The 72089-nt window shown below is 33.6% G+C and overlaps 3 protein-coding genes across 6 annotated transcripts; 1 reads left to right on the forward strand and 2 right to left on the reverse strand.

Moving 5' to 3' along the window:
- Positions 1-14333: 14333 nt before the first annotated feature.
- LOC109176420 (transcription factor bHLH36-like) lies at positions 14334-18468 on the reverse strand. Its single transcript, XM_019325850.1, has 5 exons — positions 18340-18468; positions 17398-17694; positions 16749-16903; positions 14950-15107; positions 14334-14431 (listed from the first exon to the last, which is right to left on the reverse strand). Exons 1-5 carry the CDS (start codon positions 18466-18468, stop codon positions 14334-14336), a joined length of 837 nt encoding a protein of 278 aa, XP_019181395.1.
- Positions 18469-31557: 13089 nt separating this feature from the next.
- Positions 31558-40008, reverse strand: LOC109176349 (putative late blight resistance protein homolog R1B-17). Of its 3 annotated transcripts, none has more exons than XM_019325788.1 (3): positions 37041-40008; positions 36859-36933; positions 31558-31927 (listed from the first exon to the last, which is right to left on the reverse strand). In XM_019325788.1, exons 1-2 carry the CDS (start codon positions 39747-39749, stop codon positions 36886-36888), a joined length of 2757 nt encoding a protein of 918 aa, XP_019181333.1. In that variant the 5' UTR covers positions 39750-40008; the 3' UTR covers positions 31558-31927; positions 36859-36885. The 3 variants fall into 3 exon arrangements, with proteins under 3 accessions (XP_019181333.1, XP_019181332.1, XP_019181334.1); XM_019325789.1 differs by lacking the exon at positions 31558-31927 and adding an exon at positions 34221-34239; XM_019325787.1 differs by having other exon boundaries at positions 36859-40008.
- A 4392-nt stretch (positions 40009-44400) lies between these two features.
- Positions 44401-57362, forward strand: LOC109176330 (putative late blight resistance protein homolog R1B-14). Of its 2 annotated transcripts, none has more exons than XM_019325767.1 (3): positions 44401-45038; positions 54217-56455; positions 56963-57362. In XM_019325767.1, the coding sequence occupies exons 1-2, from the start codon at positions 44592-44594 to the stop codon at positions 56440-56442; spliced, it is 2673 nt and encodes an 890-aa protein (XP_019181312.1). In that variant the 5' UTR covers positions 44401-44591; the 3' UTR covers positions 56443-56455; positions 56963-57362. The 2 variants fall into 2 exon arrangements, with proteins under 2 accessions (XP_019181312.1, XP_019181311.1); XM_019325766.1 differs by having other exon boundaries at positions 44402-45038; positions 57024-57362.
- Positions 57363-72089: the final 14727 nt, after the last annotated feature.

The following is a 72089-nucleotide window of genomic DNA, read 5'->3' on the forward strand; positions in this document are numbered from 1 at the left end:
ACAGGTCCAGATCCTGGTCAACCACCATCGTCAATTTCAATGAAGAGATTGGTCTCTACCGGTCCAGATCCTGGCCAACCACCATCATCAATTTCAACAAATAATTTTGATACGAGATATGGAGTCATGAAGAGATTGGTCCCGACAGGTCCAGATCCTGGTCAACCACCATCATCAATTTCAATGAAGAAATTGGTCCCTACAGGTCCAGATCCTGGTCAACCACCATCATCAATTTCAATTAAGAGATTGGTCCCTACAGGTCCAGATCCTGGTCAACCACCATCATCAATTTCAATGAAGAGATTAATCCCTACAGGCCCAAATCCTGGTCAACCACCATCATCAACTTTAGAGGATATTGATTTAAAGTATTGAGTAGTAAACACGCTAGTACCTAGTGAATCAAACCATGACCATCCTTTTGTTGGAGGGGTGATATTTATGTTTAAGTGGAAAAATTGATATTCAAACCACTATATACGTTTAGATGCATATTTGCATCCATTTCAATGCTTTCTTGTCCTAATAATCAGTAATCACATGTCCCGTCATTAATTATCTTCACGGTACTAGGCAACGGGCTTATAAGCTCTGTCGATGGACTCAAGCACCCTATTTTCTAGTGTTGTGAAGAGATAATGAGAGTAGCGGGACTAACAGACGGGATTGTTGAACCCGTCTACACAGTCTCATTGTTTTGAAAAAAAATTATTAGAGTTTTGGAGAAATATTTTTTTTTTCTTTCAAAAAGCTTTATTTGAGTAGCTTTTTGAATTTTCGAGTTTTGGAGCAATTAGCTCTAACAAAAAGTTAATTAACCAAAAACTCAAAATAATAGTCAAGCTAGCCAAAATTGGCTGGTAAGCTATTTTACCAAATATGGCATATCTTTGAATTTGTCTATTGAAAGAAAAACAAATTTAAACTTATCCACTTGCCATTAAAATATGTGCTTAGATTTAACATGTGTAGGTTGAATCCAATGGTTGCTTGCTTTGTCTTGAAAATTCAGCTTTTGTAGTTTTTGAAATATCTTTCCTAAAAACCATGTATCTATAATGTGTAAATGTACCAAAGGCAATAAGGAATAACTAGATAATGTTGGTTGAGAACTAGGGGCATATACAGAAATTTTTTTCAGTGGCGAAAAAAAATTAATACAAAAGAGATAGTTTGAAAAAGGAAAAACACTACTGGAAATTATGAAATTTCCGACCACCTGAAAATGATCTTAAATCAAGTTGAAAGCCTTGTTCCGACTACTTTTGGTATCCGGAAAAACCTTTGTTGCTATTTCCGATCACTTTTTGGTATCAACTTGATCTAAGATCACTTTCAGGTGGTCGGAAATTCCATAATTTCTAGTAGTGAAAGAAAAAAGAGACACTTAAAAGCATTGCCATAAATATTGTTCGATATGAGCGAAATATCAAAATTCATCAAAACTTTATACAAAAAATGAAACATAATTAGTTTGATAAAATGATACAAATAGAGAACACATTATAAAATTATACATCTCAGTAGTTTTAATATAAAAGAATGCTTGCACATATTATATTCTAATGAATAAAAATAAAATATCACTATTAATTTTTATAAAAAGGCCAAAAAAGTGTAAAAATCTAAAGGGAGCAATAAGAATCGAATCTTTGATCGTTCATAAATTAAAGGCATAACAAGGTTACTTGTATATATATAACTAGTTTTTTTACGCGTATTGCGCAAATGAAATAATGCTCAATGATTTATTTTTTAAATAAATACTTCAAAGTATATCAATGCAATATTATTTAGAAGATGGTCATGCATGGGTAATTGAATGTTGAATTTGTTTAATTAAATCGGTAATTCAAAGTATATATAAATGCAAGATAATATATGCGAGATTGATTACAAATCACTAAAATAAATATTTGCAACTTTGTAATAACAATAGTCTAAATATTTAGTCTAAAAGCGATGGACTAAACAAATACTACTTTTGGTTTAAATTTTTCTAATTTTTCTTTATTCTTGTTTGGGTAGCATTGTCATTGTCTCATCTTCACTACATGTCCAGCCTCTTTTTATTTTATTTTATTGATAGTGTGTCATGTCGAAAAAATACGCGATTTGAAAAAAAAATTGTCCAAAACAAAAAACCGAGTCAAAAGTTATGCATTCCCGAACTTTTAACACTTTAAAACAAAAAAAAAAATTAAAATAAACGGTCGAACCGGCCGGCCGCGGAGGAGGCCGATTCCGGCCTTCCTCGCTGCGGCCGGCGGGCGCCTAGCGCCTAGGCGCCGATTAATCTGCGTCTAGGCGCGATTTTTGCAACCATGTGGATATATATATATATATATATATATATATATATATATATATATATATATATAATATAATATAATATAATTTTCATATATTGTCAGGATATACGATTCTTGATTAAGTTACTGCAGAGCTTACGAAAGAATTTTACGTACTAAAAATATCAAGTTACTCCCTTGGTGAATTTGTCATAAAATAACGTGAGAAATTTGATGTCTTCCTGTATTTCAAAAGTTATGGTTTGAGGATGGTGTGCTTTACATGCTTGAAGATAATGATAAACTGTTCTCTTGTTTGTACTGAGTCACAGGTTCCTTATACGAGACTCGGGTTACTAACAAGTCATACAAAGATTATTGAATTGCTTTTGGATTTGAAGAACCTTGAAATAAAATGCTAGGAATTGAAAATAATGTTGCAAAAGTGGTTTCAATATAAGAAAGTGAATAAAATGTGAATTTCCTACTTTACTCCTAAAATTTTTAAATATTTTTTAATTTTTCTGTCAGTTTTTACGGTTGGGGACCAAATGTGCCACTTCGCTCACAACTGAGGGACTAAAAATGGATACGGTCATAACTCAGGGATTGAGTCGTCACTACAATTATAACTCAGGGACCAAACTTGCCATTTTCCCTTGAAAATTATATTATTAATTATTTACTTATTTTAATCTTTATATTGTGCATTAATTTAATCACGCAATACACATATGGTAACTAGTATTCAAGATAAGCTAGGTTAGCTCACCTTCCTCAACGGCAAATTATTGTGTGGACCAGGAATGGAATACACATTTTTAATATGCTAAAAATGATAGTATGTGTTTGTAAACTCGAAAAATGATTTCTGGAAATCATTTTCCGGGTTTTTGGTGTTTGGCTACTCTTGAAAAATCCAGTCAACGGAATTCATTTTTCGTTGACTGGGGAAAATGTGCTAAATTTGGCAAAAAATTACTTCTGCCAAATTTTGACGGAAGTCATTTTCCGCCATTTGCTATTTCATTTTTTTTTTTAAGTTTCAGGCGGAACTGGTTCCGCCAGAAACCATGGCTATGGTTTCTGGTGGAAACCAGAATTAATTAATTTTTTTTTAAGTTTTAAACATTTAAAATGTATTTTTTATTCTAAATAAAATAATTAAAATATTTAATTATACCATTCTACTCATTTTCCAGAAAATGAACCAAACACACCAAAACAGTTTTCCAAATGCAACCAAACACTGGAAAAGGAAAATGTTTTCCAGAAAATGACTCATTTTCCAGAAATCATTTTCCAGAAGTCAGTTTCCTGCTTTCCAAACGGACCCTAAAAGTACATTATTTGTGTACTGAGTGTATATTATTTGATAATATATAAAACCTCATGTACTTTCAAGTAATTCACTATATATATATATATATATATATATATATATATATATATATATATATATATATATATATATATATATATATATATATATATATATATATATAAACAATGTACTTTTAGTATTTGTGTACTGAGTGTATAAATGTCGAATGAAACTGTAGTTGTGTTAAACTGAAATTGCAGTGTATATAAAATGAAACTGAATAACAGAGTTACTTTTTGCAGAAGGGCGCGGAACGGGTGCCGTATCTTTTCAGTAAATCAAATGACGTCGTTTTGAATCTCGGTGCATAATTGATTATGTACCGTGGTGCACGATATAATTTGTCGTGAGTATGTGACAGCGGGTCTGGAGATTTAAAACTGTTCCATATATACCCCTCCCCTTTTTAGTTTTTATTCCTTAAGCAATAAGGGTATAATAAGAAACATGCAGAAAAAAGGACAAGAAGTGGTCCAACAGTGCGATGGAGTTTGTGAGTATGAAACCCAGTATAGATTTTTATTCCTTAAGCAAAAGGGGACGTTATGCCATGGAACCGTGTTAGTACACCGTTATTATTATTATTTTTTTTTCTTAATTAATTATGTGACTTTTCTTCTTTATTTTCACATTTTGCGGTTTCACTTTAATTTGAGGTGAATAAAGATTTCGGACATTCATAAATTATGAATTCATGCCTGCACATTCACTTCGGAAACATGCCTACACATTCCCATCCGAAATCACGGACATTCATAAATTATGAATCCATGCCTGCACATTCACTTTGGAACCATGCCTACACATTCACTTTGGAACCATGAGATTATGAATTTTCTGTTATAAGATTATGAATTTTCTGTTATGAGATTATGAATTTTCAGTTGTGAGATTATGAATTTTCTATTATGAGTCATAATTCGATCAAACGCGCGTTGTTAACTCCACATCCGCGAAATTTTTTTTTTTTGCCTAAAAACGACGTCGTTTTGCCTTGTGTTCACCATTCTCGGTGAACACGATTCCATGGCATAATTTGCGAAGCAGGGACGTTATGCCATGGAACCGTTTTCACCACTCATGGTGAACACGGTTCCAACGGTGTTAGTACACCGTTATCTTTTTTTTTTTTTTTTTCTTAATTAATTGCGTGACTTTTCTTCTTTATTTTTACATTTTGCGGTTTCACTTTAATTTGAGGTGAACAAAGATTTCGGACATTCATAAATTATGAATTCATGCCTGCACATTCACTTTGGAACCATGCCTACACATTCCCGTCCGAAATCACGGACATTCATAAATTATGAATCCATGCCTGCACATTCACTTTGGAACCATGAGATTATGAATTTTCTGTTATAAGATTATGAATTTTCTGTTATGAGATTATGAATTTTCAGTTATGAGATTATGAATTTTCTGTTATGCGATTATGAATTTTCTGTTATGAGATTATGAATTTTCATTACATTCATAATTTCGGACATTCATAAATTATGAATTCATGCCTGCACATTCACTTTGGAACCATGCCTACATATTCCCGTCCGAAATCACGGACATTCATAAATTATGAATCCATGCCTGCACATTCACTTTGGAACCATGCCTACACATTCACTTTGGAACCATGAGATTATGAATTTTCTGTTATAAGATTATGAATTTTCTGTTATGAGATTATGAATTTTCAGTTGTGAGATTATGAATTTTCTGTTATGCGATTATGAATTTTCTGTTATGAGATTATGAATTTTCATAAAATTCATAATCTCATAACAGAAAATTCATAATTTGATCAAACGCGCGCCGTTAACTCCACATCCACGATTTTTTTTTTTTTTTTTTGCCTAAAAACGACTTCGTTTTGCCTTGTGTTCACCATTCTCGGTGAACACGATTCCATGGCATAATTTGCGCAATAAGACAAAGAAAATACTTGGTGTACTCCCATTTTAAACTCCAACTTGTACTCTCTCTCACATGCTCTTGATGTAGACATTTTTCTCTGAACCTACATGATGAAAATAACCAATCCCGATTTGACACCTCAAGAAATATAAATGAAGGAGTAAAATTTTGGGAGTCTGTAGTAAAACTCATAAAACAATTCAAGCTAACACTACCCACCCTTTGAAGTTTCGTTACGTGCTCCACAGTCTTTGTTTGATCGCACTCTTTGCATTTTGTCTCCATTGAACTATTGAAGTTTGGAGGGAATAGAATATGACTACGTACACAGTACCCTAAATAAGATCAAGAAAAACGGCTCCAAATTCATTCCTTCCGATTTCTTTCCTTTCCAAGATCTTTCCTTAATTTCTAAATTGTTTCTTTTGGTCAGACAAGTGTTGCTATATCTGATTTAGATTACAACCAACTTACATCAGAAGGCAGGGGTCTATAATACTTATACAATATCTTTGCATCATTAAAATATATAGGCCTATTTGGTAAACTAGTTAGCCTGTCAATTAATTTTGATCTATTTGACCACTATTAGCTGATTGACTTGGTTAAATAAATAATATGAGTATTTGATTAATTAGCTTTCTGTAACAACTTATTTCTCCAAAATGCTAAAATTTAAAAAGCTACTCAAAGTAGTTTTTTCGATTAATTTTTTAATAAAATCATTTTGTATGTAATCAGCTATAATTAACAATTAATTCACCAAACACTTTTCTACCATCATTATTTCCCGAGTCGTTTGAAGAGCTCTTCTTTGGCTTGATGACTCTTTCTCCTACCTTCTTTTGCAGTCTTCCTGGCCTCTTCTGCCCTTTTAAGAAGCTCAGCTTGTTGGGCCAATTTACCTTTCTATCTGCTGAACCACTCTTGAGTTTTGATCTCAAACTTCAAGTTGCTTAATTTGTTGCCATTTCTCAATGTTCTTCCGTTAGACCCTTATTAATTCATCAAATTTATCTTTGGTGAATCCCGAAAGGTCACAGATGAGAGAAGGATCCTGTATATTCAACGTAACCATCAGATAATACAAGTACAGGAAGATATATACACCTATACAATAACACTCTAAGCAGAAGTACAAATGGAATATAATTTCTAGAGTCTTAATACACCCCCTCAAACACAAGGTTGGAGGGAAACAACATTTAGCTTGTCTCTAAGGAATTCGAAGCGCGGAGCTGGCAGAAGTTTAGTGAAAATGTCATCCTTAATGGATATAAAATTAACTTGTAAATCCCCCAATGTTACCTTTGTTGGGAATAATCCCACCACTTGTGACAAATAAAATCACAGGACCGACAAGAGCGCAAATACGAGATGGTGCAAACCAACCAAAATAAATAACAGACACAAGGGACACAAGATTTACGTGGAAAACCCCAAAACCACGGAGAAAAATCACGGACCACCACCAACACAATATTCCACTATAACAAATCTTGGGTACAAAGTTGCTGGCTACCACCCGAGCCAAACACCTTAAAAATCATCAAATACAACAACTCTAGGCCAAATACAATATATCACGTTCACAAGCCTAAAAAGGATACCAACTCGTATTCAAAATATTCAACCACCACGAACAAGGTGAAAAGAATATAAATATTACGAGCTTACCCAAAACGATGATGTTTGGAACAAACACTGACCTCTACAAATATTTGATGAAGAAAAGTACCCTAAAGATCTCCGGCAAACTCACGGTAAATTCATCCGACGTGCGACAAAACCTGCTGACACACGCCGCCACTGTGCCACCAAACAAGCTAGGCAAACCCACGACAAAGTAGCACAAAAAGAAGAAGAAATAGATGTTGCTCCTTCAACTGTTGCATATGGTCGTGAAAAAGGAAGAAGAAGAAAAATGAATTTTTCTTCTCTCTATGCCTACTGCTTCTGCCGAAAAATACAAAATGGAATATGTGTAGTATGTAGAAGTGTCTGGTGTAGTGGTGAGGAAACAATGAATTTTTCCTCCTTTTATAGATGCAGGCAGCCACATTGGAAATCAAGAAAGCTAATTAATTCCTCAACTTCCTCCCATAAACCTTAGGAAACCTCTTCCCATAATCCTTAGGAAATCTCCTCCCATAAACCTTAGGAAACATCTTCCCAAGTTCATTAGGAAATCTCCTCCCATGTTCATCCCAATCAAACTTCTGCCCAACAACTTCATCCCAACATCCACTCTTTAACTTCTACCCAATAACCCATTCTCCAACCCAAATAATTGTCAGCAAACTTTTCCATCAAGCTAACAAATATTGCAGTGGAATAGGCTTGGTCCAAAATGAGCTATTTACCACATAGGAGGGAAGCCTCAACCCAACAACCTTATCCCTAACAAAGTGATAGTCTATCTCCACGTGTTTGGTCCTGACATGAAACACCTGGTTAACACACAGATAAGTAACACTTAGATTATCACACCACAAACTAGGATGACGACCCGAATGAAGACCAAGCTCACGCAGCAAAGACACAACCAAGGTAACTTCACCAGAAACATTAGCGAGACCCTTGTACTCAACCTTAGTATAAGATTGAGTCAATGTTCGTTGCTTGCGAGACACCCAAGAGACAAGATTTGATCCAAAAAAAAACCGCAAGCCCACTGATAGACTTGCGATCAACATGACAGCCAGATCAATCCGAGCCCGAGAACGCATGAATATTAGTTGAGACTGAAACACCCAAACTTAAACCAAAATTCAGCATACCTTTGACATAACAGTGAAAACATTTCAGAAGTCCCAGTGTTCTACGGTTGGTGAATGCATAAACTAATACAAAACGGTTGATTGCATAACAAAAGGTCTGGCCTAGTGATGGTCAAATACTGGAGCGCACCCGCCAACCGTCGATACTGTGTGGGATTGTCAAATGGCTCATCAGAGGAGGACACAGAACGAGCAACCGAAGCAGGAGTTGCTAATGGCTCACAGTCAGTCATGTCTGCCTGTTTGAGAATATCACCCATATACCTGCGTTGAGAAAGGACAAGGCCTCCATCTACATGCAATGTCTCAATTCCAAGAAAGAACATTAGTCAACCAAGATCCCTAATCTTAAAAAACATAAGAAAGATGCTGAAACAGATTACTTATCAACTTGGAATCACTACCCGTCCATCATAATAATTTCATCTACTTATACAAGTAAGCAAACCCTCGAGTCACCAGCACAATAATCAAAAAGTGAGACATCAGTTTTCGAAGAGCAAAAACCAGCAGAGATTAAAAAATCATGCAGACGTTTGAACTACACACGGGGTGCCTGTTTCAAACCATACTGAAAAAGATAAACATGATCAGGGTGCTGTTTCATCCTATTGAACACAAGCCGCAAACACAAGATTAACCGTAGCAGAAGCAGCGTCATTTGAGGAAGCATCCACACCGAGAGTCGTCGGATCAAAGGACACAACAAAGAGCCATCAATGTAGCCAAGGAGATTCTAACCACGAAGGAAAAGGACAAGCTTGGTACGCCAAAAAATATAGTTACGGGTTGTAAGCTTCATGGAGACAAAATGGTGGGCAAAAGACAAGAGATTAGGAGGAACAGGAGAAGAGGATACGGGAACTGCAGACATGGTACGTTCATAAGAAGCGGTATCGTAAGAAGCAGCAGGATCAATGAAGCCATTGGATAAGAGAATAGAAACCTAACAAGAATTAATATGTATATTCAATGTAACCATCATAATACAAGTACAGGAAGACAGGAAGATATATACACCTATACAAATGGAATATAATTCCAAGAGTCCTAATATCACACAACTTGAAAGCCTCATCCAATCCACCTTTCTTGAATGCTTGGAAAGCGTTTAACTTATCATTGCCAAAGCATCCATACAAGAAGGCATGGCGGAATTCTTCTAGACTGATTCTGGCTAGGTACTATATAATATTTCTTGATGCTCTCGCTAAACTTGTTGCCCAACAGACTAAAAATGTTGGGAACAAAAACACTATGAAATTATGGAATTTCCGACCACCTGAAAATGATCATAAATCAAGTCAAAAGTCTTGTTCCGATCACTTTTAGTATCCGGAAAAACCGTTGTTGCTATTTCCGACCACTTTTTGTTTTCGACTTGATTTAAGATCACTTTCAGGTGGTCGGGAATTCAATAATTTTCAGCAGTGAAAGTAGATGAAATCATTATTTTTTTGTCCTAAATTTACAGGTGGCGTTTGGCTTTTAATTTTTTTTTTTAGAACATATATGTTACGTTGGTCTTAGTATTATTGTAACATGACTATTTTTTGTCCTCCGTCAACAAATCTATTTAAATGACATTTAAGTCTATTCAGTTCTAAGTGTTAATTCCTATTTTGGTCTTATATTTATATGTGTCATTCTATTTTTGTGGAGATGTGGATTGCAATTGAGGAAGATAGGATCAGAGACTCTACCCGTGAATTAAGGATTTTTTTTAAAAAAATAAAAATAAAAATATAATCATTCAACCTACTTTGTATAAAAAGACCAACATACCCTTATATTTAACGTTATTTAAATAAGTTTGTTGACGGAGGACAGAAAATAGTCATGCCACAATAATATTAGACTAACAGGGGATGTTCTGAAAAACATTTCAAAAGTAAAATGACACATATAAATCTATGACTAAAATTGAAATTAACTAAAAATTAGATATATAGCAACAAGCCAAGGATCTTGTAGTCTACTGGCACCAAGTTGCTCTCCTATGTGGGAGGTTGTGGGTTTGAGCCTTGGCTCTTTGTGCTTTTGAGAAAGTGGTTACGAACACATACTACATTGTAATAGAATAAAGATAGTGGATTACGAAATTTGCAGCTTTAGTATAGTTAGGGACGAAAAGTGAGCACGAAAACGTAATAAAAGGACAAATTTTATGGACGAAAAACGAGCATGATCAATACTTAAGGACGAATTCTACATACTTTATGAATTTTTGACGAAAAGTGTAATTTTCTTTTTTATTATTGATGTGACGACCAGTTATATTGGTCTGCCGACTGACTATCGGGTAGTCATAAAACCAACAAATATGAAACCCAATACAAATCCAACAAGGATAGTGACAATCAATTAGACGATCCCAGCTAACACTATACACGCACACCCTTTGAAGTTTCGTTACGTCGTGCTCCACTGTCTTTGTTTGACCGATCGTCATCGTCCTGCGAGGTATATGATGTCAAAACTCTCTCCATCATTGCACTCTTTGCACTTTTTCTCCATTTAAGTTTGGACAGAATAGAAATGACTACCCTAAATAAGATCAAGAAAAATGGCTCTTGTCGACATTAAATCGACTTTCATATATATATATATATATATATATATATATATATATATATATCTTTTAACTACTCCGGACTCTATTACAATATAATATTTATCTATATAATATTATAAATTTTTAAAATTTATAATGTTTTTGAATTTCTCTCTCTTTTTTCCCTTATTTTACATGTCACAAAAAGTGTTATCAGTTTTTGGTGTCTTGGTCTGATCATCATTCAATTAAGGCATATGATGTCAGAATTGATATGATCCGCCAGAAATATAGTTCTTCAACCGTTCTTGTATTCTATTTGTATCCATTCCAAGCCTCGGTGAAAATGCCTATTCAGCAAAAAAAAAAAAAAAAAAAAACAATTAACGTTGTCAACAGCATACACATAATCGAGAAATAACTAAGGATAAGGAAGGTTAGCTATGAGCAATCTAGGCTGATTTACTTTCTTGTGATCTTTTACGCGTTAGAGTTATAAGACAAGATTTACGAGATCAGACTAATACATAGGAGTCATTAGTCAATAAATAATCCACGACGTGCTAAATGAACTAGATGTGTTAGGATGAAACACTTATCACTAGCCTAAAAGTTATATATTTCGAATTCATGACCTGACTCTGATCTCATACCATTCTTTTATTTTCTTATACTGCCACATATTCAAGAGATAAATTAAAGTGCTGAACTTGATCCTTCAAGCCTCAACTCAACAATCCCCTATTCATCTGGTATTGGACTTGGCCCTTGGCTGGCCTCCGGCTAACAAGATGCTAACACAAATGGTAGCTATGGTTTGTACTAACTTTGGAATGAAACTAATGGCCTTACAGGCTAAGTTAAGCCAACTTTTCAAAAATATTTTCTAAGATTTTGTCATTGACCGAGAAGTGACGCGTACTTCTCTGTTCGAAGAAGTGCCAGAGCATAGCGATTGATTGTAAAAATAATAATTTTATTTTCAAAAGGCATAGTGACCAAGAAGTGAAGAGTACATTTTGGGTGTCTAAACTGATAAAAATAGTAATGTTATTTTCAATGGTAAAAATAATATTTAATATGATACATAGTGATTGATTTTCTATTGAAGTTTTTGTGTGTGTGTGTGTGTGAACATAAAAAGTATATGAGTATTATATTTTTGAAATTTACAGAACTTATTGTAAAACTTGATAGGATTAGAGGAAAAGTTTGTATGTTTAGACAGAAGGAACAAATTTGTATAGAAAGTTTAAAATTTTGAGGTTTGATTGTGGATTTTTACTATTTATATTTGTAAAAAAAAAAAGTATAGAAACTCTAATTTGATAGTCTTACAGAAATGGAAATAAACAAAAATGAAATAAATAAACGAGTTTTTCTCAAAATGATCCCTCGACTATTCCCAAAATGGTCCCTTGACTATTTTTCAGAGTATATTAGGCATATAATAGGTAAATGGATGAAAATGCCCTTCATTTTAACACTCAATAGACAGAATTGCTAACGGAGGACCAATTTGAGGGAGTTTTTAAAAGTCAAGGGACCACATTAGGTGCAATTAAAAGTCGAAATGTAAAATTGAGAATGAGCAATAGTCGAGGGACCATTTTGGGAAAAAACTCATAATTTTATTACAATTTCTTAGAATTTATAAGTTTAGTTCAATTATAATTCTATGTTTCATGGTTTGCATTGGCAAAACATGTATTTAATTACTTCCCAAAATTTAGCAACTTTATTAATTGAGCCACGGAACTTACTCGGTTTTCGGACTAACTGTAGCAAGTTACGTGATTTGATATAACTCTATTCCAAGAATAAAATGTACCTTTTTGAGCCAATTTCTAAATTGGTTTTGGAAAGTATATTTTATTATTTTAGAATGTCTAACTATGGTGGGGAGTCATGTCCTCATTAGTTATTCCTTTAGTTGGACTATAATTGGAATCATATATTGATTATTTAGTATGCCCAACTAATGGTGGGGAATTATATCTTCATTAATTAGTTGGTCAAATCATTTTTTTTAAGCGAAGTAACTTTTATTAGATCAGATGGTAAATAATGTGAATTGGTCAAATCATTTATGAGTACGTATATCATTAATTTTGCTAAAGAATATCTTAATCAGTGGGAGTGATCATTTAAAAAAAGGATCATTAAGATACTCCATAATCAGTGGGAGTGATCATTTAGAAAAAGATCATTAAGATACTCCATTAAAGATTTGAGATTTAATAGGCTTCATACATCCTAAATTGGATTGTATGTTAAACAATAAGTCCAAAAGATTCCACAAGTATTAATATCGTATTTGTTCATATAAATTCATATTGGTTGTGCAACATATTTATGAAAATGTTGTAACAATATTAAAGAGTTTATTAGAACAAAACATTTAACTTGTGGTGCAATGTTAAGTAATAAATTCTTCAACATTTAATAGTCTTTAGTTTCTTCAAAATTGATTCTGGGTCATTTTGGTTTGTAAGGCTCAAGACAATTTTGAGAAACATAAAAGTAAGACTCATAATGTTCAGTTCATTTTGAGGTGGACCTTAAGATTATTTGGGAAGTTATGGTGTATGTTTAAGAGTCCAAATTTATAGACTTAGAGTTTTGGTTTATTGTGTAAGTTATTGGAATGCTTCTGTGACTTAACTATCTTTTGGCTATTTTGATGAGTGGGAGTGACAGACGTGTCAACTCCAAGCTCTTAGCCGTTAGAGGTAGTGCTTATGTTAACTTATAAAGAAGTCATAGAATATAGTTAGCATTATGCTAACATTAAGAGATGTCTACTTAAGGCATGCTTTTAAGGATCTTAGAGATCATACAGTGTACTCTTTTGTACAATTTGGATGGTTTTCTCTCTTAAGTTGCGCATATATATTTTATTTTGAGAAACATCCCTTAAGGTACCAAGAATAAACATTGGGTTTGTTCATAAAGGATTCAAGTTGGGGAATCAAAAATGCATGTGATCATAGGAGATATTACTCACTTATTCAGTAGAGGACATATTACTATGGTTCGTGTGTTTTGTTCTTTGATGAGAGTTTAATTTGCTAGTACTTGCACCAAGTGGGAAACTGTAAGACTTTCACGTATAATATATATTATATATTATGGGTCTTACTTACGTGGTGCAAGTGGACTAGGCCCATTAAGTAATTACATGATTTATTATGGTACTCATGCTGCTCAGAAAATACCAGTACACCATCTAGGGTTCTGAGTCAAGTATGAGACAAAACGGCTAACCCTATTCTGCAGATCTACTGTTCAAAGGCAATACAACAGGATATCAACCATGGCTGGAGATCTACAGTGCTTCCGCTTCTGCTACTACGAGTTAAGTTTCTCGTGAATTATTCTGTATATAGTCAGATCATATTTAGATCTCACAAGGAGGACACAGAACGAGCAACCGAAGCAGGAGTTGCTAATGGCTTACAGTCAGTCATGTCCGCCCGTTTGAGAATATCACCCATATACCTGCCTGAGAAAGGACAAGGTCTCCATCTACAGGCAGTGTCTCAATTCCAAGAAAGAACCTTACTCAACCAAGATCCCTAATCATAAAAACAGAAGAAAGACACTGAAACAGATTACTTATCAACTTGGAATCACTACCCATCCATCATAATAATTTCATCTACGTATACAAGTAAGAAAACCCTCGAGTCACCAGCAGAATAATCGAAACGTGAGACATTAGTTTTCGAAGAGCAAAAACCAGCAGAGATTAAAAAATCATGCAGATGTTTGAACCACACACGGAGTGCCTATTTCAAACCATACTGAAGAAGATAAACATGATCAGGGTGTCTGTTTCATCCTATTGAACCCAAGCCGCAAACGCAAGATTAACCGTAGCAGAAGCAGCATCGCTTGAGGAAGCATCCACACCGAGAGTCGCCGGATCGGAGGACACAGCAAAGAGCCATCAATGTAGCCAAGGAGATTCTAACCTCAGAGGAAAGGGACAAGCTTGGTACGCCAAAAAAATATAGTTACGGGTTGTACGCTTCATGGAGACAAAATGGTGGGCTAAAGACAAGAGATTAGGAGTAACTTGAGAAGAGGATACGGGAACTACAGACACGGTACGTTCATAAGACGCAGTATCGTAAGCAGCAGGATCAATGAAAGCCATTGGAGAAGAGAATAGAAACCTAACAAGAATTAATATGTATATTCAATGTAACAATCATAATACAAGTACAGGAAGATATATACACCTATACAAATGGAATATAATTCCAAGAGTCCTAATATCACACAACTTGAAAGCCTCATCCAATCCACCTTTAATTTCTTGAATGCTTGGAAAGCGTTTAACTTATCATTGCCAAAGCATCCATACAAGAAGGCATGGCGGAATTCTTCTAGACTGATTCTGGCTAGGTACAATATAATATTTCTTGATGCTCTTGCTAAACTTGTTGCCCAACAGACTAAAAATGTTGGGAACAAAAACACTAGGAAATTATGGAATTTACGACCGCCTGAAAATGATCATAAATCAAGTCAAAAGTCTTGTTCCGATCACTTTTAGTATCCGGAAAAACCTTTGTTGCTATTTCCGACCACTTTTTGTTTTCGACTTGATTTAAGATCACTTTCAGGTGGTCGGGAATTCAATAATTTTCAACAGTGAAAGTAGATGAAATCATTATTTTTTTTTGGTCCTAAATTTACAGGTGACGTTTGGCTTTTAATTTTTTTTTTAGAACATATATGTTACGTTGGTCTTAGTATTATTGTAACATGACTATTTTTTGTCCTCCGTCAACAAATCTATTTAAATGACATTTAAGTCTATTTAGTTCTAAGTGTTAATTCCTATTTTGGTCTTATATTTATATGTGTCATTCTATTGTTGCGGAGATGTGGATTGCAATTGAAGAAGATAGGATCGGAGACCCTACCCGTGAATTAAGGATTTTTTTCAAAAAAAAAAAATAAAAAATATAGCCATTCAACCTACTTTGTATAAAAAGACCAACATACCCTTATATTTAACGTCATTTAAATAAGTTCGTTGACGGAGGACAAAAAATAGTCATGCCACAATAATATTGGACTAACAGGGGATGTTCTGAAAAACATTTGTGTTTGAGCCTTGGCTCTTTGTGTTTTTGAGAAAGTGGTTACAAACATATACTACATTGTTATAGAATAAAGATAGTGGATTACGAAATTTGCAACTTTAGTATAATTTAGGGACGAAAAGTGAGCACAAAAACTTAATAAAATGACAAAATTTAAGGACGAAAAACGAGCATGATCATCACTTAAAGACGAATTCTACAAACTTATGAACTTTTGACGAAACGTGCAATTTTCTCTTTTATTATTGATGTGACAACCAGTTATATTGGTCTGCCGACTGACTATCGGGTAGTAATAAAACCAACAAATATGAAACCCAATACAAATCCAACAAGAATAGTCACAATCAATTAGACGATCTCAGCTAACACTATACACGCCACCCTCTGAAGTTTCGTTACGTCGTGCTCCACTGTCTTTGTTTGACCGATCGTCATCGTCCTGCGAGGTATATGATGTCAAAACTCTCTCCATCATTGCACTCTTTGCACTTTTTCTCCATTTAAGTTTGGACAGAATAGAAATGACTACCCTAAATAAGATCAAGAAAAATGGCTCTTGTCGACATTAAATCGACTTTCATTATATATATATTTACTACTCCGGACTCTATTACAATATAATATCTGTTTGTAATAAATATTATAAATTTTAAAAATTTGTAATGTTTATGAAATTCTCTCTTTTTTCCCTTATTTTACATGTCACAAAAAGTCTTATGAGTTTTTGGTGTCTTGGTCTGATCATCATTCAATGAAGGCATATGAGGTGAGAATTGATATGATCCGCCAGAAATATAGTTCTTCAACCGTTCTTGTATTCTATTTGTATCCATTCCAAGCCTCGGTGAAAATGCCTATTCAGCAAAAGAAAAAAAAAAAAAAACAATTAACGTTGTCAACAGCATATATACACATAATCGAGAAATAACTAAAGATAAGGAAACTATGAGCAACCTAGACTGATTTATTTTCTTTGTGATCTTTTACGCGTTAGAGTTATAAGACAAGATTTACGAGATCAGACTAATACATAGGAGTCATTAATTAGTCAATAAATAATCCACGACGTGCTAAATGAACTAGATGTGTTAGGATGAAACACTTATCACTAGGCTAAAAGTTATATATTTTGAATCCATGACCTGACTTTGATCTCATACCACTTTTTTATTTTCTTATACTGCCACATTTTCAAGAGATAAATTAAAGTGCTGAACTTGATCCTTCAAGCCTCAACTCAACAATCCCCTATTCATCTGGTATTGGACTTGACCCTTGGCTGGCCTCCGGCTAACAAGATGCTAACACAAAGCAGATTAAACGCATGGCTGTTTATATTATATTATACCTTGCAAAGAATTGTATGGTAGATGTTGAGAGCCACAGTGGAGTTGGTTGCACTCACAACTTCTGCGCCTTCCTCTTGAACAATCCCAAACACTTTATCCATCTTCAACTTCTTGTTCTCCCACCCACTAGCTATATTTATCTCCAAACTTTCACCTCTCTCATTGTCATTCACGGCTAATACCACCACTGATGCTTGTAGACTGTCCTTTCTTGCTTTCAGCTCTTCAACGCTTTTCTCTAGTTTTTTTATGTAGTTCGTGGCGTGATTCAACAAGTCGAAAGCCGGACATTTTTCCTGTACATCAACAACAAAGAAAGCCTTAATCAGCCTCAGTTTTCAATTACCAGACCAAGCCCACAAAAGGCGAAATTCTCTTGCCTAAATCAGAGTGATTCAGCAGCTCATTAGCTAAGAGGACCAATGCCTGGTCGAACCGATCACATGTGCAAGGAGTAGTACTGGAATAAGTCATGTAACTACTTTAGCTAAGGAATTAGTCTTGTAAGTAGTTTAAGTAATAAGAACACACTTCCCTTTCCACTAATTCCTCATCACATTGGCATGGGTGTAACTTCTATAATGTGATTTCCAAAACTCAATTTTGTGTCACTGTCCACAATCTACCACACACGAACCAATTGAAGTATTCGTGTGAGTCTTTTCTACTCTATATATGACAGAAAGGCCGATTTAAACTCTAAACCTAAGGGCCCCTCACCTTTGCATTAGGGATTGTGAGATGTATCTTAGCGACAAAGAGCCTTGAGTGATTGCTTTTTGCTCTAAGACTGAGATCGTCTTCTCCCATTGAGAATTCGAACTCGAGTCGTTGTTGGGTACGTCATTACACCCATATTCAATCATTCGAGTTATTTTCCTGTAATTATAAATGACAGACATGAATGGATGAAAGGATGAGAGTGCGTGATAATAGCATACCAGAGAGTTTTCACGAGAGACAAGAGAGGCGAGTCGACGATAAAGGACTTTCATTTGCTGCCGCCGATTCTTTTCCGTCGTCGAATTCCGGCCTCTTGGTCTCATCGGCAAACTGCTGTTGGGCTGCATGTTTTAGCCTAACAACCCACGCTTTTTTTTTTTTTTTTTTTTTTAATGTATTATCAAATTGGTCTGGAGCATACATGCATTACATGCCTGTACATGTGAATATATAGGCACAATTCGCTATCATCGTACAAGACAACACAACAATGGGCTGGCATGGTCTGGCCAGGTTTTCGTTTCCGAGATTTAATATAAGGAAAAATTCTACTTTTCCTTTTTAAGTTATACAATAATTGTAAAATTCGTTTAAGTGTTGGTCATTTTAACTTTTCTTCTCTAAGTTATCATTGGTGCACTTAAAAATAAGGACGAAATTTGCAACTTTAGTATAACTCAAGGACGAAAAGTGAGTACGAAAAGTTAATAAAGACAAAAAGTGCAACATCAATGATAACTTAGGGGCAAAAAGTGGACAGATCAACACTTAGAGGCGCGCGAATTTTACAATTACTCTATAACTTAGGGACCAAAAATGCAATTTTTCCCTTAATATAATCATCAGTCATATGACAATTACATGTGCAAAATGTCGTTCTAATAAAGTAATAATCCAGCATGTACAAGCTTAGCTCACTAGTTCAGTAGACAGTATTTGGGAGAAGAGATCAAGATTTGAACCTCGATAGCGGCAGTGTCGGAATTATGCCCAGAGTGGACAGATCCCTTGTGTGCACTGATATTTGATTCTTTCTATTGAGCCATTAAGTCACCGTGATTTATATCTTGTCAAATGCTCTGTCGGGCAGGGGTTGGGGATTCACTTTTTGGGAGGAGGATGGAAAGAAATAATCCAAAGTTAACACACAATAGTAACATTTATTAAGAGTTAATAATGATTCGCACGTCATATACTCTTGGTCTAGGATTCCAATTTCCAGTCGCCGTTCAATTTCAATTCCTTGTTGACTAATGGATAGACCATTCATTAATTGATTAATTCCTTAGTCTCTGTCGCTGCATTTACTCTATTTCTTTGATTCACACCACCATCTAGGTTGATATGATAATGCAGGTTAGATCCACATGAGCTCGCATATGCTTTGCCCACAAAACCCAATCCAAGAACAATTTATGGGCTATTGTGATGGCAAGCACAACAAGGTCCTGTATATAAGTTGTGCACTTGTGCTAGCCCACCCTCCAAGTAATGTGGCAGGGTCCACCTAGGCTCAGATTAATTTATGTTTATTTATTTATTTATTTATTTATTATTTAGCAGGACTTGTTAGTTAAAAATGTACCTTTTTCAAAAACAAAATTTACATGTAAGGTAAAATTGATCGCAAAATCTTTTATAAAGAGTCTTACACTTATACAGATAAATTACAAGAATTTTATATATTAGTTTAAATTTATTTGCAATAACTTGTATTAATTTGAATTTTCAAAATGTGTAAATTTCTAATTTAGAGAGTATATAAAGTATAAATTTCAACTTTGTAAATGAGCTTAATATTTATGGTCCATTTGGTTCACGGAATAGGCCTGGAATGACATAACATTTCCAGTAATATACATATTTTTTTGTTTGGCAAACGTTTATATTACCAAGAATAGTATTCCTGGTAATAGCCTATTACCTCATAGTTATTACTAGGGCCCCTGGTATATAACTTATTCCTGAGTCCTCAAGAATAGATGTTTTTTTTTATTCTTTTTTTTTACCCTTTTCTTAACTTATCGTAATTATTCATATGTTTAATATATATATATATATATATATATATATATATATATATATATATATATATAGGCGAGTTCAGGTGCGGCGGTGTCTTACGGTGCGGCGATTTCTTACGGTACAGCAACACCAATAGTTCAACAAATATGCACCATCAACGTTAGGAAAATACACCACAAAAAAACAGAGTAAACAGAGCCCTGCATCACCAAACACTCACCATTAGGTGTGAGTAAAAACACCATACACTGTTCAGAAATACACCATTGGGGGTGGTGAGTTATATGGTGTATTTTTTTGAGTCTGTTGTGTATTCTGTGATGTTTTATTGCATTTCATTGTGGTGTGTTTTTCTAACACTGTTGGTGCATATTGTTAACACTGTTGGTGTATTCTGGAATTCCGCCGCACGGGAAGACCCCGCCGCATTTGAACTTTATTATATATATATATATATATATATATGTGTGTGTGTGTGTGTGTGTGTGTGTGTGTGTACTGCGGCGGCGGCGGTTCGGCGGCGGCTTGGAGGATTAGCGAGGCGATTGCCATGATCAGTTTGAGGATCGGCCAGTAATTACGATTTTCGGAGGTTTGTCGCGATTCTCAATTGCGGAGGACTCTCCAGCGATGGAGATGGTGTTGGAACGATCGGAAGGTGACAACGGAGAGGGGAGGGTTCCGCCCAGCTACGACGGTAGGTGTGACAGCGGCCACCGTGTGAAACGACGGGAAGAGGCTTAGCGAGGTCGATGTCAATCACCACACCGGTCAGAGCTCAAGTCGCCAGCCACCGTGTGCGATTGCTGGTGCGTCCTCGCTCGCGATGGCCGGAGGCAGTCTCGCCACCGCCTTGCGTTCAGCGAAAGGGATGATCTATGGGATTTGTTGGCGAGCAGCGTGAGACCTTGCCTCAATAAGGGTAGTTATGTCTTTTACACATATATTACATTTATATTCCTTACACCAACCAAACACTGGAATAACATTCCTAAAGTCTATTCTTTCAACGAACCAAACAATAGAATACAATTTCTATTCTATTCCTTACCTATTTCATTCCCTATGGAATAATATTCCTATTCCCTCAAAATTCATTCCGCGAACCAAACATGCCATTAAATAAATACGTAATAAATTTAAAATTTTATAATTATAATTATAATTCAAAATTTAAAATTTAAAATTACTATATATATATATATATATATATATATATATATATATATATATATATATATATATATATATATATATATATATATATATATATATATATATATATATATCAATCCATTCACCAAGAACCTTGTGCTCACATGACATGCAGTGACCTTTCCCATGTGGGAGGTCATGAGATTGAGCTTCAGTGGAGAAAGTATGTTTGAACAAATATTACAATGTAATAGATGTAATAGAGTCATAAGTGTTTCCTTGAGATTTCCTAATTTATCATTAATTATATGATTATCCGTTAAATATTATCTTTTTCGATAATTTTTGTTAGTTCACTGATAACTTACTAATTGATTTCAATAAGAAATGTCTTAGGTTCGAACCCCATCCCAATCAAAGTTGGCATAATTAGTACTCTATTTTACTCTTATTAAATTAAATAATAATTTAGTAGCTACAAAAAAAATAATAAATATGCATTTCTATAATTTAGAATTATGTGTCTACAATGTCTTTATTCAAAAAAAATTTTATTCATTATCAATAAATTTCAATAGTTATATCATATTATTTTTCTCCAATATAAAAATTCTTTACATTCAAATTCATCAATTGATTATATTCGCTACATTGTCCCTACAATGTCTTTATTCAAAAAAATTATTCATTATCAATAAATTAATTAAGAGAAATAATTTTATTAGTTATATTGTCTTTATTTTTCACCAATGTAAAAAATATTATTTACATTCAAATTCATCAATTGATTATATTCACTACATTGTGTATTATCTTTTTTTTGTGCACTATTTTTTAATTAAATATCAAAGTTATAATACAAAATAATGTTATATATTTATTTACCAAGTATTTTATTAATACCATGAAAAGATTTAAAAAATATAATTAAGCCAATCATATTAACTACTTGAGGAATTTGTTGACAAAGAAAGTATTCAAATCACACAACAAATTGAAGTAGGAAACTATCTCACAATGTCCTTGTTTGACAATCAGTAGTTAGCGGATTATATTAGCGGATTTGACCATTGAATTATATTAGCGATTGGTAAAAAGATATTTGAAAAAATTAACGATTTAAATTAACATGTAAAATGACCTAAGAATATAATAATAATAATTATTATTATAATAATAATAATAATAATAATAATAATAATAATAATAATAATTATTATTATTATTATTATTATTATTATTATTATTTAATAAAAGAAATAAAAAAATTTTAAAAAATAAACATATGGGAAGTCAAACGTTTGGCTCCTTTTAGTTTTGCCACTTTTCCCATATTGGTGGGAAAAGTAACATGGGAGCTTCAATATTAGTATATATTTAATATATTTTATGTCCTAATTTTTATTTGTTCTCCCTTATGTCTTCTATTTGGTTTCAACCATACCTATACAATTATTTTATTGACAATTATAATCAATCTTGACTATATTATCTTGCATTTGTAAACTTAGAATTACCTATTTAAATACACAAATTCAACATTCAATTATTTATGCATGAACAATTCCAATATAATTTTGTCTTGATATACTTTAAAGTGCTTATTTTAAAAAAAATATTGGGCATTATCTCAATCGCGCCGTAAAAAAACTAGTATACATATACATGTTCATTGTGAGAAAAAAAAAAGTTGCTTATGTCAATTTTCAGGATATTATCAAGGGAACATTGCAAGTTTGGTCCCTGAGTTATAATGGTAGTGACGACTCAATACCTGAGTTATGACCGTATCCATTTTTAGTCCTTCAGTTATGAGCGAAGTGGCGCATTTGGTCCCCGGCCGTAAAAACTGACAGAAAAATTAAAAAATATTTAAAATTTTAGGGGTAAAGTAGGAAATTCACATTTTATTCACTTTCTTATATTGAAACCACTTTTGCAATATTATTTTTAATTTTCTAGCATTCTATTTCAAGGTTCTTCAATTCCAAAAGCAATTCAATAATCTTCGTATGACTTGTAAGTAACCTGAGTCTCGTATAAGGAACTTGTGACTCAGTACAAACAAGAGAACAGTTTATCATTGTCTTCAAGCATGAAAAGCACACCATCCTAAAAGTTTCTGATTTCCCTTACTAAACATAACGGTAATCAAACTATAACTTTTGAAATACAGGAAGACATCAAATTTCTCAAGTTATTTTATGACAAATTCACCAAGGGAGTAACCTCCTATATATATATATATATATATATATATATATATATATATATATATATATATATATATATATATATATATATATATATATATATATATATATATATATATATATATATATATATATATATATATATATATATATATATATATATATATATATATATATATATATCCACATGGTTGCAAAAATCGCGCCTAGACGCCGATTAATCGGCGCCTAAGCGCTAGGCGGCTGCCGCGAGGAAGGCCGGAATCGGCATCTGCGGCCGGCCGGTTCGGCCGTTTATTTTAATTTTTTTTTTGTTTTAAACTGTTAAAAGTTCGGGAAGGCATAATTTTTGACTCGGTTGTCTGTTTTGGACAATTTTTTTTTTTCAAATTGCGTATTTTTCGACATGACACACTACCAATAAAATAAAATAAAATAAAAAAAGAGGCCGGACATGTACTGAAGATGAGACAATGACAATGCTACCCAAACGAGAATAAAGAAAAATTAAAAAAATTTAAACCAAAAGTAGTATTTATTTAGTCAACCGCTTTTAGACTAAATATTTAGACTATTGTTATTACAAAGTTACAAATATTTATTTTAGTGATAATTGTAATCAATCTCTCATATATTATCTTGCATTTATATATACTTTCAATTACCGATTTAATTAAACAAATTCAACATTCAATTACCCATGCATGACCATCTTCTATATAATATTACATTCATATACTTTGAAGTATTTGTTTAAAAAAATAAATCATTGAGCATTATTCCATTCGCGTAATACGCGTAAAAAAACTAATTATATATATATATACAAGTAACCTTGTTATGCCTTTAATTTATGAACGATCAAAGATTCGATTCTTATTGCTCCCTTTAGATTTTTACACTTTTTTGGCCTTTTTATAAAAATTAATAGTGATATTTTATTCTTATTCATTAAAATATAATATGTGCAAACATTCTTTTATATTAAAACTACTGAGATGTATAATTTATAATGTGTTCTCTATTTGTATCATTTTATCAAACTAATTCTGTTTTATTTTTTTTTTATAAAGTTTGATGAATTTTGATATTTCACTTTTATCGAACAATAAGTCTCTTTCTTTTTCTTTTTTTTTTTTTTCAAATTATCTCTTTTGTATTAATTTTTTTCCGCCACTGAATTTTTTTTTTTTTGAATATATCCCTAGTTCTCAACCAACATTATCTAGTTATTCCTTATTGCCTTTGGTACGTTTACACATTATAGATACATGGTTTTTAGGAAAGATTTTTCAAAAACTACAAAAACTGAATTTTCAAGACAAAGCAAGCAACCATTGGATGCAACCTACACGTGTTAAATCTGAGCACATATTTTAATGGCAAGTGGATAAGTTTAAATTTGTTTTTCTTTCAATAGACAAATTCAAAGATATGCCATGTTTGGTAAAATAGCTTACCAGCCAATTTTGGCTAGCTTGACTATTATTATGAGTTTTTGGTTAATTAACTTTTTGTTAGAGCTAATTGCTCCAAAACTCTAAAATTCAAAAAGCTACTCAAATCAGCTTTTTGAAAGAAAAAAATATTTCTCCAAAACCCTAATAATTTTTTTTTTAAACAATGAGACTGTGTAGACGGGTTCAACAATCTCGTCTGTTAGTCCCGCTACTCTCATTATCTCTTCACAATACTAGACAATAGGGTGCTTGAGCCCATCGGCAGAGCTTATAAGCCCGTTGCCTAGTACCGTGAAGGTAATTAATGACGGGACATGTGATTACTGATTATTAGTGTTCACATTGTTGTTGTTGTTGTTGTCGTTGTCGTTGTCATTGTCGTTGTCGTTGTCGTTGTCGTTGTCGTTGTTGTTGTTGTCGTTGTTGTTGTTGTTGTTGTTGTTGTTGTTGTTGCTACTTTAGGTTAAACTAATATAATATATTCATACCCTTAAAGATCATTTTGCATGTAATTAATTCAACTATCAGCTAAACTAACAGGTATTTACCAATTAAACACCCGCATAACTTTAAATAGCTTGAATACTAAGAAGATGAGAAACAGAACATATATTCATACAAGCAAGCAAGTTCAAACACTAAAAATCTCAATCGCCGTTTATCAAGTTCAAAGATGCTACGTACAACTGTACTAGTGCATCAAGATTTACTTAGATAATTTCAAGTCTCTTAGTTAGAAATTCAACCTTTATATTGAACCGTTGAGCCTTTATAATAATTGAATTAACATGCCTATGTTTATATATTATATGGAACTTAACGCCTCAAAAGCATTTAAGTCCCAAGATAAAATTATAGTAACACCGCAAATGAAATTTGATAACAAAATAGATTTAAAATTAATATAAAAAAAATGTCATCCTAATAAACAATAGTTTTACAAGATTGTGCCTAAACGCTATCCTAATAAACAAGAAAAATAAAATTCTTTATTTGATTTTCACCCGGATCAATGCTCCAAAGGTAACTTTCTTTTCATTGAATTTGAGAACATCTTGAGACAATAATTCTTGATCGAATTTCCTAAGGAGATTCATATAAGAGAGAACCAAGTATGAAAGAGAGATACAGAAAATGTCCTAAAGACATTTGTACCAAAATTAGTCATTTTTTCTTGGATTAAAATGTGAATTTTCTATTAACTCTATTCTCTTTGGTGAACAAAACATTGAAAAGTTTTTAAAATGACTCCTAAATCTAATGTATATATCAAGAGGGTTTTTTTTTTTTTTTTTTTTTTCAGTTTCTTGAAACAATTTCTATTAACATAAATAATTATGTGCTTTGAAGTTATAAATTTTCATTTTGAATTGATCTAGTTTTTAAAAATCATTTTCACATTAATCTTTTTCAGTATAGTCAACGTTGTTGTATTGCAAATATGAATATTAATTTTGGTGGCAAGATGCATATTTTCGCTAGTATAACTAATAATAGTTTTAACATTTTTCCATCACAAGCCTTAATTAAAATCAAACATTATTATTATTCTCACCAAATCAAGAAAGCATTGAAATGGATGCAAATATGCATCTAAACGTATATAGTGGTTTGAGGATCAACTTTTCCACTTAAACATAAATATCACCCCTCCAACGTAAAGGATGGTCATGGTTTGATTCACTAGGTACTAGCGTGTTTACTACTCAATACTTTATATCAATATCCTCTAAAGTTGATGATGGTGGTTGACCAGGATCTGAACCTGTAGGGACCAATCTCTTCATTGGAATTGATGATGGTGGTTGACCAGGATCTGGACATGTAGGGACCAATCTCTTCACGGCTTCATATCTCATATCAAAATTATTTGTTGAAATTGATGATGGTGGTTGACCAGGATCTGGACCTGTAGGGACCAATCTCTTCATTGAAATTGATGATGGCGGTTGATCAGGATCTGGACCTGTTGGGACCAATCTCTTCATGGCTCCATATCTCATATCAAAATTATTTGTTGAAATTGATGATAGTGGTTGGCCAGGATCCGAACCTGTAGGGACTAATCTCTTCATTGAAATTGATGATGGTGGTTGACCAGGATCTGGACCTGTAGGGACCAATCTCTTCATAGCTCCATATCTCAAAATCATTATAATGTTGATTTTGGTTTGTAGGTGATGATGAAATGAGTACAAATAGGAGAGAGAATGCAAACAAATGAAGTTGATGATATTCAGACTTCATTCTTGAAAACCAAGAGCTAGATATTTTCACGGTAGGTTTTTGAAAATATAACAAAAAAGATTTTAGATCTTGTAGTTTTAATCAACAAAATGGTGTCCTATATATATACACTCACTTGAATCGTATTGACCGGAATATATAGTAATTTTATGAGTTTGGTAAAATTTATTTTCTTTATTGAGTAAGTCGTATTGATATGAATATATAGTAATTTTATGAGTTTGGTAAGATATATTATTTTTATTGAGTAAATCATATTGACATGAATATATAATAATTTTATGAATTTGGTCAGATGTATTTACTTTATTGAGTAGAGCTGTATAGAGGAATTATTATTAATATTGATGAAAATGACAAATTGAAATCAAATAATAAATATTGCTATATATAAGATTCTAAGATATTTTTCACAACGTCCTTTTAGAATATATCAATCATAAATATATTTCAATCACCATTGTAGAAAGGGACGAAGCTATAGGGGGCAATAATCGCCCCCCTCCCCCCCCCCTCCCCCACCCTCCTATATTGTACCCCATTGTGTGTATATATATGTATTGAGTATATAATACATGATTAGAGATAAATAAATCTACAAATCTAATAAGAGCCAATAATATTAGGCCCTTAACAGGAACACAAAAATGTTGGTGTAATTGTTTCTTGAAATAAATGGTTCATATTATTTTAATTTTAGTATTTTTTTTAATGATTTTCCTTATTTACCCTATATTATATTATTTTCTTCGCTTAAATAACCTACATTTCGTTAGTATAAACTTTAGTAACAAAATATTACATTAACTATTTATTATTCTTAACTTATTAATTTCTATAAGAAATGTCTTAGATTGGAACCTCATTCCAATCAGAGTTGACATAATGGTTAAACATATGCTTCAAATATATTAAAATGTAGGAAAAAAAAAAACACAATATAAAATTTAACATAAACCTTGATCAAATAATTAACCCGACTAATACATAGCATTCAAAGTTGAGCGTCAAAGATTATAAATCAAGAAATTTGAAAATTATTTTCTTTCAATTTTTTTTTTAAAAAAATTATGGTAAGGTTTTTTTTTTTTTTTTTTTGGTCGTTTAGATAATCTTATTTTGATTATTCATAACAAAATTCAATATTTCAATTATGATTTTGCATTATTTGAATGATTTAGGACATTATGGTATTAATATTTTTTTATATGTATTTTTATAATAGTACAATTGTTTATTACTTTACAAATATTATATTATTATTTCTTTTATCAAACAAAATTGTTCTTATATCATTGTCAGACCTGCGCGACCTAACTACAAGGTTGTTGATAAAATAAACAATTACACCTTGACTCTAAAATGGTAGGACCATTTTCTAAATAATTGACAATGTTGACATCCCACTGGCTCGAATTGAACAAGGTCACACATCAGTCTCATAATTTTATCAATTCATTAAACATCTAAAGAAATTTGTAAGTTAATTTTCACTGTAGTATTATAACAGTATCTATTGTAACCATATATTTTGAATTATTTATTATCATCATCTATTGACAACAATTTTCATTGACAAACTCTCAAAACAATTTGTCTCAACAACGAATGGAAATTTAAAAAAAAAAAAAATCAATGACTCCATTGTTGCGGATGAAAAGCATGTACGTCACTTTATTACTCTTATTTAATTAAATAAATTAGTAGCTATAACAAAAAATAATACATATGCATTTAATTAATTTAGAATTAAATGTCTCTATAATGCCTTTATTCAAAAAAATTAAAAAATTAAAAAATTAAAAAGAGATATAATTTCATTAGTTATATTATCTTTATTTTTTCACAATTCAAAGATTCCTTACCTTCAACTTTATTAATTAATTATATTCACTACATTGTCCATTGTCTTCTTTTTATATATATTATTTTGTAATTAAATATGAAAGTTATAATTTCTCAAAAAAAAAAAAAATATGAAAGTTATAATCTAAAATATGTTATATATTTATTTACCAAGTATTTTATACAAATAAATATTAATATTTTGTGCAATATTTTGACATGACAATCTACGACACACATCTCAAACATCAAACATTTTTTTTTAATAAATAAATAAATAAATCGGCGCCTAACGTTTTTTGCAACCTTGTATATCCATCACCTCATATGTCTTCTTAAAACCAGAGTAATGAATTAGGAACCTAATACTCTTGTTATGAAAATTCTAAAAACTTTTGTAACTTCTAAAAACAATCATTGACTAAACTACTGCATATGAAAAAAGTTTACATACTAAAAATCTCAAGTTATTCCGTTGGTGAATTTCTCATAAAAGCAACCTGAGATATTTGACATAATTTTGTATCTAAAAGTTGTGGTTTGATTACCTTTGTTTCTTAGTAAAGAAAATTGAAAATTGATAGGATAGTGTGTTTCACACGTCTAAAGGCAATAATCAAGTGTTTCTTTGTTTGTGCTAAGTCTTGAGTTTGTTATACGAGAGTCAGGTTCCTAACAAGTCATACTAAAATTATATTAAAATGCTTTTAGAATTGAACAATCTTGAAATAAGATGCTAAGAAGTGAAAAATAATGTTGTGAAAGTGGTTTTGATATAAGGAGAATAAAATGTGAATTTCTTACTTTACCCCTCAAATTTTAAATATTTTTTAATTTTCTAAAAATTTTAACGGTCGGGGACCAAATGCGCTACTTCGTTAATAACTGAGCAACTAAAAATGGATACAGTCATAACTCAGGGACTAAGTCGAAACTTGGGTATAGCTCAGGGACCAAAGATGCAATTTTCTCTATTATCAATTGGTCAAATTCTGATATTGAGAGTGAAAACCCTAGGTCAATGGAACCCAATATGTCTCAAAATATTTCTATTGACCCGTTAGTTACTCTGCCTGAACCTCTTTTTCCACTAAAAGATCATTCATCTAGCACCACAAAGCTCACCTCACAAAAACTTCATGCTGCCATATCTCACTACCTCTAAACAGGCCAACTCAAAAGTGTCATTAACCTGAGTTTAGCAAAGCCTCTGCTTCTGTACCTCTTCTACCTGCCCCTGTTCTTAAGTCAAGTTTCCCTGACCCTGATATATCAACAATACCTATTCATACTGATGACTTCCATATAAAGGATATTGGTTCCTCTATTTTTGAGAATGTTGAACCATCAGCAGCAGCAGAACCAGCTCATGTTCCAGTTCCATCAAGGAAGAAAAGGAAACAACCTTCTCCGGCTCAACATGTTCCAACAGCCCCTGAAAGTCATGATGTTTCTGTACCTCCTGCAGCTCATCTGACACTTTTGATGCACCAGATGGGAAGTGACAGTCAAGAAGAAAATACTGGGTGAAAGGAATATTGATGTGGCCAAGTCTCAGATAGTGTCTCAGCTGGAAATTAAAAAATCCATCTTCTCAAGTCTGTCACAGTGATGAAACCCTACTCTCCAGCCCTAGTGAAGGAATTCTATGCAAATATGCTCCCCTCTATCAATCAAATGGGATCACCAAACTTTGAGAGAGCCTGGGTAAGAGGAAATTAGTTCATGTTCAGTCCATCTCGAATCAACTGGCTCTTGGGTATTGAAGATGAAGAATACACTGAGAATGGATACATCTGAATCAATCAACCACCTTAAAAATTAAATTAAAAAAAAAAACTATTTATTAAAAATAAACAAACAAACAAACAAAAAAGCTATCTCGAGCCAAAAACCCACGCCCGCCTCGTCGGAATCCGAAATCCCATTTTTCCACTGACCACCGCCACACACCCACCCCGGAAACAAACAAAAAAAAAAAAAAAACAATAGAGAACGAAATACCCTAACCACCACCGGAAGCATCCCTCGTTCAACGCTTTGACCGCCTGATGAAAGAGCTAGTCATGGAAAATTTGATAGAACAAACAGAGACATGATGGGATGCACGGTGACAGGAGAAAAGGCGAAAAGCTGAAAGTGAGGTATGCGTGAGGAATTGCTGCGAATCTCTGCGATATAGTTGCGAATCTCAAAAATCGAAATACTAAATGCACAAGTAAATATTGATCCTGATACGATTTGGATAGGGTAAACAATTAATGTGTGTGCGAAATTACTCCAAAACCCTTAAACGTGTTAAAAACTAGCGCCAAATAAATAAAAGACTAAAATGTCATATCCCACCATGAGCCATTCCTGATTATTCATGCCAGACCATAATCTTTAATAAGTGATATTTCGAACTATAATTTTTTTTAATAAGTGAACCATAATTTTTTTTTATTTAGAATTTTTATAGGTTTTCTAGTAATTCTAATAACAAGGCGTGGAGATAAGCTGATATGATCTCATTTCTCGTCCATGTAAGCATTTTTAATTTTTTTTTCTTTAAAAAAAAAAAAAAAAAAAAAAAACTAAATGGGAAAGGACAAAAGAGATAAATTTCTCGCAGGAGGGGAACTCAGAGTAGGCCTCATCTCTTTCGTGCTTCCTCTTTTTCTTCAACACACACCGACGCCGGCAAAAGAGAGAGGTCGACGTCGGTCACTCTCAACCACACCGCCAGCTACCACCCACTGCCGTCCACTACTGCTACTGTCGGAAAAGGACCACCTGTCGCCGGAAAACCAAAGCTTGTCGTAAAAAGCTGCTATGCCAGAAGAGACTGTATGTCGAAAAGTGGTTGCTGCTCCGTCCGCCTGAAACAGAGATCGTCAGAGACTGTAGGTCGAAAAAAAAATTAATGATTTATGAATCTAAATATCACTTATTAAAGATTATGGTGTGGCATTAATAATTAAAGAATGGTTCATGATGCGAGATGACACTTTAACCTAAATAAAACAATCAACAAATCTGAACCATTAAATAAAATTTTTTTTAAAAAAAGCTCAATATCCAATCTCACAATCTCACTTACTTAGGGTAATCTCACTGGATCCCAACTATATATATATATATATATATATATATATATATATATATATATATATATATATATATATGGAAGGGATCAGGTGCATTTGTGGCTTCCCATGCGGTAGATTAATGTGCGTGAGTTATACATTTAATGTGCGTGAGTCGCGTGCTTAATGTGCCTGAGATTTATACTTACGTGAGTGTGTAATGTTAATGTGGATGAGTTTTGTACTTAATGTGCCTGAGTATTATGCTCCATGTGCGTGAATTTGTACTTAATGTGCGTGAGTGTGTTCTTCATCCACTACTGTGAAAATTATGCGCATTCACTGCTGCATTTTCTTCTTGTTTTTTGTTTCGAAGTGGTGGATGAATGGATTTTGCCTTGTTTTTAACATAAAATCAGAACAGCCATATGTGTGTTTTTAACCAAATCTTTGCTGAAAACTTGAGTAACGGCTAATAGTATTGATGTTGGTTAATACTAAAAAATTTTGAAAAAATTATAAACGAGAATGTTGAGATTAATAAGAACAAGAAAAATAATAATGGCAGTAAAGGATAAAGAAGACAAGATTTACGTGGTTCGGCAATGTGCCTACATCCACGGGAGTGAAACAATTCTTATATTCATAGTGATGGTGATAGTGGTGACACAACCCCTTAGGGATACAACCAATATATTTATAGGCATCTAATCCCTATACAATGGGTCTACCCATTTCACTCCTATTCCTAGTATGAGACAAACTCATATTCATAATCCCTATATGAGACAAACTCAACAATCTCCACCTTGGCGAATATGCTCTTTAGGAGAAAAAGATAACTCAACAAATCTCCACCTTGACGAATATGCTCTTTAGGAGAAAAGACTTATCTCACCATCTCCACCTTCACATATATGCCCTTTAGGAGAAAAGACTATCTCCACCTTCGCAAATATGCCCTTTAGGAGAAAAAGATAATTCAACAAATCTCCACCTTAGCAAATATGTCCCTTAGGAGAAAAGACTTTTCTCACCATCTCCACCTTCACAATTATGCCCCTTAGGAGAAAAATATTTATCTCACATATACACATGGATAGGAACAATCATGTTTATCCCAACTAGCCGGCCATATGCACCACACAGCATCAAACGTTACCCAGTGCATGTACACGAACCGCTTCGTCCCAAGCCATTCGCCCTCAGCCGTCGACCTGTTATACCAACCGCGACTCATGCTAACTGTCTCGTTCAGCTGACCTCCTGCATCTGGCCCATACCAGGTCCATATCCCCTCCTGGTATCCACGCTGCCCCTAACACAACAGCGCCCCTGCAAAGTCACACTAAACCCGTGTGCCTTGCCCAATGCTCCACTAACCAGCAATTACCACTGGCTAGCAACATGCACAACGCAGCATCAAACATTCCTAGTGCATGTTCACGAATCGCTTCATCCCGAAGCGTCCGCCCATACCAGCCGTGACTCATGCCAAGCCCGGCCCATACCAGGTCCATGTCTTATGACAAGCCCAACCCGTACCAGCCGTAACTCATGCCAAGCCTGGCCCATACCAGGTCCATGTTTCATGACAAGCCCAACCCATACCAGCCGTGACTAATGCCAAGCCTGACCCATACCAGGTCCATGTCTCATGACAAGCCCAACCCGTACTAGCCGTGACTCATCTCAAATTCGGCCTATACCGAGCCAATATTGACCCATATTGATACCAGGTCCACGACCCCTCCTGGTATCCGCGCTGCCCAACACTACAGCGCCCCTCACCACTTTCTCATCTAGCATCTAGAAACGCCCAACAAGTCCAAACAATGTTCAAACTTGTTACTAGTTACCGCTAGAACATCACTTTCACTATAATAAGAGTCATCCGCATGAACCATGTTCATAGCTTCCTGCTTCTTCAAATCCTCCCAATCAGCCTCTTCCAGATTAGTTGGTTTTTCCGCCTTCATGGTTTTCAGAAGGCCCTGGTATGCCAACAAATTCATTACCCTAGACTGCCATAGCCCAAAATTCTCTATACCATCAAACTTTGATACCTCGAATTTTGTACTTGAACTGGTCATCTCAACAGTGCTCTGATACCAATTTGTTGAGATTAATAAGAACAAGAAAAATAATAATGGCAGTAAAGGATAAAGAAGACAAGATTTACGTGGTTCGGCAATGTGCCTATATCCACGGGAGTGAAACAATTCTTATATTCATAGTGATGGTGATAGTGGTGACACAACCCCTTAGGGATACAACCAATATATTTATAGGCATCTAATCCCTATACAATGGGTCTACACATTTCACTCCTATTCCTAGTATGAGACAAACTCATATTCCTAATCCCTATATGAGACAAACTCAACAGAGAAAGTAATAATTACACGAAGCAAATATTTTGTATTCAAGTTCAAATTAACTATTCCATAGAAGTTGTGTTTTCCAAATACGTCAACCTCCAAGCTATTTATACATAGACAATAACAAAGAAAATTGTTCCCTTAATTACAAACTGTCCAATTTCGAGTTTTATGGGATATAATAATACCCTGCCTTTAGTACTGATATGTGTCGGATTAAACTTCATTGTATCAGGTTTTCTAGCTAAATTTTAGATGACTTCTCACACCTATGCTTGACATTCCCTTGGGCGAATTTATGTCAAACATTTATGTCATTATCCATCATAACAGAATGATAGATTGTTATAACCATGTCTACATAGGTTCTTTAGCCCACTGATTCAATAAGTAGTATTTGGAGTAAGATATTAAGGTTCAAAACTCGACAGCAACAATATGGAATTATGCTCAAAATAGACAGATTCCTCTGACATCATCTCCAAACGCTCTGTCAGACCGCTATTGGAGATCCAATCTTTTGGAGCAAGCTTTTATACATTAGGTATCCGGCTTGAATTATTTCTGTCTAAGAGCCTTCCACCCATATCTATGCACTCTACACACAAGGATCCTCATCACATCATATTGATTATCAAAGTGTTCTCTTGAATTATTTCTGCCATAATAACCAATTGTTTCCATATTATCACAATTTCAAAACAGGTGATGTTAGCTACTCCAATGTTGTTATAAAGACTGCCATCTTGCATTGTATGTGTTTTATCTTTCTTCTTATTATCTCTCTGTTCTCAATACATTCCCTTGACTTTTTCTTCTTTTTTTTTTTATTTGAAATGAAAATATATCACCACTGTACTCTAGGTTGGGTAAATATACTTATGCAAATAGATGTATTGAAAATGACTTCCGAAAATGAGTCATTTTTTCAAAAAACATTTTTCTTTCCAGTTTGGCTACACAACGAAAAACTATCTTTGTATGTTTGGTTCATTTTCTAGAAAATGAGCAGGAAAATGAAAAGCACTCTTTTGATATATATATATGAGAGAGAGAGAGAAAGAGAGAGATATGCACTCTTATGGATAGTCGACTTATAAAATGATAAGATCAGACTCACTTGAACCCTAAAACATGTTATACCTACCTTCAATGTGGATCGTTGTACTTTGTCATTAACTTCCTATGACCTCATTTCCTAACACCTGCCCAAGGAACATATCTAATTCCATATATTATAATTTGATACTTGACAAAAATCTCTTATCATTTGAACACTCATTTGTAAGAAAAGAGACAATTAGTTGTTTATGATAACTGAAATTAACATGATTATGTAAAATATTTGGTGTTCAATTGTTCAAACAGAGAATGTGTAACTATATATATGGAGACTGTGTGTCATATAATATGCTATATCAATGAGAAAGAAAGGTATTTGGTTAAGAAAACGTAGTTCACAAAGAAATACGGTTGTCTGAGAAGTAGACAACAAATTTTGAAGGAAGGTTCCAACTACTAAAATACGGTCCTATTTGGTAAATTGTTGACCTATCAGTCAATTTTGGCAATCATTATTGTATGAACCATGGTCCACACAATTGCATGGACCATAAATAAAATGTACATTTTTAATATACTAATGGTACATTATTTATGTACGTAAGGTACAGTTTTTGAAAGTACATTTTTAATATACTAAGGGTACATTATTTTATACAATGTATCTTCAGTACAAAAATAATGTACTTTTAATATATTAAAAATGTACTTGATATTTATGGTTCATACAATTGTGTGGGCCATGATCCACACAATAATTTGCTCTAATTTTGACTTATTTGACCACTATTAATTGTTTGATTTGATTAAAAAATTAATATAAGTATTTGATTAATTAGTTTTTTGCAACTCCAAAAAGCTAAATTTCAAAAAACTACTCCAAACAATTTTTTCAATTAGCTTTTTCAGAAACAGCTATCAGCTAACAGCTAATTTACCAAACATTTTTCTACCATCAGCTAATATTATCAACTAGTTATACCTTCTAATTAACACAATCAGCTAACAACTAACAGCTATCAGCTAACAACAATTTACCAAACATAGTCAATAATAATAATAATATAATAATTATTGCAGTCTCAACACTTTGCTGAATATAAATAGCAGATTAGTGGAAGAATTCAAATACCCAAATATCACACACCACACTGAAATGCCAAAATGCCACACTGACTATATATATATATATATATATATATATATATATATATATATATATATATATATATATATATATATAGAGAGAGAGAGAGAGAGGTAAACTGTAAACATGCGTACCCTTTTTTGCTTTTATTCAACTATGGCTCAAGAGCTAAGCTCATCGTCTTCAGAGCTGCCAGAGCTGGACTTAAGCTGTCATGAGTCATTGAAACCAAATTATATATTAGGATATGATGAAACTCTATAATGAGAGTGAAATAAAAAAGGCAATAGCAAAAGGGTAAAGGAGAGAGATGGACCTCTTTTATGTTTTCCACAATGACGACCATATTATCATTTCCTTGGTCAAGTTGCTTTCTTTGAATTTCCTTGGCAGAATCCACTGCAGAATGAAGACATCCATACAATTCGATTGACTTCAAATTTGGAATTTCTGCAAACTCATCTGGGATATTTTCCAATTCTTTGCAGCAATCAAGGACTAGACGCTCAAGATTTGGAAAATTACAATCACTTGCTTCCCAACGCTCAAGATTTCTAGCTTTAATTTCCAAATAAATTAACTCGTTGAAATTCTCCTCCTCCGATAGTTCCCACTCCTCACCAATGCACATACAACGGCTTAGCCTTAGAACCTCAAGTTTAGGCAACTTACTAAGAATATTAATTGCCTTCCACTCAAATCTCAAGTACGAAAACCTCAACTTCATAAGATTTTTCAAGCAAACAAGGTCGTTAATATTTGGAATCACCAATGGAGGCCCAAGGTATGTACCAAGAAGATGCAAACTCTGGAGCTGGTGTGAATATGCAATGTTATTAATGCAATCACTCCAACCATCTTCACATAGAATCATTACCTTCTTTAGGTATGGAATTTTTGTAAATACTTCTTTTGTGCATTGGTCAGGAATCAACCCACAAATGCTCTTCAAGTTTTCAGGAAAAGATATGGGAAAATCACTCAGACCCCAGTCACTACGCAAATGTTGTAGTTGTGGGAACTCTAAAAAGCTCATTTTATCAATACGTCTACCTGAAAGTGTTTGAAGATTCCAATTACAAAATGGATCTGAAATGGTAACTTCCAGGCATGACAATACGCATCTCAAATGGACAAGATAAGCAATCTCACACACCCCAGTATTATAGAGTACTCTTGACAGGGGACTAAGTTTTGAATTTGAAAATGTATACTGTCCGGAAAAAACGAATATGGATCGACAGTTTATTAAAGAAGAATATAATTTTTCTTCGTTTAACCTTTGTGATTGGATGCTCACCCATCGGAAATCTTTCTGAGGGAAATTGAACCTACTTTTATAGACAACATGCAAAAGATTCTCCTTTTTAGCTTCCCTCACACATAAAGAATGCAATAAATCGTGCATTCTAAATGTCTTTACCTTTCTTCCACAACCACTTGGCCGACTTACAAGAATTAGGTTCCTATCCTTGAGTTCTTGAATGTGCCTTCTAGCCGCCGGATCAAAGCTCATACCCTTAGATGCCTTTACAAGTCCTTCGGCAATCCATAACTTTACAACATTTTTAATTCGGATCTCTTTATCTTCTGGAAATATGCTCAAATATAAAAAACAAGCCTTCGAACTGTGAGGCAAGTGATTGTAACTGGATGAGAGTATCCTTGAGCATTCTTCTTCAATTGTTGTTGTTGTTGTTGTTGTTGCAGATGAATTTAGAGCTTCTGCGACATTCTTCCACTCATCTAGGGTATGAATTTTGGAAAATAAACCTGCAGCAACAACAATTGCTAAAGGCAATCCTCTACATTTCTTAACAATCGGTCGCACAATCATATCGAATTCTTCAGAACGCAGAGAGTTGCTTCTCTTTTCATTAAATAGATTCCAACTCTCATCTTCTTCTAACAATTGCATTTGATGCGAAAAGTCATTGTTAGATCCTATAATAGTAGCCACCTCTGCAAAGCGAGTAGTCAACAAAACTCGACTGCCATTTCCATTATCTGGAAAGCAAGCTTTAACAGAATCCCAGGCCTCGACACTCCAAATGTCATCTATCACTACAAAGTACCTTCGCTGCACCAGTTTTTGGTATAGTCGTTGTGCTAGCCAATCCTCTTTAGTGCTACCATCTATACTATCCCCCATTGATTCAAGAAGATCCGTTAGCATTTCTGACTTATCATGATATTGTGATGCAACAACCCATGCTCGCTTGTCAAAATGGAAGACAGTTGATGAATCTTCATAAACTCGTTTAGCTAATGTTGTCTTGCCAATGCCTCCCATACCTTTAATGGAGACAATTTCCCGTTGCTTTGATGAATGCTGAATTAGCATCCCCATTACAATCTGGAACTCATTGTCTTTCCCCACCATTATGTTGCTGCCCTGCAGGGGCTGGGAGTGTGAAGCGTTTTCCCCACCACTAGATGTGGTAGAAGCTGCAGCTGCGGCAAGTGTAGTAGTTGTTGTTTTCCTTCGAATTCCTTGCAAGGCCACATACTCCATCTTCACTTTGGACAAGTCTTTGTAGATGGCATCAATGTCTCTTATTGCTTCTTCCAAAATACAACCAAGTTTGAATGAATGCCAACTTCTTTGGGCATCATCAGTTTCTCCTGATTGTGGTTTTTCCACAAAAAGATCTGCAGCAATTCCCAAGTCTTCTTCTGCGTCAATAGTCCTCTGGGGGTTTTCCAAAAAAAGACCTGCTATTCCTGCAAGTAACTCTTCCATTTCCTCTATCTCATAAAGATGTACGATTTGGAATTCAATTTCATCTTCTACTCTGAAAGCCACGTCTCTGAGCTTAGTTTCCAAGTCTTTAATAGCTTGGATACCATCCATCCTGTTCTCATCGAACAGCTCTATCAGATCACCAAGTTTCTGGTGGAGGTTTTGGATCAAGTTTTTATTGGCAGGGATGAGTTGCTTTTGTCGTACGATTGGGCGAGGCAGAGGTTGCAACAACTCAAGCTCAATCGTCCTCACAAGAGAATTTACAGCAACACAAGCCATTCTTCAATTCCCTTAGTAATGTAATGTAATGTAATGTTTGGGTGAAGAATTGAAGCTTAATCAGCAGAAATAGAAGCGATAATATCAACACTAGCAATTATACAGATGTGTAGCTCATTGGATTGGAAGTGCAATAATTGGAAGACGACGGAAGACTTTTCTGATAGACTTAATTAGCTGCCACCCACTCATTACCCACTTCTTCTCTAGTTGTCGGCAACATTACTTTTTCTCAGTCCTACATGAGGGGTAGTTGGGATGCTTTCAGCAATATAGTACAGAGTAAATAATTTGGTAGGTGAACCTACATTTACATCTACAAATCTACCATTTACAAATTTAATAAGAGCCAATAATGTTAGGTCTTAACGGGAATAAAAAAAAATATTGTGTAATTATTTTTTAAAATAATACTTCATCTTATTTTGAATTTAGTATTTTTTTATAATTTTTCTTATTTACCCTTTATTATATTATTTTTTTAACTTAATAACCATATATCTCATTAGTATAAACTTTAGTAACGGAATATTCCATTAACTATTTATTATTATTAACTTACTCATTAATTTCTATAAGAAAGATCTTAAATTTGAACCTCATCCCAATTAGAGTTAACATAATTATTAAACATATACTAGGAATATGCTAAAATATTTTTAAAAAATATAATATAAAATTTAACATAAATATTGATCAAATAATTAGCCCAATTAAATACATAGCATTCAAAGTTAAGCATTAGAGATTATAAATCAAGAACTTTAAAAATTATTTTCGTGTATACTTTTAAAAAGCAAATTTGGATTAATTTTTTTTTTCATTTAATTAATCTTCTTTTAACTAGTTGCTTCATATGAGAAGAAGCGCCTTCTTGCTTGTGGATCTAAATACTATCTTCGCTAAATAGGCTTTAACCCATGGACTTTTCACTATTAACACTTCCCTCAATTGTTATATTTTGCACCATGGGCACAATGCATTATGCATCCTGACTCAAAACGACGTCGTTTTGTATCTTTTAATTAACGATTTTTTTGGAAATTTCGATTCCCATTTCTGTCGTAAAATTCTCTGTTTTATATGTACAGAATTGTATAGTAGAATACACATAAACTCCTAACATAATACACTATAAACACAAAATTAAAAACTGTACCGGAATTGGACAGACGGACGGAATGGTGTCTGTCACGTCAACTCCCACCAACTTATAAAAACGTCGTCGTTTTGGGCCAAGATGCACAATACATTGTGCGCCCTAATGCACGATATAATTCGCCCACTTCTCTCGGCTTCTATATATCTTAGCCTGTTTAGCTATAGGTTGGTCTTGTTGAGCCCGCCTAGTACCTTAGAGCAAGGCTATTAGATAGTTATGCCATAGACCCAGGTTCACCTTGTAAGGTACTAGGACGTAGGTGTTGGAAAAAAACAACTTAAAATGATATAAAATTAATGACATTATAAGTGGTTATTTTGTGGTACAATTATTAGTGAGGTCCACTTCCAATTTGGGTCAAGTCAAAGTGAATTCGGATTCTTCGTAGTGAGACGAAGAGATTTATATATATTGTATGCTCAAAACGGATAATGGGTGAATGAGAAATTAATTCTCAAAGTAGACCCATTTCAGTTTGAAAATGAAGGGAAAAAAAGAAACTTTTGTCCCACATTGGTTAAAGAGTAAAATAGAGTACTAATTATGCCAACTTTGATTGGGATGGGGTTCGAACCAAAAACCTTTCTTATTAAAATCAATGAGTAAGTTAATAGTAAACTAATAGAAATTAATGGAAAAAATAATATTTAACGAAAAAGTTAATGGATAATCATATTCATTAAGGATAAATTAGGAAATCTTAAGTAAAAATTAAAATCTGATCAATCTTAGCAATTCATTTGATTAAAAAATTTGACCGCCATTTTTTCTACCCATTATAGGCCTGACTTTCTTGGGCTCTTATTAGTATAGTAGAAATAATAATTTAGTAGTTACAACAAAAAAAAAATACATATGTATTTCTTTAATTTAGAATTATGTGTCTACAATGCCTTTATTCAAAAAAAAAAAATTTATTCATTATCAATAAATTAAAAAAGAGAAATAATTTCATTAGTTATATTGTCTTTATTTTTCTCCAATATAAAAATTCTTTACATTCAAATTCATCAATTGATTATATTCGCTACATTGTCCCTACAATGTCTTTATTAAAACAAATTATTCATTATCAATAAATTAATTAAGAGAAATAATTTTATTAGTTATATTGTCTTTATTTTTCTCCAATGTAAAAATTCTTTACATTCAAATTCATCAATTGATTATATTCACTACATTGTCTATTATCTTTTTTTGTGCACTATTTCTTTTAATTAAGTATCAAAGTTATAATACAAAATAATGAAATATATTTATTTACCAAGTATTTTATTAATACTATTAAATATTAAAAAAATATATAATTAATAAAGCCAATCATATTAACTATTTGAGGGATCTGTTGACAAAAAGAGTATTCAAATCACACAACAAATTGAAGTGAGAGCTGTCTCGCAATGTCGTTGTTTGACAATCAGCAGTTAGCGGTTACCACAGATTATATTAGCGGATTTGACCAGCGAATTATATCAATAGTTGGTAAAAAGTTATTTAAAAAAAATTATTGTTTAGATTAACATGTAAAATGACCTAATAGTATAAATATTTAATAATAATAACAATAATAATAATAATAATAATAATAATAATAATAATAATAATAATTGTTTAAAAAATATATATATAATTAACTCAATCAAATTAACTACTTGGGTGATTTATGGACAAAAAGAGTATTCAAATCACACAACAAATTGGAGTGGAAAACTAACTCACAATGTCCTTATTTGGCAATCAGCAGTTAGCTCTTCAATATTAGTATATATTTAATATTTTATGCCCTAATTTTTATTTGCTATCCCTTATGTCTCGTATTTGGTTTCAACCATACCTATACAATTATTTTATTGACAATTATAATCAATGACAATATTATATTGCATTTGTAAACTTAGAATTACATATTTAAATATGCAAATTCAACATTCAATTATCTATGCATTAACAATTCTAATATTCTCTTGCTTTGATATACTTTAAAGTACTTATTTAAAAAAAAAAAAAAAAAAAAAAAAAAACTGGACATTATCACAATCGCGCAATGCACTTACAAAACTAGTATATATATATATATATATATATATATATATATATATATATATATATATATATATATATATATATATATATATATATATATATATATATATATATATATATATAGAGAGAGAGAGAGAGAGAGAGAGAGAGAGAGAGAGAGAGAGAGGAGTGATCACATGTGGTCATGTTGTTAGGTGTGGTCATATGGTCAATTATAGGCCATTAGATTAGATAGATCCAATGAATCATGTTAATCAAGATTTTTTCAGTACTTTCGCACACATTCTCCTACCCAGCGAACTGCAAGGGTAAACTCGTCACAAAACACCGGAATAGAGGAAATCACATTGTTGTGTATTTTATTACACTATTGGTGCATGTTGTCAACACTGTTGGTGTATTCTGGAAGCCGACCGCTATAAATGGCCATTGTAATTACCATAACACGGGAATACACCATTGGTGTGTTTCACTGTGGTGTGTTTTATTACACTATTGGTGTATGTTGTCAACACTGTTGGTGTATTCTGGAACCCGCCCGCTATAAATGGCCACTGTAATTACCATAACACCCCCACTTACCAAAACGCGCGAAAATTCTCGTTTGCTACATCTACATAAGGTATGATCATGTTTGCAAAAACATAATAAATCAAAGTATTTTAGCCCTCTCTCCTAAACCAATCCAGAAGTAGATTGATTAGAAAAATTCTAATAACTCATTGATTCATCTGGTATCTAAAAAAGGGATTCGTTTATCAAGGTTACTAGATCGAAAATTTATGACGTTAAGAACTCTATAGATCCAATGTCACATTCCGTAAAGATTTATGATACATGTATACACGACCACACCTAATGACATGACCACATATGAACGCTTTTATATATATATATATATATATATATATATATATATATATATATATATATATATAATAACTGTGTGAAAACTGTCTCTAATCATGGGAGAGTAAACTAATCAAACACTATATATTAGAATAATGGCCACATAAATAGGTATATTTACAACAATTATATTTTTATTTTGCAAACTAATCAAACACTATAATATTTTTTAAATTGTCAGGAAAGATAAATTGTAATAAGAGTTGTAACATAGAATAAATTGTAATAATTAATAACTATAGTCTAGGATTAAATTTTAAATTGTCAGGAAAGATAAACGACCTCTGGTTAAATTAACTCTTAAATAATTATATATCGATTTAAATATTCTTAATATATTACAACAATTCCATTCCGTGCATCGCACGGGTGAAAATACTAGTATTTTTTAAAAAAATTATTATTTCCACAAACAAAACAATGATACTTCTGAATTATTTCCACGTCCGAGAGACCGAGACCACAAAAACAAAATAAAAAAGCTGCGCCCTTCTCTTCAATTATTGCACCAAGTCTGGCAATAGCCAATAGCTCGAAGATAAGATTCAAGAAACTGGGAACTCGTTGACTCGTTGACTCGTTGACTCGTTGACTTAAGACTCCAACATCAAAAATCAAAATTCACGAATTAAATATATACGTCTTTGATCTGAGAAACTGAGAGTAGGCCGTAGTCTAAATTGCAAACAACACACGGAAATTCTTGCCGAAACAGAGGGAGTGAGACGATGGAAGCAGCGGTGACCATGGTGGCGGAGGCAGTGGTGAATGGGCTAGCGGAGACCTTGACGGGCTTACTGTCCGACAACTTCCAGCTAATCTCAGACGCACACCACGACGTTCAGAAGCTCCTCCGCTGCATCAATGGCTTCAAGTCTATCCTCAAAGAATCCCGCAAAAACAGGACGGAAAATGAAATCGTCAAGCAGCTGGTGAAGGAAATCATGGACGTCGTCTACCGGTCGGAAAACCTCATCGACCAATACGTGGTCGACGCCAATATCCACGTCGAGAAGAAGCTTACCAGTCTCTTCGATTTCCAGAGGAGAAGGGTTGTAGGAAAGATCAAAGGTATTCTCAATGAGATCAAGGAAATCCAAGAGAAGAAGGAGTATCAGAAAGTGATTGAAGATAGCCTCTTGCCCAGAGAACATGCCCCCTCTGTGGAGCAGAAGGTACACTTTTCCTTCAAATTTCCTAATTAAACCATGAATCTAATACTCATTTCTAATCATTCATAATTCCTCAGATAAACTTTGTTAGGGGGGTGTATTCAATTATGACTTTTGTAGAGTTTTAAAGACTTCAAAATGATAGATTTTAATAAACTTTGTTTGACTTTCATAGAGTCATTCAAAACTTTTTAAAACTTTATAAGACTTTATAAAAGTCTACATAAAAAACATTCATAGACTTTCATCAACTTTTTATTTTAAAAAGTCTACAAAAGTCATTGAAATTCTAAATTGAATACATCCTTACAAACTTTCAATGATTTTGATTCTTATCATTTATAATTTTCTTACAAAACATTTATAATATATCATCAAATTTTCTTATTATGTAGTTCTTCACCCACATCAACATTATTATTTTTATCCATAGTATGTTGAGACTTATATGCTAATTACTTTTATATATATATATATATATATATATATATATATATATATATATATATATATATATATATATATATATATATATATATTATAAACATTAAAAAAATTATTTCATTAGAAATTCATAACAATATTGAATAATAAAATTTATAATAAAAGAATTGATCAAATAAAATATTTAAAAATATAATTACAAGTTGCATAAAATAAAAAAATCTAATATTTAATATATATATATATATATATATATATATATATATATATATATATATATATATATATATATATATATATATATATAATTATACTTGATATATTGCGTGCTAAGCATCACGCAAAGAACTATTATTTGCAATAGCAATTTGAGACTGCGAACAACAACAAGGTGTTACTATTTGCAACCCCAAATTGTTGTTGCGAACGGTAGTTTATTATTCATGGTAACTTGTTGTTAAAAAAAAGGAAAAATATATATTACGAATATAAACATAAAGAAAAAATCAAAATATATAAGTATTTATATGAATATTATGAAACATATACTAAAATTTGATGATGAAAATTTTGCTTTGTTCATGCATTTAGGGAGAATTAGAGAAAGTTAGGGATAAAAAATTTATAAAAAAAAAAATAAAAATTAATATAAACAAGAAATAATGAAGTAAAAATAATATTTTTTTGAATTTGTAGAGGAAGATTGTAAAGTTTAGGAGAGAGGAAAATTGGTAGAGTTTAGGTATGAGGAAAATATAGGATAATGAAGAAAAAAATAATTTTATTAAATTTAGATAGGTTTATAAAGTTTAAATTGGGGGAAAAAATAGAGTTTAAATAGAGAGAGAAAACATTCAAAGTTGTTTGAAAGAAAATTTTGAAATCTGGGGGTTGATGGTTGGATTTCAACTATTTATATTTGTGAATAAAAAGTCTACAAAAGTCTTAAAATTAAAAAGTCTACAAAAGTTCATAACTTTTTGAATACCAAGTGACTTTTAAAGACTCTCTAAAAGTCTTAATCGAATACCACATGACTTTTAAAGACTCTTTAAAAATCTTGATTGAATACCGCCTGACTTTTAAAGACTCTCTAAAAGTTTGAATTGAATACCCCCAAACTTTTAAAGTTTATAAAAGTCTTTAAAACTCTATGAAAGTCATGATTGAATAAACCCCCCTTAGGCTTTTAGTTGAGATGGAACACATTCTTCAATTTGATATCAGAGTCAGACCAAAGGTTATGTGTTCGAATCTCATGCCTTTTTACGATTCAAAACTGAAAAAAAAAAAAAAAAGATAATTGTTGAATTTAAAATAAGTAAAGGGAAAATTGTAATTTATGCGAATTATCAATATTACTCATGAATTATTAAACGTGACATATATATTTATACAAGTAAATGCAAGTAGAAAAGAAGATGATAATGAATGTAATTATAGTAATGAATAAATATATAAGTATATAATCATGAGAATGTGGTTGTAATCATAAATAGCCAAATTAAGCACAAAAGTCGTTTAGGTCAAAATCGAAAAAATCAATATAGTCGGGGAATAAATTATGTATTAACTATTTTTAGTTATGTTATATTGTAATATAAGTTTGATCTGTATATCAGATATTGAAATTTCACATATATTAGACTTCAAAGTATATATATATAGAATCGCACTCAGGTGCGAATGCTTCGTCCAGGCGCGAAATAAGAATGGATTCTGTCCGTCCACGTGTCCAGATCTAATGGATGAGAAACACTGATTATTTTAAAAAATGTGGTGACATTTTCGTAAATAATTAAACATTGAAGTGCAAGTAAAATGTATTACAAGTACATGTAAAATGTATTATAGGTGCAAGTAAAAATTTACAGTGAGCATCAATACTTAGTTGCACCTATAGTTCTAAGTAGTTGCGCACATAGTTATAAGTAGTTGCACCTAGGTGTATGAATGTTTGCGAGTGGTTTTCAGGGGTATTACTACCCGCTGAACTCAGATCAATGAATGTTAACAAAGCAAAATTACATGCACTTATAGGTGAAAGTAGGTGCACCTATAGTTATAAGTAGTTGCACCTATAGTTATAAATAGTTGCACCTATAGTTATAAGCACACCCAGGTGCATGAATGTTTGCGGAAAGTGAATGCTAACAAGGCAAAATTACATGCACTTATAGGTGAAAGTAGGTGCACTTATAAGTGAAAGTAGGTGCACTTATAAGTGATTTTACTTGCACTTTGATGTTCAATTATTTACGAAAATGCCACCGCGTTTTTTTTAAGTTATTAGATCTGGACACGTATCGCGCGCTGATTCGTTCGCATATTCCTTCCTGGGCACTTATTCGCACCTGAGTGCATCCCTATATATATATATATATATATATATATATATATATATATATATATATATATATATATATATATATATATATATATATATATATATATATATATATATATATATATATATATATATATATATATGGAAAGGTTCAGGTGCGGGGATGCTTCCCGTGCGGTTGGACGCATCTTACGCATTAACATGGCGCACCTCAAGTACACAAATCACCACGCACCTTAGGCACACAAACAAAGCACCTTACGAACACAAATTACTCATATTAAGTACATAAACCACGCACCTTAAGCACAGAACAAAACACATTAAGCACAAAAACCATGCACTTAAGATTTTAAAATGGCTCACATTAAGCACAAACTCATGCACATTAAGCACAAGACTCACGCACATTAAGCACAAATCTCACATACCTTAAGCACAAAATCCACGCACTTTAAGTTTTACCAACTACTCACATTAAGCACAAAATCCACACATCTTAAGCACAAACTCACGCACATTAAGCACAAAACCCACACACCTTAAGCACAAATCTCACGCACCTTAAGCACAAAACTTACGCACTTTAAATTTTAACAACTACTCAGATTAAGCGCAAAACTCACTCACCTTAAGCACAAACTCATGCACATTAAGCACAAAACCCACGCACCTTAAGCACAAATCTCACGCACCTTAAGCACAAAACTTACACACTTTAAATTTGACTTAGATGCAAAAATTACCAAATTGCCACCGCATTTTTTTTTAAAATTTTTTTTTAGTAATCCTAGACCTTGATTTAAGTAAGATCAATGGCTCAGATTAAACCCCACACCCGCACCAGAACCGACTTCTCTCTCTCTCTCTCTCTCTCTCTCTCTCTATATATATATATATATATATATATATATATATATATATATATATATATATATATATATATATATATATATATATATATATATATATATATATTACATTCAACTCAAATGAGTATATCAAAAAATATTTTAAATATTAACTCTAAAAATACTAATATTATCTAACTAAATTTTAAGTGAAATTAATATATTGGTCAATAGTAGATATTTTTTTAGTTATGTTATATACATAAATAAATTTACTTCGGGTATAAAATTTAAAAACTTATTGATATTAAATTTAAAATTTAAAATTATATTAATTTCATTTAAACCAACAACATCTAAAAACATTTTAAATATAAGGTCTAAAAATTATTTGAAATTAAACTTGTGTTAATTTTATAAAAATAGTCTAAAAAATGTAAATTAAACATAAAATATAATATAGAAAAGAAAATAGATCATGAAAACTGAAAAATTAAAAAACATAAAATAAATAATAGTTTTCTGGTATTTGTGATATAAAAGTTATTCCCAGGTGCATGTGAATAGCTAATACCAAGGCTCCCTTAAGAATGGCTAATCACCTTGCGAAGGTAATAGCCCATTCATATGCATGTTATTCCCATGACAAAATGATCCAACCAAACAATGAAATATGTTTATTCTAAGGAATGTTATTCCATTCCTAGCCTATTCCATGAACAAAACATGTCATAAGGGTCTAAAGTCTATTTTCAGTTTCTCTAGAAAATCTATCCGCAATTAAACCTTGTTCTCATATTGTGATTTTTTATTATTAATTAACTACTTATTTTAAATAAACTAGTATTTTTCTCATTCGATGCACTGACACAATTTTTTTTTTTTTTTTTTTTTTTGGTGGGGGACACAATTTTAGAAGTATTGTTTTAATGTTATGATACTAAGTAGATGTAATTTTATTAAAATATAAATATATATAACTATACAATGTAATATTTTTTTTTTGAAATTTAACTATAAAATGTAAAACTTATTAATTTAAAAAAGTTTATCTATGTAAGAAGTAAGAGTTATATTGATTTTATATAGAGATTTCTCATTTTTTTTTAGATATGTGGAGTCCAATTATAATTGAGGTGTGGTTCAATTATAATTAACATTAAATACAAATCAAGATCTCTTTATACGCGTAATATTATCTTTTAAAGGTTTCATCTAATTTTAGTATTTATTGGTAAAGTTTTATATTTAATATAATTTGTGTATATATTCATTTAACCTCAATTATAATTAATTTGACTCCACATATATAAAGAGGAGAAATTAGATATAAAATAAATTACATAAATAACATTTTTCAAATGAATAAGTTTTTGGTGGAGATTTTTCACAAATATCGCCTGTTATTTTATTTACAAGTTTTATTCAAATACGTTAGTTATATAATTAAAGTAGTTATTTCAAATTCAAAATTTTTCCAAAAAAAAAATTCAAATTCAAATAATAATACAAGTAACAATAAACTTTAAAATCAACATAATAATAGCATAATTAAACTTTTAAAAATATTAAATATTACATTGTATATTTATACTTACATTTTTAATCAAACTAATTCTGAGCTCAAGAACTCAAGTATGTTTTTCTGTTTTTCCAACCATTACTTTTTTTTGCTAATTTAGAGGATGTCAAAAATTTAATTGATAAATTTGTTAAATTAATAATAGTTCGTGCATCATACGGGACAATTACTAGTAAAGATAATGTGGGAAAGGAATTAATACACACACCATATGTTATATTTTCAAAATTTTCTGCAATATGATACGATAATATTTGACTTCTATGAAAACAATATCTTTTCATCTCCGCCCTAACAATAACTCATAAGAATAAATATTGCAAAATGTCATTGGTCACTCATTTATTTTTTTAGATAAACTCGAAAAAACCCTCGAATCGAACCGAAATGGCGAAATGTGTACCGCTAATTTTGACTAATATTTTAAAACATATATTTCTGTATTTTTAAACTATGACTTTGAAATAAATAATTTAAGGATGACAGTTACAATATAGAGTATAATTTAAGGACTAAATATAATTCACCATTTTCCATCAGCATTCTTTGAATTTTCCCTGGACATCACTATCTTTTTCTTTTGCTTCCCTTTGACCCCAACTGAAAAAAAAAAATGAAATTTCAAATGTGAAAAAATGAAAATAAAAGAGTAGTATAGAAGTAAAAAATATGTGAAAATAGAATACACAGATTGTCTATTGATGTGCATTTTATTTATTAATTCGATCTTTATGAACTTCTCTTTGGTATACGTGTGTCATTCATTTAGCATAAGTTTATGATATTTAAAAAAATTGGCCAACCACCTTGTGCTCAGATGACACGTAGTGACTTCTCCCATATGAGATGTTATGCGATTGAACCTCCGAAGTATGTTTGAACAAATACTTTTATACTTTATAGTCATTATGTGCCATGAATTAGTTTACCTAGTGTAAATCCGCTGTTGATTTTGAAAACATGTCCGATGAGAAAGAGAGATTATGAGAAAATTTTGAAGGGGTGGTAGCATTACTCAAAAAACAAAATATTGGATATACAAATTAAACACTTTGGATCTGAAGTCTACTTTCTTTTTTTTTGAAAATCTATCCCACAAGCTAAGTAACAATTCAACCTTGTTCTCCTATTGTAATTTTTTTTAATTAATTACTTGTTTTAAATAAATAATGTGGGACAGGATCGGAATTAATACACATATTATTAGAACTAGTTTTTTTACGTGCTTTGCGCGAATGAGGTAATGCCCAATGATTATTTTTAAATAAGTATTTCAAAGTATATCAACGCAATATTATATCGGAGATGCTCATGCATATGTAAATAAATATTGAATTTGTTTATTTAAATCGGTAATTCAAAATATATAAATGCAAGATAATATTTATTGAATTTTCTAATCGATATTTGGTAGTGGTAGTTTTCCCCTACATGTTTCATGCATTGTGAGATGTGTGTTGTAGGTTATCTATTGAACAAAATATTAATATTTATTATATTTGTATAAAATACTTGGTAAATAAATATATATAATGTATTTTGTATTATAACTTTGATATTTAATTACAAGATAATGTAAAAAGAAGACAATGGACAATGCAGTGAATATAATAAATTAATAAATTTGAAGGTAATGAATCTTTGAATTGTAGAAAATAAAGATAATATAACTAATGAAATTATATCTATTTTTAAATTTTTTAAAATGAATATTTTTTTTTTAAATAAAGGCATTATAGACATCTAATTCTAAATTAATTAAATGCATATGTATTATTTTTTGTTGTAGCTACTACTTTATTTAGTTTAATAAGAGTAATAAAGTGGCGTACATACTTTTCATCAACAATAATGCAATCATTGTTTTTTTTTTTTTAATTTACATTCGTTGTTGAGACAAATTGTTTTGAGAGTGTGTCAATGACAATTGTTACAATTCCTGTCAATATAGGATGATAATAAATAATTCAAAATATATAGTTACAATAGATATTATTATAATAATATAGTAAAAATTAACTTACAAATTTCTTTAGAAGTTTTCATGCATTGATAAAATTCTGATGTCTAAACTTGTTCAATTAGAGCCAGCGGGATGTCAGCATTGTCATTCGTTAGAAAATGGTCCTACTGTTTTAGAGTCCAGGTGTAATTGTATTTATGATCAATAATTTTGTAGTTAGGTCGCGCAAGCCTGACAATAATGTAAGAACAGTTTTGTCTGATAAAAAAATAATAGTATAATATTTGTAAAGTAATGTACATAATTATACCATTATAAAAATACATACAAAAAATATTAATACCATAACGACCTAAATCATACCAATAATGCAAAAGTATAATTGAAATATTAAGTTTTTTTTTTTTTTTTTCTGATCTAAATAATCAAAAGAAGATTAATTAAACAAAAAAAAAAAAACCTAAATATGTTTTTTTTTAAATGCATAAAAATCAAATGATTTTTAAAGTTCTTGATTTATAATCTTTGATGCTTAACTTTGAATGTTATGTATTTAGTCAGACTAATTATTTGAACAAAGTTTATGTTAAATTTTATATTATATATATTTTAACATATTCGTAATATATGTTTAACAATTATGCCAACTCTAATTGGGATGTGGTTCGAAACTAAGACTTTTCTAATAGAAATTAATGTGTAAACTAAAATAATAAATAGTTAACGGAATATTCCGTTACTAAAGTTTATGCTAACGGAATTTAGGTTATTTAAGGGAAGAAAATAATATAATAGAGGGTAAATAAGGAAAATCAATAAAAAATACTAAAATCAAAATAATATGAACCATTCATTTTAAGAAACAATAGTATAATATGAACTATTCATTTGAACAAACAATAGTACCGACATTTTTTTTGTTCCAGTTAAGGGCCTAACATTATTGGCTCTTATTAGAATGGTAGAGGTGTAGAGATTTTGTGCAACACGATAATAATTAAACTTTTATGAAAATAATATCTTTTCGATGCCAAGCACTTTGTGCTTAGATGGTATGTAGTGACTTCTCTCATATGGGAAGTTATGAGATTGAGTCTTAGTGGGGGACGTTGTTGCCTCATACTACAATGTGCTGAGTCACCAGCATTCAAAAAGTCCCAGACTATATATATATATATATATATATATATATATATATATATATATATATATATATATATATATATATATATCAACATCTCCGTCCTAACAAGAACCCTCGTTTTTGTCATTTAACATTACAGACTATTATTTTTGTACACTTTTAGTCTTTCTCATGACTTTTCCTGTTTTTAATAAAGGCATTTTTGTCTTTTCGTATTTTCTTTTGTTATTTTCCAGTTTAATTGGTTTAGGACTTTACTAAAAATCTGTTAAAAATATGGTTACTAAAAATAAGAGGTTATCCAAAGTTCTAAACCAATTAAACCGGAAAAACAACAAAAGAAAAATATGAAAAGACAAAAATATTTTTACTAAAAATAGAAATAGTCATGACTAAACGTGTTCAAAAAATAATAGTCTGGAATGTTAAATGACAAAAACGATAGTCTGGGACTGAATTTAAAATTACCACTAAAGACAAAGGACCTATAGTGGAATTAACTCTATTGCAAAATGTCATTGATCATTCATTTTTTTTTAAAGATGGATGAATTAGATTTATTCTTATTTTGGAAAAAATATGTTCATCTTCACGTGTATATATTATTATTACAATATTTACATATTTTAGTTTGTATGATTGAAGTAGTTTAATTGGAAAATACATTGGTTAAAGATCCGAATCTTGGTTTAACTATAAAATAGATAGATAGATAGATTGGACATGCATGTTTTGACAAGTGTTGTTTGTTTTAGTAGCTTAGATTAATTATTAACCCTAAAATAGATAGATAGGCATGTTGAATAATGCAAATGCTAACTCAAATTATTATATATTTAACCTTAAAAAGGTACCCATAGTGGAAGAAGTACATGTGGTGGGGTTTGATGGAGAGGCAAAAACAATTATCCAACGTCTTATGGAGGAATCAAGTTATGAAGTTATTTCAGTTTTGGGTATGGCTGGTCTTGGCAAAACCACATTGGCCAACAAGGTATTCAAGTCCCAAGAAATTGAATATCATTTCATGCATCGTGTTTGGATTTATGTTTCTCGGTTGTACAAGAAAAAAGATGTGTATCTGCAAATTCTAAAGAAACTACAGCAGAGCAATGATAATGATATTAGAGCGACTGAAGAAGAATTAGGTCTCAAGATTAAACAAGTTATGGAGCATGGAAAATATCTCATTGTACTAGATGATGTTTGGACTAAAGAAACATTCGAAGATATCATGCATGGTGCTTTTCCAAAGAGGGATGGTTGTAAAGTCTTAGTCACCACTCGGAAAGATGAAGTGGCTATGACTGTAAATTCTTTGGGAGAGCCTCATCGCTTAAAATTTCTAGAGCCCGGAGAAAGTTGGGAGCTACTTGAAAATAGGGTTTTTCATGAAAAGGAAACCTGCCCGGATGACTTAAAACCGTATGGAGAAGAAGTAGCAAAAAAATGCGGTGGTCTACCACTAGCCATAGTTATAATGGCTGGTGTTTTGTGTACCAAAGAGAGAAGAATAAATAAGTGGCGTGAAGTGGCCAATAGATATAGTTATTTCTTTAACACGGAAGTACAGAGCTATGAGGAGTTAATACGATTGAGTTATGGTGATTTGCCAGATAAGTTGAAGTGTTGCTTCCTTTATTTGGGAGCCTTTCCTAATGGCAATGATATCCCTGCTGCAAAACTGATGCAGCTATGGATTGCAGAGGGATTCATTGAGGAAGAAGGAGGATTAAACATGGAAGACATAGCATGTGAAAATTTGTGTGGTTTGGTGGGTAGGAATCTAGTAATGGCAACACAAAGAAAGCCAGATGGTGAAATAAAAACTTGTCGTGTCCACGACATGTTGCTCCAGTTTTGCAAGAAGGAAGCTATGAACGAAACTTTATTCAATGAAATTAATGGCATGAATCAACAACAACAGGGTTCTTCTTGTCGCCGCCTAAGTGTTCACTGTCCTTTTGAGAATTTCATTTCTTCTACAGAGCAAAAGCCAGAACTCCGGTCCTTATTATGTTTTGCCACCTCAAATGGAGTTCAGATTCCTCCCAAAACCATTAAATTACTCCGCAAGGCCTTCCCATTGCTGAGGGTGTTACACTTTGCACCAGATGATTCTGTTATTTTCACGTCTTGTAATACAGACTTTTTTCGGTTATTCCATCTCAAATACATTGCTATCTCCACTACAGCTCCAGTTCTTCCTAAAGAGATTGAGAACTTGCAGAATGTGCAGACTCTTATAGTTAGGACAACCCGTCCTACTCTTGAAATTAGAGGAGACATATGGAACATGTCAAGGTTAAGGCATTTTCAAACCAACGCTTCTGCCAACCTTCCTTCCCCTTCTGCTTCAAAAACCAAGAGAGCTCCCTTTGCAAATGAAAACTTGCAAACTTTGTCTAAGGTTTCACCATTGAGCTGCACCCCTGCTGCACTTGCTAAGGCCTCCAATATCAAGAAATTGGGCATCCGGGGGACTTTGGCTAAACTATTGGAGATAGACCCAACTACTGGATCTAGTTTGTTCCAAAACCTGGGGGGTTTGAAGAAACTGGTAAATTTTAAGCTGTTCAATGATGGGGAAAAACTACAGCGCCTTCCTCGTGAATTTCCAGAGAACCTAACAAACCTCACCCTGTCTAGAACTTGCCTCCAATGGAAAGAACTATCTGTATTGGGAACACTAGAGACACTTGAAATCCTCAAGTTGATTGAGCGTGCAGCTGAAGGAGAGTATTGGGAGCCAATCATTGGCGGTTTTCTTTATCTTCAGGTTTTGCATATTGATAGGACGGACTTGAGGTCCTGGAATGCTTCAAATAAAAACTTCCCAAGACTCAGAAGCCTTGTTCTTAGCAACTGTGAAGAACTTGAGATGATTCCACAGTCCCTGGCTCATATAAGCAGCCTTCAAGAGATAAAGTTGAAACATACCAAGAAAGCAATCACGTCTGCACAGGACATACTCAAGCAGAAACAGAACCCAACTCAAAAAAGTAACCGCAGATTCAAGCTCACTATCTATCCTCCTCTGCGTCTGGATCATTCTCAAGCCAGCGAGCTAGTTTAATTTTAATTCCCAGGTACGTACGGTTGTTTTCCTTTAATTTTATTACTAATTATAATCACGTTTATATTGTACGTACTATACGTCATTTTTACAAGTGGTCCATGTATATATGGTTGGCATCTATGAAATCTGTATGATATGAGTTACCAACTTCCATGCAATGTTGGGATGGATATCCCTGCTGGAAATTATGGAATTTCCGACCACCTGAAAGTGATCTTAAATCAAGTCGAAAGCAAAAAGTGGTCGCAAATAGTAACAAAGGTTTTTCCGGATATCAAAAGTGGCTAGAACAAGACTTTCAACTTGATTTAAGATCACTTTCAGGTGGTCGGAAATTCCATAATTTCCAGCAATGAATTTTGATTATATATGTTAGTTAAATGTGCCGCTCCACATTTAATTTATTGGTAAAATATCAAAACAATATAATTAGGGTTCTTATCTTTAACATTTTATATTTTTTGCAATTATATTTATGTTTTATTAATCTCTAATTTATTCAATTCCTTTGTATTAGTGCTGGATTATTGCATGCCCGCAGTTGAATTATTTGCACCAACCCACTTTGATTTCTTAAGGTGATGATAATGGCGGGAGTTCGATCAATCTGATATTTGGTTGTTGTGTGGGACTTTACAACTACATTTTCAATTCTTCGGATGTTTGATCGTTGTGTGGGACACCTACTACTTCTTCGGATGTGGTCGTCGTTACGTTGTTGGTTTCTTATATTTCCAAATTAATAATGCGACAAGCTAAGCGTGTGAGTTTGATTGACTGATTTAATTTCTAATTTTATTTAATTTAATGTCCGTTACGTTGTTGGTTTGCTTTTATTCTATGCATATGCTATCCTGTACCAGTTTACTTGAGGACGGAGTTGAATGCCGGTATTGCATCATTGTTCCTTTAAAAAATTCCACTTTTATTACTTCGTTCTTTCATGTATTACATTTAGGGACATTTAATTAGTTTATGAAATGTGAAATTACTTTCAATCTTGCTGCAAATTAAAATGCATTTTTCGTATGAAACTTTAATTTGGATTTGTCTTAGTGTCTTCGATGAGGATATAATATTTCTGAATGAATCAAATAATAAGTCTGTATGGAATATATATAGTAGCGAATAGCAAACCTAATACAAGACTAATACTAGTAACAATAGGTAACGAATACTAATAATAATAGAGTCCTAATACTCCCCCTCAAGCACAAGGTGGACTAGCTATAACATTGAGCTTGCCACACAGAGTAGAGAAACGCGGACCAGGGAGAGCTTTAGTGAACACGTCAGCCAGCTGATCCTTAGTAGAAATGAAGCTAACCTGCAACTCTTTCTTTGCCACTTTGTCACGAACAAATTGATAGTCAATTTCCACATGTTTCGTACGAGCATGGAACACCGGGTTGGAACAGAGATAAGTTGAACCCAGATTATCACACCAGAGAGTGGGAGGAGCTGCCAACGGCAACCGAAGTTCATGCAATAGAGAAACCAACCAGGTGACCTCAGCAGACACGTCAGCTAGTGCCTTGTACTCGGCCTCTGTAGACGAACGAGCAACCATACGTTGCTTCTGGCAAGACCAAGAGATCAGATTGTCACCAAGAAAAACCGCAAAGCCGCTAGTAAACTTTCTGTCAGCGGGGTCCCCAGCCCAGTCCGAATCCGAAAAAGCATGCACTGCAACAGAGGAGGATGGGCGAATAAACAGACCAAAATGCAAAGTGCCTTTAACGTACCGCAGAACACGTTTGAGCATTGCCCAATGCTCAGTAGTCGGGGAGTGCATATGCTGACAGACCCGATTCACAGCAAAAGATAAATCCGGGCGAGTGACAGTAAGATACTGCAGAGCCCCAGCAAGACTGCGATACTACGTGGGATCGGCATAAGGAACCACAGATTCAGAAACGGGTCGAGTCACAGGCACCGGAGTAGCCAACGGCTTGCAGTCCACCATACTTGCACGGCTCAAGATATCTCGCATGTATCGCTGCTGAGAAAGAAACAAACCATCACCACGAGAGACCGTCTCAATGCCCAGAAAAAAAGACGGAGCACCCATGTCACGAATCTTGAACTCTGAGGCTAAGTCAGTCAGAAGCCGAGTAACACGCGAAGCATCAGATCCCATAACAAGGATATCATCCACATAAACAAGCACATATAAAGATACAGAGTCACGAGTGTATATGAATAAAGAGACATCAGTCTTTGAAGGTGAAAAACCAACCGACACCAAGAAAGCATGTAACCTGTTAAACCATGCGCGAGGAGCCTGCTTAAGACCATAGAGTGACCTCTGTAATAAGCATACATCATCCGGTCGTGACGAGTCCTCATAGCCAGGCGGCTGTCGCATGTAGACTGTCTTTGCAAGATTACCATTCAGAAAGGCGTTGTGAACATCCAACTGCCGAATTACCCAACCGCGAGAGACAGCCAAGGAGAGAAGAAGCCGCACGGTTGTGGGTTTTACAACAGGACTGAAGGTCTCAAAAAAGTCCTGTCCTGCGACTTGATTGAACCCCTTAGCCACCAACCGAGCCTTGTGCCGCTCAATCGTGCCATCAGCCTTGCGCTTCGTCCTGAACACCCATTTGCAGCCTACAACATTCATACCAGGTGTGCGACTAACCAGACGCCAAGTGTGATTCTGGAGCAAGGCATTAAACTCAAGATCCATGGCCTCACGCCATTCCGGATACCGAACTGCCTGAGAATAACAGGTCGGCTCAGAAACAGTCATAAGAGCCACATGCTGCGTCGGCCCCAAAGAACGAGTCGCCATAACATGAGACCGAGGTAGAACCAGTTTTACCGTGCGCCGACCTCGCTTGGGCGCCTTAGGAGCACCCGGAACTGCCACATCTGGAGCCACGGCAGTCTCGGTGCGGGAATCAGAAGCAGCACCAGCAGCCCCGGAATCCGTGTCCATCTCCGGACGAGGATCCGGCCCAGCAGAACAAACACCGGAGCTCGCGCCAACCTGAACGGCGCCAACACCCCACGGCTCAATCGGGCGAGAGCTAGAGACCTGAGAGGGGACAGAAGAAGCAAATGGAAATATGGTTTCATCAAACCGCACATGACGGCAAATGAATACCTTGTTAGTAGCAGGATCAAAACAACGATAGCCACGAAACGAAGACGGATAACCAAGAAACACACACGGAGAAGACCGATACTGCAACTTGTTACGATTATACGGGCGTAACAGAGGATAACAGAGACAGCCAAACACACGCAAGAAAGAGTAAGAAGGACTAGAACGATGCAACCGAGAATGAGGACTATCATTATCCAAAACCCGAGTCGGCATCTTATTGATGAGATAGACCGCAGTCTCAAAGGCATAATCCCAATATCGTTGTGGAACTGAAGCCTGGGCCAAGAGAGCCAAACCCGTTTCCACAACGTGACGATGCCGACGCTCAACTCTACCATTCTGCTCATGGGTATAGGCACAAGACTGCCTATGATTAATACCCAAAGAGACAAAAGTACGGTGCAACCGTTTATACTCTCCTCCTAAATCAGATTGAATAGAGACAATCTTACGACCATATGAACGCTCAACTAGTGACCGAAATTGCTCGAAGATAGCATACACATCAGTTTTCAAACGCATAGGATAAAACCATACATAACGCGTATAGTCATCAACAAACAAAACAAAATAACGAAAGCCATTGACGGAAAGAAAAGGCGTTGGGCCCCAAATATCAGTATATATAAGTTCTAAAACATGAGACGTAGTAGTATTGACACGAGGCAAGGGAAACCGTGAGGATTTCCCAAGCATACAAGCACGACACAATTCCGAAGTATCACTAAAACTAGACTGAATAGAACATTAATTTAAAATCTGCCCCAAGACACGCGGGTGAGGATGACCCAACCGGCTATGCCACACGTCAGAGGAGACTCGAGAGGCCACAAACGCAGCGGGACTTGAACGAGAGACAGGCCAAGAATAGAGACCCCCCGAAGCCGGCCCTTTATATAGAACTTCCCTGGTTGAACGATCCTTCACAAAGAAACAATCAGGGTGAAACTCAAAAAAGACATTATTACCACGAGCAAACCGTTGCACAGACAATAAAGACGTAGAAAGCCCAGGAACATGAAGAACATCAGACAATCGAAACAGTGTTTTAGATGCGGCTAACGAAGATGAACCAGTACTAACAATAGGTAAACACTTACCGTCACCAACACGAAGATGATCCGGACCATTATAAGGAACCGCCGAGGACATTAAAGACGGATCCGGAGTGGCATGATTCGACGCACCAGTGTCAGGAAACCACTGCTGAGGATTAACCGAAGCCGAATCATCAACAGAATATGCAACATGTGCCCGCGGCCCCGGAGCGCCATCATAACGACGATAGCACGAAGCGGCCGAGTGGCCTTCGCTGGAGCAGATCTGGCACTGGACAGCCCCGGCGCCACCTCGACCGCGGCCTCGGCCGTTGCCACGACCTCGGCCTCGATTGCTGCCGCCACGCTGCTGCCCGCCCGAGCGACCTCCACCTCGCTGAGCTGCCATGGCGACCGGAGCAGCAGCAACGTCACCACCATCATCAGCACATATAAAGGCCTGTGAAACAAGAAAATCGGATAACTCGGGTAAAGACACCGGAGCACCCCTCGTCAGCGACGCCACCAAAGGGCGATATTCGGACCGCAAGCCCCAGAATATATACATATTCTGATCTTCTAGTGTCACCGGTCGGCCGGCAAGTGCCAAATCCTCAATAAGCACCTGAGCACGCCCAAGATAATCCAGGATTGAAGCATCCCCCTGCCGCAATCCTTGCAGTTCGCCCACCAACCGAAGAGCATGGGCCCGAGTCGTCGAACTAAGAACCTGTTCGATCGCCACCCACAAATGCCGAGAGGAGGTTTTACCGATGGCAAGATGCATCATCTCTTCGGACAAGGACGAGATCAACAAGGAGAGCACGGCCTTATCCTGACGAAGCCATGCACTCCGAGTGGCGGACGATACGGCCGACGAAGACACGGCAACAGCAGCCTCCTCGGCAGAAGGTACCGTAATCGCAGTAAACGGGGGACACATATACGTTCCATCGACAAAACCCAATAATCCTTGGCCATCCAGGAACGGAAGAAGCTGAGTGCGCCAAAACAAAAAATTACGGGATGTCAATTTGATGGAAACGAAGTGATGAGCCGAAGAAAACGACACCCCGGACTGCAGGGGTGCCTCAAGCGCAGCCTCAGAAACAGTCCGTTCAGAACTTCCAACAGAACCGCCATCAGAACCGAGGTGCGCCATAGAGAGAGAAAAAGAACCTGCTGATACCAGATGAGGATATAATATTTCTGAATGAATCAAATAATAAGTCTGTACAGGAATATATATAGTAGCGAATAGCAAACCTAATACAAGACTAATACTAGTAACAATAGGTAACGAATACTAATAATAATAGAGTCCTAATATCTTCTATTGATTTTTGAATTAAAATTTTCACATCAAAAGATGTTGGACAAGAAAAACAAGAACAAAAACGAATGAAACAATATAACTTAAAACTTTGAAAAATATATAAACTTTGAACTTCTGAATACAAAAATCTAATTAAATACAAAATTAAGAAAAATAAAAGAGGTGCAAATATTAAAAGCATGCATGCATGAAATGTCTTAAAATAATCATATCTCTTAACACTGAATTAGTGAAATGTCTTTGTGGGCACACAGTTCTTATGCATAAAGACCATAATCTTCTCACCATTCCAAAAATATACTTGCACTATCTTTAGTTAACATATTTTAATTTTTACCTATAGTTACCACTTTTTGTACATGTAAACAAATGACTTGATAGTTGCTGACACATAATATAATTTTGTACCTTCAGTTAACACATTCTGTACCTACAGTTAACACGTTCATTAGGGAAACTATTTCGATTTCCCTGTAAATAACCCTTAGGTTGATTTTTTGAACGAATTTGCCTCCGAATGATGTTAGGGTACGGTTTTCCTTCAATTGGTTATTTTTCGTTGACTGACCATTTTTGTAATATAGACTCAGTCTATTTACTCTGGGTCCATTCCGATTGACATTTTTAACATGTCTCGGGTTGCCATTCGAGAAATTCTCTTTTGTAGGTTCCACAACACGTTATACAACCTTTCGTTTAGAATGACTTATTGATTGTGGTGCTTTACCCTTATCAGTCTGTATCATCGGCTCGAGTAGCTGGGTTGGACCTTTAACGAACACATATTTTAAACCTCCACTGATAGAAGGATCTGTGGGTTTGGTCAACAGAATATGTGAAGGAGAACTTGGGTCATAGCCAAGTTTGACTTTTTCCCTTGGTGATCTTTGATCATTCACCATTCGATCTATTATTTTAGATGAATTAGTAAACGATGTGATGACCGCACGCAGATTTTGCTCTCTTATCTCCTTTGTTGTGCATTGCTCTTTAAAAAAATGAACTTGTTTTTCGAACTGGTAAATGGTGCTTGCAAGCTCAATATTCTTGAGTTCAATGCTTTTAAGCTCTTCACATTTGACCAAGAGTTGAGAGTTCTCTTCCTTTATTTTAGAGTATGTGTTTTTTCACAACCTTAAAGTCCCTCATCAGTTTCATAACCGAATCAACAGAACTTTCTTCACTTTCTTTCGTCATCTTTCGCCATCAGACACAACTTGTCGTCACTTTCTTTCTGGCTGTATAGACACATGAGTCCTTTCTCGTCTTCCAAACTTTCGCTTTCTGAGCTTGAGCTTGACGTACTCAGTTCGGGTTCAACCACTTCATTCGTTTCATTGACGACCATTGCTTTCCGCCTTCTATCATTTCTTGAATGATTGGTTTCGTGTTTCGTATTCCTTCTGCTTGATTCGACGACGTTTTTTCTGTCGTTAGGAGAACTTGTGCTTGGTTCTTTGTCCTAGTATTTGCGGACCGTTGGATGGGGATAGTTTGCCTTGAAATGTCCCGATTTTCTACAGTTGTATCACATCACTTAAGCCTCCTCCGGTTCTTGCTTCTTAATGTGAGATTATATCTTGGTATACTTTCGACTCTAGAAATTTCGCGATGCTTGGAACTCTTGGAAGTTTTTCTTTCGCATAAACCTTTTAAATTTACTCACAAACAAAGCAAATTGTTCATCAGATAAAAATTCAGAAGGGTTAGAGTTTGACCTGATAGTAGTAGTTGGTTGCTGATTTGCAACGAGAGCAATGTTCCTTGTTTTTGACTCTGCAGTCCTTTTGGGTTCGTGTTCAAACTCGTAGGCTTTTAAATCAATAAAAACTTTTGTTGTATGAACAGTCTTTAGATCTCGGTGATCTCTCATAGCTATCACTTTCATTTCCCATGATTTTGGGAGTCCACGAAGAATCTTCAGATTGATGATCTCTTTCTAGGTTAGTTCCTTTCCTAAGTCAGAGATCTCGCTTAACAGCTTCGTGAACCGAAACTCCATCTGAGTTATTATTTCAGTTAGGTTCATCCTGAAGTCCTCAAATCGCTTCATGACCATAGTAAGTTTATTTTCTTTCTCCTGTTCATCACCTTCACCCAGATTCATGAGTGCTTCCCAAATCTCTTTGGCGGTCGTGCACTTTCTTACTCTCGGGAACAACGATTCATCCAGAGAATTATACAGAAGATCTCGTGCAATGTTGTCAATATTTGCTAGCGTTTTCTCGTCCGAGGTGAGTTGGGCTTTTGGTTTCGGGATCATCTGATCAGCATCAGCACCTTGAGCTGCTGCATGTGGGTTGACCATCATATCATAACAACGATTGGTTCATCAATAATTACGTCCCACATTTCGTCATGGATTGCTGATAGATGAGCCTGCATACGCACTTTCCAGTCATCAAACTTGGATAAGTTGAAGGCAAGAGGTCTGGATCTATGACCATGATCATTTTCCATTTTGGAAAAAAAAAATTGTTGAAAGAAAACATGATTTTTAAAGGATTTTAAACTGGGATCGACCACGGAGTATGCGCAAAGCGTTCACCGTTCAAGAAAACTGCTCTGATACCATTTGTTGGTCCCGATACCGAATGGGTAAGAGTCTAGAGGGGGGTGAATAGACTCTTAAGCGAAACTTTAAAACTTTACACGAAAGAGTAATGCACAACGGGAATTAGAGTATCCCTTTTTAAGTTTCTTTGCACACTTTAAGTTTGAAAATGTTTTCTTATGGTTTGATAGGAATGCAAAGGAATGCAATGCAATGCAGTTAAGTAAAGATAAATGAGAGAGGTAGAGAGAGATTTTTATTGTGCTTCGGCTATTAACGAAGCCTACTCCACTCTTCTTTCACAACTCGTGAAAGGGTTTGCACTATCGCTCCTAGTACAAACTACGTCAAGCTTGCTTCCTTGATCACTAAGCCGGACAACAACTTGCTTAGGTTTTTCAACTCCTCCGAGTTTACTCCGCCTCTATCAACTTCTACAAAGTTGAGTGGTTGGAAAAGGTTGACGGTATCTCCAACTTGAAATCTTGACTTGATGAAGCTTGATCTTTGTATGAACTTTTGCAAGATTTCTTGATGTTGTGAAGATTTTGAGACCTAGATTGTCATTAAAAATAATCTTCACAAACACACACACTGGCCGCAAATAGCTTGTAACTTAAGAGTTTTGAAAGCTTTGTTAGCAATAGAGTGATGGTCAACACCTTCTTCAACTGATGAAGAGGGGTATTTATAGGTGTGAGAAATCCATCCGTTGGAGGGAGATGAAATTTCAAACCTATTAACCAGTGTGTAATATCCGCTGGGTAAGGAGATTTAAATGCGGCTTGTACTGTGTAGCCGTTGGCTTCAAAAAGTAACCAACATTTTTGTCCTGTAGCGCAGACAAAAGGTACCAATCATTAAATACTCATTGAAATCTGAAATCACATTCCTAGGGCACCATTGTCTAGGTTGATTTCCAGCGTTGAGACTTGGACAATTATGCTACTGAGAGCATGTAAGACTTTGTCTAATAGAGTCAGACTATGACTTCGTAGTCTCGGGATCTGGTAACGAAAGATTGTCCATATCATTCGTTATCTTCACAGTTGAAATGATCTTTCTTTATCATTTGTCAATTACACGAGAGATAGACCATTCCAAGTTTCGGTCTAAGCAGATCTCTCGGCCTTCTCTTGATCTTCTCTTGTCTTGACTAACTGATAGATGCTCTGATTCGTGTAGATGTACAATTGAGCATGAATCATATTTTGAGCATAAACAACTTTCAGACAGTTTTGTTCTATCTGAAAGACACTAAACAACGAGAGTAAAAGAAAGGTCTAAATTCTTAGTGAGTTTGATGTCATCAAAATCTAATTACACATGTTTCTAACAATCCGCATATAAGATCATAATTCTACGAAGGCATGTAAGGTTAAATTGATATGATCATTTGTAAGAAATATGTACAAAAATATCCCGGTACTGTATTGCGGGCCTGACCCATTCCGCTTTATTCCTTACATATGATGATATATACATACACAACGTACGATATGTCTTCTTCCCCCTAAAGGCATCTCATTTCCTTGCTCTGAATTTAGGTTTCTTCTTCTAGATTTGCTTATTTCCGTCTTCAACAACTAAATTTTTTCCCTCCGAAAAACATTTCTTCAAGTTGTTATGAGGAAATAGGTGTTGAAGGCTGGAGAAAAACAGAAAAACAAAAATCATTTTCACAATGTAACACTGAAAGAGTAGCTATATTTTGGTCCTATATATTAGATTTAGAAAAGGAGAAACAAAGTGTCTAATAAAAATGCCATCTCTATAGACATTTTTTAATAGATAAAACAAAAGAAAACAAAAAAAAAGGCATTTTAGATAGGGGTGGGCACTTCAGTTCGGTTTATCCGAACCGAATCGAACCAAATCGAACCGAACCGATCTGAACCGAATCAAACTAGTAATAGAAAACCGAATGGTTCGGGATTTTGTAACCCGAATGGTTTAGTACCGAACCGAACCGAAACCGAACAGTTTGGTAAAAACCGAACCGAACCGAACACTATATAATTTTTTTAAATAATAATAATAATAATAATAATAATAATAATAATAATAATAATAATAAAGAAGTAAATTCAAGTTCCTTGATGCTTGCTCCGCCGTTCAGTTCTCATTCTTACTGGTGCCGAACCTTAAATTTTTTATTTGATTTCTTTATAGCTTGTTTTCTACATTGCACTTTTGTTGTTTGTCACAATTGTTCTTTACCTCACAATTATATCTAACTTGAGTTATATTTACAATATTCAGTATTTTCCTTAGTTTCATGTTTTTCTATAAATTTAATGTGCTTTACAGTCATTCTAATTTTGATTTCCAGTGCATTATAATTATTTTATAGTACTGGAATATATTCCGAGTGCACTAGCAATGATAGATTGTTTCCAAAAATTAATTATATAGTAATTGAAGGCCAATGAAGGCCTAAATGAAAAATGGCCCTAAAACTCGATCACAAGAGTCTTAGACAACCAAATGAATAAGGGAAAAAAATTAAACTAATAATGGAAACTAATAGCAGCAGCTAGCCCCCAGGCATGCACACCATTTAAGCTGAGGCAGTCCAAAGGCTACTTGGTGTCTTGGCTCAGTCATCATTCAACGAAGAAATACATGCAAGGTCAAATTGATATGATCATGTGCTAGAAATCAAGTTGTTTAAGCGTTCTTGCACTCTAGTGGAATCCATTCAAAGTCTAGCTGTAAATGCCTATTCAACACAAAATTAAGAAAAACAAATTACCATTTTCATCATCAAACTCATAATCAAGAACAACTAAAGATAAATCAACGATGCAACCTGCCAAAACATGTAGGATCGAGCGCACGGGCAACTCATCAGTTAGTTCTTTGGTGATAGATTGTGGGTAAGAATACATGACGGATCGGAGCTCAGCCACCAACAGTGTAGGAGTTACACCCAATGAGCAAATTATATCATGGACCAGAGTTCACATTGCATGATGAACACTGATCCAAAATGATAATCAATTTATGTGTATACATTTAACATATTATGTGCCTGCAGTTAACAAATGATGTGTATACAAATGCATAATATGTAAATAAATCTAAGGCACATAATATGTTATCTATAAGTACATATTATATTAACTGCAAACACATCATATGTTAACCACATATTATGTGCCTGAAGATAATATATTATGTGCATGTAGTTAATAAATTATGTGCATTCGATTTATTTATAGACGCAAAATTTATTAACTAAAGGGTTAAATGCACATAATATGTTAACTGTGGATACATAATTTTGTTACTATGGTCCACAATGTAACGTAGACCTTGTGGGCACCATAGAATTGGCACCCAATGTGGTGGCTCCTTGTGGGCACCAAACACGGGTCCTTCTACCTAATGGGTCAATGAGTTATCGTGATTTATCACTTCCACTATCCTGTCAGGCCGGAGTGTGGGGTCCTGAGAGCAAAGGAATTTCGCCTTTTGATGGGCAAAACATGCATAATCAAGTACTTATAAGTAATTAATAAGAACACTAAGGGTCAGTTTTAAAACTCGGAAAATATTTTCTGGGAAACGATTTCTAGAAAATGATTCATTTTCAAAAAAAATATTTTAGTTTTCTAGTGATTGGTTGAATGACAGAAAATTGACTTTTTCTATTTGGCTGAAAGTTAAGAAATTGTATTTTTTTGTGTTTTGTTAATTTTCTTGAAAATGAATATATTATTTATTATAACAACAACAACAACAACAACAACAACAACAACAACAATAATAATAATAATAATAATAATAATAATAATAATAATAATAACAATAATAATAATAATAATTACTGAGAGATAGCAAAAAAATATGTAGATTTGACAAAAATGGGACAAAATTGTGTAGATTCAAAATTCTAGATAATTTTGTATAAAGTACTAGTGACATTACTTTCTTTTCAAAACCATACCTTCTTTTAATTTTTTTTTTTTTTAATGCAGACGCAAAGTGTAAATGTTAAAAAAAGAAGGCAACGGTATAACCTTCTTTTCACTCCCAATTAGTAGTACTGTAGATTGCAGGATACTAATAACGTATTTTTAAATATTTTTTATTAAGAATTTATTTATTTATTTTGTTATTTGTATTGCGGTAAATTTGATAATTATAAATTTGTAATTAGTGCAACTATATTGTAAATTTTCATGACTACAATATAGTTGTACTAATTACACGTTTACAATTATCAAATTTATCTCACTACAAATAACGAGAGACTGTAAGCAACTAGGTAGAGAGACCATAATTGGAACTGACCCTAGCACCGTACTTGACGTATACGTCCGTATTTACTATAATAATAATAATAATAATAATGATAATAATAATAATAATAATAATAATAATAATAATAATAATAATAATAATAATAATAATAATAATAATAACAATAACAATAACGGTGGTTTGCACCAAAAAAATAACAATAACAATAACAATAACAATAATAATAACAATAACGTAATGGTAGTGTTGATGGTGGTGGTGGTGTATGCTGTGGTGGTGATAATAATAATTCAAAAAACTATAGCCTGAAAAGAGAAGAGAGAGAAGAGAGAGACTAGAAAAATAATTAAATAGTTCAAAATGTGTTCCTACCAAAAGTTTAGGCTTTTGTGTCAAATTGAACCTTTTTTTTTGTTGACCTGAACAATTTTCCTTTAAATCTATTTTTTTTAATACCCAAACACAAAAAAATTTAAAAAATGGCTTTTAAAAATCATTTTCTTAGTTTTTAAACAGACCTTAAATTTCTTGCTAGCTAGATGAATCAGATGCTTACACAACCCATGCAGATGAAAATCCTTGTAGAGTTTATGTATTTCTTCTGCTATAAAAGGTCATAGTGGATGACAAAGAAAGAGAGAGAAAAAAAAAAGATCAACATTGTACATATACATAACTATCAAAAGAGGTGGCTACAATTCAGCGAGGAGATTAGTCACTATGTTTGACGGTAAAAACCCTAGGTATACCCAAACAAATAACTATCAAAAAAGATAGTGGATTTTGGCTTGACACCGCTAAACAAAGGTACGTGGTTTTCACATTTCGATTTTTCATGTTAAAAATATTGTCTCTATTGGTTTTTTTCTAGTTATTCATATTTTATTATGGAAAAATTACATTTTTATCCCTAAGTTATATAATAATTGCAGCATTCGTCTTTAATTGTTGATCATGCTCACTTTTCATCTCTAAACTATTATTGACATTGCACTTTTTGTTCCTTTACTAACAAAACGTTAGAGACGAAATTTGCAACTTTAGTATAATTTAGGGACAAAAAGTGCAATGCCAATAATAGTTTAAGGACAAAAAGCGAGCACGATCAACACTTGAAGACAAATTCTACAATTATTCTATAACTTATGATGAAACGTACAATTTTTTCTTTTATTATTTATGTAACCAGTTATTTTGTTCTGACGACTGACTATCTGGTAGTCATAAAACCAACAAATATGAAACCCAATACAAATCCGACAAGGATAGTCACAATCAATTAGACGATCCCAGCTAACACTATACACGCACACCCTTTGAAGTTTACTTACGTCGTGCTCCGCTGTCTTTGTTTGATCGATCGTCATCGTCCTGCGAGGTATATGATGTCAAAACTCTCTCCATCATTGCGCTCTTTGCATTTTTTCTCCATTCAAGTTTGGACAGAATAGAAATGACTACCCTAAATAAGATCAAGAAAATGGCTCTTGTCGACATTAAATCGACTTTCATATATATTTTTTAGTTAAATTTCAAAATGGTCCTCCAACTATGACCTTTTCTCAAATTGGTCCATAAATTTTTAATTTTCTTAAAGTGGTCCTCCGACTTTTGAATTTTAAGTCAAAATAGTCTTTCGTTAGCTTGGCGTTAAGTTGGTGTTAAAATAAAGGGTAAAACTGAAAATTTAGGTTTTCCACTTCAATTTAAAGCAATCTGTGATTCCTTATAGGAATCTGCGCACATATTTCTTCAAATTAGGTTTTTTGCTCTCCTAAATCTGCAATCAAAATGTGGGATAATCAACTAGAAGGCCAAAAAAGTTCATCTTCAACTTCATCCACAAACTTTCCAATGCAAAGATTTTTGACCTTCTAGTTGATTATCCCACATTTTGATTGCAGATTTAGGAGAGCAAAAACCTAATTTGAAGAAATATGTGCACAAATTGCTAAAAGGAATCACATATTGCTTTAAATTGGAGTGCAAAACCTAAATTTTCAGTTTTACCCTTCATTTTTATACCAACTTAATGCCAAAGTTAACGGATCACCATTTGGCTCAAAATTCAAAAATCGGAGGACCATTTTGAGGAAATTAAAAGTCAAGGGACCAATTTGAGAAAAGGCCATGTCAGAGGACCAGTTTGAAAATTAACTCTATATTTTTGTACTCCTGACTCTATTACAATATAATATTTGTCTATAAATATTATAAATTTTAAAAATTTGTAATGTTTATGAAATTCTCTCTCTCTTCCCTTATTTTACATGTCACAAAAAGTTTTTGGTGTCTTGGTCTGATCATCATTCAATGAAGGCATATGAGATCAGAATTGATATGATCCGCCAGAAATATAGTTCTTCAACCGTTCTAGTATTCTATTTGTATCCATTCCAAGCCTCGGTGAAAATGCCTATTCAGCAAAAAAAAAAAATAAATAAATAAATAAATAATCAACGTTGTCAATAGCATACACATAATCCAGAAATAACTAAGGATAATAGGTTGATTTACTTTCTTGTGATCTTTTGCCGGTTAGGGTCATAAGACAAGATTTACGAGATCAGACTAATACATAGGAGTCCATAAATAATCCACGACGTGCTAAATGAACTAGATGTGTTAGGATGAAACACTTATCACTAGCCTAAAAGTTATATATTTCGAATCCATGACCTGACTCTGATGTCATACCATTCTTTTATTTTCTTATAAGGTCACATTTTCAAGAGGCAAATTAAAGTGCTGAACTTGACTCTTCAAGCTTCAACTTAACAATCCCCTATTCATCTGGTATTGGACTTGGCCCTTCGCTGACCTCCAGCTAACAAGAGGGCTAACACAAAGCAGATGAAAATGCATATATTGCTGTATATTATATTATTATATATACCTTGCAAAGAATTGTATGGTAGATGTTGAGAGCCACAGTGGAGTTGGTTGCACTCACAACTTCTGCGCCTTCATCTTGAAGAATCCCAAGTACTTTATCCATCTTCAGCTTCTTGTTTTCCCACCCACACACTATATTTATCTCCAAACTTTCACCTCTCTCATTGTCATTCACGGCTAATATGACCACTGATCCTTGTAGACTGTCCTTTCTTGCTTTTAGCTCTTCAACGTTTTTTTCCAGTTTTTTAATGTAGTTCGTGGCATGATCCAACAAGTCAAAAGCCGGACATTTTTCCTGTACATCAACAACAAAGAAATCCTTAATCAACCTCAGTTTATATATGACAATTGCAGGTTTAAACTCTAAACCCGAAGGCCTCTCACGTCTGCATTAGGGATTGTGAGTGTTAGGATCGAAACTGGTTCACAATACCA

Source organism: Ipomoea nil, unplaced genomic scaffold (assembly GCF_001879475.1).
Source record: "Ipomoea nil cultivar Tokyo-kokei standard unplaced genomic scaffold, Asagao_1.1 scaffold0706, whole genome shotgun sequence".
NCBI lineage: Eukaryota > Viridiplantae > Streptophyta > Magnoliopsida > Solanales > Convolvulaceae > Ipomoea > Ipomoea nil.

Excerpts from the sequence above, each read along its gene's own strand:
- LOC109176420 (XM_019325850.1), bottom strand. The coding sequence starts at position 18,468 with ATGCAGCCCAACAGCAGTTTGCCGATGAGACCAAGAGGCCGGAATTCG. Across the intron at positions 17,695-18,339 it reads TCTCTCGTGAAAACTCTCTG|GAAAAATGTCCGGCTTTCGA; the intron begins GTATGCTATTAT and ends GTTGATGTACAG. Across the intron at positions 16,904-17,397 it reads ACCATACAATTCTTTGCAAG|GCATTTTCACCGAGGCTTGG; the intron begins GTATAATATAAT and ends TTTGCTGAATAG.
- LOC109176349 (XM_019325787.1), bottom strand. The coding sequence starts at position 39,749 with ATGGCTTGTGTTGCTGTAAATTCTCTTGTGAGGACGATTGAGCTTGAG.
- LOC109176330 (XM_019325767.1), top strand. The coding sequence starts at position 44,592 with ATGGAAGCAGCGGTGACCATGGTGGCGGAGGCAGTGGTGAATGGGCTA. Across the intron at positions 45,039-54,216 it reads CCCCCTCTGTGGAGCAGAAG|GTACCCATAGTGGAAGAAGT; the intron begins GTACACTTTTCC and ends AACCTTAAAAAG.